At 42.7% G+C, this 72089-nt stretch overlaps 1 long non-coding RNA gene across 1 annotated transcript; it reads left to right on the forward strand.

Moving 5' to 3' along the window:
• The first annotated feature begins 2169 nt into the window (after window positions 1-2169).
• Window positions 2170-59873, forward strand: LOC135316014 (uncharacterized). Its single transcript, XR_010375490.1, has 8 exons — window positions 2170-2342; window positions 54590-54646; window positions 55841-55987; window positions 56766-56885; window positions 57125-57269; window positions 57364-57477; window positions 58626-58968; window positions 59738-59873. It is a non-coding gene; the product is annotated as an uncharacterized LOC135316014 (long non-coding RNA).
• The last annotated feature ends 12216 nt before the right edge of the window (window positions 59874-72089 follow it).

Below are 72089 nucleotides of genomic sequence, written 5' to 3' on the forward strand. Positions count from 1 at the left end.
AGGGGATCTGCCAATCGAGCTGGCCCTGCCCAGTCAGAAATCCTACATACTGTGGAAGGGGATAGAGTCCCTGTAGTGCACGCAAAAAATATGTTGGGCAAAACAGTCTGGGTTCTTCCTGCCTCAGGCAAAGGCAAACCCATCTGTGGGATTGCTTTTGCTCGAGGACCTGGGTGCACTTGGTGGGTGATGCGGGAGGATGGAGAAATCCGATGTGTGCCTCAAGGGGGTTTGATTTTTGGTGAAAACAGCCAGTGAACTGAATGGCACAATGCGAAGTGCTGTGTAATATTGTGTGTCACCTCTGTGTTGTATCAATGATATCAGAGTACGAGCCTCCCAACCCATGGAAGATAGACTGTGAAACAAGCAAAGTGCAGCAGTGACGGAACGATGACTGACTCGGTATGCAGCAACCCAACACCACACACACCATCTCTCCCACCCTGAAAGACTGATACGACAGATGGAGCCCAGAGTCATGGACTGGGTGAACTCAAAGGACATTTTTATGGGCATTTTACAGGGAAGGTCCATAGACTAAGGGAATGATGTCTGTGTATGATGTCAAAGGATGGGAAGGGGAGGGGTGGTGGTTGGTAAGGTTATATTGGATGGTATGGGACCTGGGCATGGTGTAAATGGTATGGAATAAGGGGTGGAGAATGTGTGCTAGTTTTGGCTGAGAAGGGGCTAATTCTCCTCACTGTGGTGCCTGTGGTGGTCGGGGACCTTTCCAGCTTCCCACGCTCTGCCACGCTGGGCAGGAGGCTGGGAGGGGCGGGGCCACGGCCGGGGCAGCTGACCCCAACTGGCCAATGGGACGTTCATTCCATACCATGTGACACCGTGCCCAGTACATTAAGGGGGGCAGTTTGCGGCTCACGGGCGCCACGGCGTCGGGTCGGTGGGCGGTGAGTGGCTGCGTCACGTGCGGTTTGTTTCGGTGGTTCATCCCCCTTCCCCCCTCTGCCCCCCCTCAGGTTTCATGCCTCTCATTGTTTTTCCTTTCCATTGCATGTTGTTTTTTTTTTTAATTATTAAACTGTTCTTATCTCAGCCTGCGAGCGTTACCCTTCTGATTCTCTCCCCATCCCACCGGTGGGGGAGCGAGCGAGCGACTGTGTGGGGCTGAGTTGCCGGCTAAACCACGACATCTGCCGAGCTCCTTCCCCAAACTGCTGGCAGCCTTACATTTTTGCTGAAGACTGTATAAATAATTCAAAATGTACAAGGATAATTTCCACACCAAAGGTGCCACCCCTAAAAGATATTGGTCGTTCTCACCGGGCCCTGGCAGCCCTTTCACAGACACCCCAACGCTGGGGCTCTGCGCCTGCCTAGCCTCCCAAAAATCCAAACGTTCCCATTCTCGGCTGAGTCGCATTTTCGCCGAGACAGCCGCCGAAATCCCAAACGTCGCAGGATGGCTCCCACACCAAAGGGGCCACTGCCAAAGGCTATTGCCGGGCCTCACCGGCCTCCGGCACCGCACGCGCAGGCACACCAACGCTGGGGCTGTAGCGACGTTTTGCCACGCTCGCTTCTGCAGGCCACGTAGCGACGCTCCGCGCTCCGCAGTGATGGCCTCGGGGGCGGGGCAGCGAAGGCACAGCCCTTAGCCTCAGGTCCTGCCCCCTCGCGAGAGCCCGGCGATGGTGGTGCTGATACCCATAGCCGCGCTCTTCCTGCCTGGCCCCGCCCCCTGGCCATGGCCCAGAGGGTGGTACCAGCAGCCCTCCGTAGCAACAGGCCCCACCCCCTGGCAACGGTCTACAGGGGCAGGGCCAGCAGCCCCCTTAGCTACTGGCCCCGCCCCCTGGCCATGGCCCAGAGGGTGGTACCAGCAGCCCTCCGTAGCAACAGGCCCCACCCCCTGGCAACGGTCTATAGGGGCAGGGCCAGCAGCCCCCTTAGCTACTGGCCCCGCCCCCTGGCAACGGCCCGGGGGGCGGTGCCGGCTCCCACCCCGTAGCGACAGGCCCCGCCCCCTGGCAACGGCCCGAGCCTGTGTTTGCTCCGCTCGGGGGGGGGGGCTCGGTTTGGGTGTTTTCTCTCCCCCCCCCTCCCGCGCCGGGAGCTCCAGGCGGCTCCCGTACGGCTCCCGGGGCCTTCCCCCCTCGGGGGGCTCGGCCCGCCCCTTTCGCGGGGCGCTGTGGGAAGGGCGGGGCGGGGCCCGGGGGTCGCAGAGCCCCAGCCGGGGCTCGGGCAGCTCTCGCTGCCCCCGGGCTCCTCTGGCGCCGGGGCTCCCGTGTTCCCTCGGGCGGTCGCAGCTCTGGGGCTGTCTCAGCCCCCCGGGCAGGCGTGCTCTGGCGTTTAGAGAAGCGGAGGCGTTGCCTGAGGTAAGGCTTCCAGAGCTTGGCGCTCTTTGGCAGCAGCTGTACTAGAAAGGTCCCTTGTGGCCTGCTTTGCTTTTTTTCTCCCGGGATGCTGTTTTGGGCGCTGAGGGGGCGGTGAGGCGGTTTAGTGGTATGGTGTTCTGTTTGGGGTTCGGTTTTTGCTTTGCGGGTTGTGCACTTTATTTTGCTGGAATTCCTGTCTTTACTGAAGCTGGAACCTTGTTGTTTTTCACTAGTTGTGCCATCTACTGTTGCAGTCGTTAACTTGGTCTCTCAATAGGCCTGCTGGTGAGATGCTGTCGTCGGGGTTAGGGTGAGTATGTTGCCTGCATCTGGGTATGGAGCCTTATCGTTTCTCAGGAGAGCAGGTGGGATGTCAGGCGCAGGGGTCGCCTTGTCTCTCTGGTTCTCTAGGTGGAATAGGTGGCGGCGGCCACGACATCCAGCCTCATTAGAGCATGGGCGAGCAGAAGTTCACGGTGCTTCCGAGGAGGCTGTCTACAGCCAGTTTCAATCCAAATTGGGATTTTGCTTTTCTAACTGCATCTCTGCACACTCTGGCTATGCCCGTGTAGTTCTTGGCGGATAACCTTCCACTTCTCCATTTCTGGTGTGCTTCCCTTTTGGATTTGAGTAGACCCAGTGTAGCTGTACGCTTCTACGGGAGAACTTATCTTGGGCCGCATACCTCCGGGACACAGGGCTCTACCCACCCTGGGGACAGTGATGCACAGACATCAATATGATGGATGCAAAATGTCCGTCTATTTGGCTGCGTCACACGCTGATATAGCTCTTGCGGTTCCTGTTCCCGCCACTCCTATGGGGAGGAGTCTATCTTTCCGTCACATCCCGTAATCTTCCGGTCGCCGATCCCTGTCTATTCCCCTACAACCCAGGAGATCATGGTTGAGCCATGGGGGCCTCTTGCTCCGCTTACTTCCCTTTCCTTTGTAGGGGATAAATTGGCTTTGTGCTTCCAATGGAGAGTTCTTGAAGAATTCCCAGCTCTCACTAGCTCCTCTGTCTTCCATGGAAGCTTCCCACTGAATCCCTCCCAATTGAGCCCTGAGCGCTCAACTGAGAGCAAACTGAAATTTACTCTTCTAAAATCCAGAACCCTTGTCTTAGAGGTGACCTTCAGCACACTCAGCAGGACCCCGAACTCCACAATATTGTGGTCACTGCAGCCAAGGCTCTCACTAACCAAGACACTACGTGGTTGCTGGCTAAACCACGCAACTTGTCACCAGCCTCATTCCCCTCACATTCTGGATGGGTACCACCAGCTCATATGGATAGGAGTCACTCACACTTGACTGGTGGGCTTTTCACCAGGGCAGAGCATGTTCCTCAAGCTTGGCTGTGGCACCTTTGTGCTTTTCCCCCTGGTGCTCAGCCAGGAGCTCATCACAGCTGCATCTCTCCCAGCACAGCTCACAGTCAGGAATGAAGAGGGAGCTGAGGGGCACCAGCTCCGTGGCACATAACTCTTCTTTTTACCTGCCAGACCTCCAGTGTTGCAGAGAGTTGAAACCACTGCACTGATCCCCTGAGGCCAGACTTTGTGCCTTGAAGGTCAGACCTTCAGGTGGGGGAAATGGTGCAGAGGCCAGGCTTGCTGCCCCTGGTGGATAACAGAAAGGTGGGTATAGGCTTGCCCACTGTGGGGTGGCCAACGATGGCAGGGCCCTGGAAGCCTCTCTCTCTTTCCCCTCCACCTGGTTAATTCCTGTCCTGGACAAAGGGGAGCCATGCACAGCCTTTGGGGCTGGCCCCAGAACCACTTGCACCCTGGTCACTCCAAGTAGTTTCTCCAGCCACAGCCCACCCCATTTGCCTGTAATTGCAGAGACATGTGAACAAGGAGGATGGGCAGATTCAGGATTGCCTCCAGGGCAGGAGCCCACAGCGGAGGGAGGACTGGCCTGGGAAACTCCATGCTCTGCTGAGCTCCTTCCCCAGGCTGCTGGCAGTCCCTGTGTGGACATGAAAAGCTTCTGGGGTTCACTTCCTGCCTTCTTAACAAGTAGCCAGGGCCATCACTGGCTCTCATTAATCCAGGAGTCTCTTGAGCCCCTGCTGTAATCAATGCAGCACAGGGACGTTCAAGAGAAAATGAGAGCTTCCATCATGCTTTGTTTTGTGGCTTTCAAGGTGTGCCAGTGAGTAATGGGGCTCCTTCCACAAGAGCTCTCACCCCAGGCTGGTCTTGTCTCTGCTGCTATGGGATGTCAGGGCTGAACGATGAGGCTTTCTCAAACCCAGGAACTACAGACAAGCTGGTAGTTTTACCAGAGGAGGAACTCTGTTAAGAAGAAAAGGAGGGTAGTTGTTGTAGGCGATTCCCCTCTGAGGGGGACAGTGCCAACCAGACCCATCCCACATGAAAGTCTGCTGCCTCCCTGGAGCTCAGGTCAGAGATGTTACTAGGAAACTCCCTGGTCTGGTACGGCCCTCTCATTACTACCTGCATTTTGTTATGCAGGTGGGCAGTGATGAGGTTGCGGAGAAAAGCCCAAGGGTGATCAAAAGGGGCGTCAGGGCACTGGGGCGACTGGTCGAAGGACTGGGAGAGGAGGCAGTGTTTTCCTCAATCCCATCAGGGGCAGGGAAGAAGAGTACTGAAAGGAAGAGGAAAACTCATGTGATTAACACATGACTCAGAGGCTGGTGCCACTGGTGGAATTTTGGGCGATTTTGATCATGGGGAGGTTTACATGGCACCGGGCCTGCTGGTGGCAGATGGAGTTTGCCTGTCTCAGAGGAGGAAAAGGATTCTTGTACGTGAGTTGGCGCGGTGCATCAAGAGGGCTTTAAACTAGGTTCAAAGGGGGAAGGGGATGTAGCCAGGCCCGCTAGAGAGGAGCCTAGGGGTGGTGGGCCAGGGTTGGGGTGAAACTGATAGCCCAGCTCAAGTGCATCTACACCAGACGCACTAGAAGTGGCCCTGGGCTGCTCCATGGATCAGCAGAGGAGGAAGGAAAGGAAGGAGGCAGATGGAAGGGAATCTAAGCAGGCAGGGTGTCTGAAGGACTCCAAACATCTCTGGCATAAGCCCCAAAAGGTATGGTAATCCCCATTCTGGCCCTGAAACCAGTTACCCTGGAGTCAAAGCAAGTTACTACAAGAGAAAAGAGTGCACTTGTGCTTGCAGCCCAGAAAGCCCACTGTATCCTGGGCTGCTTCAAAAGAAGTGTGGCCAGCACGTTGAGGGTGATTCTTCCCCTCTACTTCGCTCTGGTGAGACCCCACTTGGAGCACTACATCCAGCTCTGGATCCCTCAACACAAGAAGAACATGGAACTGTTGGAGCAGGTCCAGAGGAGGGCAACAAAAATGCTCCCTTCTGCTCTGAAGACTCCCTCTCCATTTCTTCACCACCAACCTCACAGCTCCTGACCACTCCTCAGCTCTGCTCAAGTCCCCACATTTGCAGGGACAGAGGAAGAGAAAACATCCAGATAGCTATGGCTGGTGGAGCAGGTGTGCAGACACATGATGCACACACACACTCTCATACACAATGCATGTGCTCAGGTAGGATGCACACCCATGGTGTGCACACCCACCCAACGTACACCCAATGCACTTCCACCCACACACATACCTGATACACACCTACACACACACCAGCGAAGCGCACTCCCATAGGCGGAGGCAGCCCGCCCCCGGTACTACCTGAGCATCCATGGGGTCGGTGCTGTTGCTGTAGCCCTGCCCGTGATGAGACATCACACCACAAGCCTGCCCCCATAGGCACTGGCGGTGGAGCCAAGGGGTGGGGCCAGTGAGTGGGCCTGACATCATGGGCACAGCGGGGTTACTGTCAATGGCACGCGGAGGGTGAGCCAGGTCCTGCGTACACACAGATTTACAACAATAATGATATATGTGGTCACTGGAATGACATTCCAGTGGTATGAAATGGAATGAAAGTGGTATGAAATGGTATGAAGTGGAATGAAATTCCTGAGGTAAGGATTTCAGAGCTTGGCACTCTTTGGCAGCATCTGTACTAGAAAGGTCCCTTGTAGGACCTTTCTAGTACTAGAAAGGTCCCACGGAGAGGATAAGTTGTGATTTGAGAGGGTTTTGAAGGCGTATGATTCACCTTCAGGTTGGAATCTGTATGGAAATTCTTAGCTTGGGGTCAGTATAACCACCTCTGGCATGCAGTGGGCATATTTCTTTCAGGCACCAAATGTAGGCTGGCCTACCTCTGAACTGTAAACTTCAGTGCTCTGCTAGGCTCTCTGCACTTTTACAAGCAGCAGTCTACCTAAACAAGAAATAAAGGCTTGAGCTTGTCCTTCCAGCCAGGCTAGCAAGCCTGCCGCACTTAGAAAGAGGCTCCGGTACCCGGCTGGGACGCTGGCACGCGCTGGCAGCAGCATGGTCCCAGCACAGGAGCAGGGGCTGGATCAGAGGACTTGAACACTCGCCACAGGGCGGAGAGCAGACCAAATCTAGAAACACCCAAAACATGAGCTGTCACAAGCCCAGGTTATTTTCCTGCGAGGATCCTTCTTCCCCTCCAGCAGAGGATATATTCTGTCAGAGCAGCTGGACAGGCTGGGCAAGGATTTCTCAAGGCAAATCAACGCAAAGCCTAGTACTTGGACCACTGAGTACTGCTCTGAATTCAGCCTCGGTGATTAAACTAGATAAAGGTTGCAATCCAACTTTACTTGTTTCCTGACCCTAGATTGGAATTGAAAGTCGGGGCAGCTTTGCCTTAACTTCTAGCTAAATTCCAATACTTTCAATAAATTCTGTCCACAAACAAATATTTTAAGCATAACATGCCAAATATCTTCTAAATAGATCAAAACAATTTTCCCTGAGAATAGTGGTTCTTCATTCACCCAGGAAAAAAAAAAAGCAAGATTATTGGTTAAAGGATGATGAAAAAGGAACATCATATTAACTGAAATAAATATGAGGTTTCTGTTCAACTCAGAATAGTTATGATTTCTGACAACATCAATAACACTAAAAGTGCAGCTTTAAGCTATTCAATAAAAATTATGCTGTTTTAAAAAAGCAGTATTTGAGACAAAAGCTACATACTAAACAATAAGATTTACACAAATAACTTCTGCGTTTCTATCATCACACAAATAGGGTCATGCATTGATGTGTATAAGCCATAAAAGCATATAAGCATAAAAGTTGATGAAGCAGTCCCAATAACAGAGAGATGGCTAACAAGTTTGTCTTACCATTGGCAATTTTATCTCAAATAGCCCATTTCACATTCTGACTTCTGTCTGTATTAATGAATATAGACAGCATATTCACTACAAGCCAAAACTGCAACTTCTTGCAAGGGCAAGAATTAGCTATAAAAATGTCACTTGTTTACATGAAGCACGTCATCCATTTTCAAATGAAAAATTGCGGAAATGCCAGCAATTTTGTACACTTCCAGGATAAAACTTCACAACTTTTCACTTTCAAATAGCATTTTAAAGTCAAATTTAATTTTATAAAAAATAAAGGGGCAAAAAGAATTCTTTCAGTCAAGTATTCCTAAATTTTTTCCCATGACTGGTATTACTCAAAATGCCCTTAAAAAACAGTTTCAGATTGATTCGTTTTTCTTAATTTCTTCTTACTTTCCTTTTGTTTCAGCAGTCATCCAAAAAAGTCCATTATTTGCCCAGTTCTGTTCTGCTGTACTTAACACTTTTACGGTGCTCTCAGGACCTGGATACAGGACAGCATACCAATCACTACTTGCCACACACTGAATAGTTTGCATGTTTAAGTCAGCGGGACCTCAAATTGCTCCCTGGTTCAGAGGGGTCACTGACCCGCAGCTGAGGCTGTGCTGTATGATAAGCATTCGTAGTAGCAACCTACTCTCAAAGGTAGAAGCTATGTCTAATTGTGAGCGTAGCTATAGTCAGAATGCAGTGTAATATATACCAGATCATAGAGGTTTTTCAATGCAAGTTGTTTGAATTATTCTTGGCATTCAACCTTTTTGGCAAGTTTTGCATTATTCTGTCCATGAACACTGAGGTGCTGCAGATAGCGATAAGTACTTATACCTTATATTCAAAATATTTTAGCTTGCTATTTGATCCACCTGCCACACCCAGATGATTTTACTGATGGGCTCATGTTAAATGATTCCTATAACACTGCTGAGCACTTTTTCCCTGTCTCTGTACTTCACTGAATTTTTACCTTATGTATTACACTAGATTCCTTGGTTTTGCAGAGACCTGACTTAAACTAAAGATCCGTCATGTCATCTTGCATGTTTTCAACAGAAGGATTCCTCCTTGTCATGCTAGGGTAACAGTGGATTAGTTGTACCTCACCTTGGGGAACAAAAAGGACAGGATTTCAGAATATTTGGAATAGATTTGTGGACCACTGCTTCTATGCTTAACATGTATGGAGACTACTTCAAGGTTGGACAATGAATCTTCATGTTGTAATCTACTGCCATTGGTTTATCAAACAGCTCTCCTCATCCCAATTTTTGTAACAATATAAATAAAATCTTTTGTTAAATGTCCATAAAGAACAACATCCTTTAAATCTGACCGTTAATATTCAGAAAAGAGCAACATAGCAAGATGTAATTTAAATCAGCAATATTCCATAAAAAGATATTTCAATTTTAAAAAGTCAGTCTCCATCATGGAGACAGCAAATGCAACACCATGAGTCCCATGAAAATCTTGGAAAGATTTGATCACAGGAATTGTGGTTTTGCCTCCTTCTGCCTTCTCTTTGTTGTCCTTATTTTCTGCCTGACTTTATCTAATTCCTTAATCTCAGCTTTGAGAATGTGTGTTATTTGCATCTTACATATATAATACAATGGCAAACCACTCTTCTTAGTTCTTACTTGAACTCTTCCTTAGCTCATATTATCTATTACAGTTCAATTATGCCTTAAAAAGTTTTAAGCAGAAAACCCACAACTTGCTTAGAACTGAATTCTAGCATTTAATTCAGCTTTTTTCCTCACAAATGTAGTAGCCATTAATCATCACAGAAAGCACGTTTTTGCTCTCTCTAGACTAAACGATTCTGTAGCGCCATCTAGTGAGATGACATCACTAGCTGTGATGGAATTTTCAACTCCCAATCAATATTAATTAGCCACCTCCTGTTTTGGAGAACATAACAAGTTTCAAGATTGTCATTTAAATCCAAACGACCAGTTCATGATATGCAGTGGTGCAAGGTGTCATGGGAACCCTTTTTGGAAGGCCTACGTTCTGCGCTCAGAATGGAACAGATCCATTGCCTGTATGGAGATGGAAGAGTGCCTTGACCATCTCCTTCCTCTCTCCTTGAGAGGAAACTGGAAAACGCAGTGGTACCCGCTAGTTCTTCAGCAGCCCGCTGCAGCAGCAGTGCTGTCATCTCACTGGGTGCAGCAATTACTGGTGTCACGGAGGAAGCAGAGGAGGAGCCTCTTGAACGTCAGGACAAGAGGCACGCGCAATCTTGTCTGGCATGGCTAGTCCAAAAAGGTATGCTTACAAAAGCATCTGGAAGGCTGGTATTGCTTCCTGTGTTGCCACACAATAAGAGCGCTCAGATTAAACTCAGTAAAAATTCAGTTTTAGGTTGTTTGTTGTACATTTTACTCATGCAACTTTGTGCAGGTTTACAATAAAATCTAAAAAGCCACCTACAGGAATCTAAAGTTTGCATACAGAATGAGTATGTACAGTATTCAATTGCTGCTTCTTTCTTGCTGCAGGTTCTCGGCATCACTCATTAAAAGCCATGAATATTGAGCTTCTGTCACTACCAAAAATGGAAAAGTAAATTGAACAAAGGCCTGAAAATTCCATCCTATTACTCCAAACAAGTAACGGACTTGTTCTTTTTCTCATAAAAGACCCTTTTTCTCAGAAAAGGGTCCATGATTTGGTTAATGAGACCCTTCAATTCCAGCAGCTTTCATCTATCGGCAGCCTAACACGCGAGGTCTACCAGGAAACTGAAGAAAAGTTCTTTAGTGCTTAAGTCTGAAGAAAAATTCCTCCTGAACTCTCGTGGTGACCAGCTTATTGCACGAAGTATGAAATATGATTATCCTTCTCTTCGCTTCTATAACTACCAAGTTTTATCAATAGTCCAGAAATCTTATTTTAATGGGGGGTTTGTTTGTTCCAATCACCCTCCAACTAAGCCAGTGAAAAAAGATTTCAGCATAAGCTGATTTTTAGTTGCTTAGGATAGGCACAGTAAGGATACACCTGTTTAGGGAAGACATTTACCCTTTTTACTAAACAAGACAAAGCACTCCAAACATTTAAATGATTCTAACTACCCAGGAGCAAGTTCCTTGAGAGATCCGCACAAGGATAACATATCAAGAGAACCCATAACGATGTGTCTTTCTCAGGCTGCTTACCAACTAAGAAACACATCTGTGATGGACAGTGACATAAGTGTCAGGGGAGGTGGTGGAATAGCTGTCCCTTGGAGATGTTCTAACTCAGCTGTCCCTGAACTACCTGACCCAGCCTCACACTTGGCCATACTTCAAGCAAGGGGCTGGGACCCGATGAGCTCAGCCTAACAAAAATGTACACACTGGTAGAATCATAGAATGTCCTGAGTCAGGAGGGACCCACAGGAATCATCAAGTCCAGCTCCTCTTCCTGCACAGGACAACCCTAAATTCACACCATGTCTCTGAGGGTATTGTCCACATGCTTCTTGAATAGCGTCAGGCTTGGTGCTGTAATGCCTCCCGGGTAATAAGTTCCCTCCTTCTCTTTCCCAATCCCAAAACATCAAAGCAGTAGTCTTTGGGAAAGGTAGAGTAACAGAAACAGGAAGAGGTTATTACAAATGTAGAAATCAAAACTTTACTGGAATTTATACCAATCTTTCAGCTTTTGAAAATCAGAGATGACTTCAGACCAAAGCACCATCATGATTAAACTAAACGCTACTGGTGGCGGAAAGCAGGCCGCATGCTTTGTACGAGCCATTCGGTAGCTCTCAGGGGAAATGAACTACCCAGTATACAAATTTAAAGAATCCAGGCTGCATCTCTCCTTTATATGTTGTAATCACTTCTTTAATCACTTCTTCCACAAGTTCCCACATACACACCTTTAAATTAGTTACTTTTGCTTAGAAGCTGAGCACGTACATGCACCCCCGTCATTAAATGAACAATGTGATCATTTCGTGCTTATATTCGTGTCACGTTTGGATACCTTTCTGTGCTGCTTCGCATTCGAGACCACACATGCCTAGTGTAAACTTCTGCTTTCCTTTTGATGGATTTCTGACATTCTGCTCATTAGTGTACTACCTGGCTGCTTATCAGTCGTGTTCTCAAGCTCCCTGTACTCCCACTGCACAGCTACAAAAACCACCAGATTATTTTCAGGCCTACAGCTACAGAAATCATACAGCACTGTATTGATTCATTACTATTAAGACAACCCAGTCAATAAAAGGCTCCACAGCATGGTACTTCCTAACTGTGTATTAAAGCCTAAAGATGACATGTCAGTAGGAATCTTTTCTAGGAAAATGAATAAAATATTCCTCATTCAAGAGGAAAAGGAGGATGCGAGTTGGTATTTTGGAAGCAGCTAAGTTATTTTTCTCCAATTTTTCCTCCACCTGATTAAGGACGAGCAGCTCCCCGAAGATTTGCCCCATATTTAATACTCCTCTTTTCATTTTCAATATTTTGTGTCATTCTTCCCATTTCTATCTCATTGTATAGCATCATGTTCTGTTATATGTATATCTGTACCCATCGAAACGTATTAAATGTTTCCATCAGGAAGGATTTGGCTACACTTCAATACAATAACAGGCTAACTTTCTTCATGTCTTTGAAACCCCATCCATCCATTTACTTGAAATATTTGAAAAGACTGAGATAACATTTGCATTTCTTTGTTCCTGTTATTATAGAGTTTTTAAGTTAATGTGAAGTCTAATTACTTTGTTAGCGAAGCTAGTCTGTACTAGCACTGTGATGCTGAAAGTGACCTAGTAAAACACACAGACTGATAGTTAACTTGGCATTAGAGAACTCTTAGCCAGTGTAAATAGCCCCAATGCTATTATTTCCTCCCTCCCTGAAAACAGGGAGCATACATACATGACAGTGAAGGACCACGAAAAGTCAAAAAAATTGTCACAGAAAGGGACTGAAAACTATCTGAGAGGTGATCTTTGGTCTTAGAAAACTGAAAAACTTGTTCAGGTTTTCAGTCTCCCTGTTAAAGCAGTTTACTGGATGCGGGGAGAGTGTGAGGAAAATAGCCTGCAGAAGGTGTCCAGAGTAACACACTAGATAACATTGCCTGGTGCCACGCCTGGAGACAGCACAGGAGCTTACTGGTCTGACGCAGGAATAAAACCCCTCTGTTCTTCAAAATCTATGAGTATCATGGTAATTATTTCCTGTGAAACGGATGGATGACCCAAACAACTAGTGTAGCGGCATCCATCTTCTGTACTTTTTGTTAAATACATGGAGTCCATTCAGTTACGGCTCCAGCCCTTACTGAAGCAAAGTACATCTTTGAGTTCATGTATTCAGATTGCAGTTAATTTAACAGAGAATTTTACTGAAATTGTGTGAACACATTAAAAAAAGGAATAAAAGATGTTCCTACATTTAATGCTTTAAAAGTTATTCCAATGTGGAGCACAGAAACAGAATCTACCAGTCCACTCTAAAGAGTGAGAGGGTCACATTTTTGTGTATATTCCTGAAAATAATAGCTAGTAGACTATAAAATGAAGAGAGATTTGCACTAAAAGTTGGCGTTCTGTAGGGCATGAAACTCTCATACGAAACTACTGAGATATTTCCTCTGGGAAAGCCCCCTGCACTCCCTATGTGAACTCATTTTCGACAGAAGTTTGTACATTATGCTTCGTTTTCTAGAACAAACCTGAATTATTTCAAAAAAATTGCATTTGTTCAATTCACACAGTAAGTTGTTTGGAAGTGACCCTGGGTTGCAAGTGGTTTATTATGAGCCCCAACTTATATCAACTACTAAAATGAAATTTATGGTTTCCTAGATGGCTCGTAATTTTTTAAACGGAAGGAGCTGAAGCTTTGAAAGCAAGAGGCTGATAGCTGCTGATATTCTTGAGCCATATGCTATACAATGTAATCTAATCGGGTCAAACTTTCCCTGTCTATCCCATGGTTTTCTTTTAGATGGCTGTTTGCTCTCTCTTTTTCTTTTCGTTTCATGAATGCTACGAAAAGCCTACAATATCTATTGAAAATTCAACGCTGTTATTTTCAGATTTTAGCTAAGGCTGGAGTGACTAAGCACAGAAAATAAATGTGTTTGCCAAGTTCCGTCTTTAGTTTCAGATAGCCAAGGTTTTGCCAGACTGGGGTTTGGGTTATTCTTTTATTCAGAAACATTGTTCAACTCAAGTGTTAAAAATAGAGAGGATGAAAACATAATTTTAAATCAAATTTAGTATATCCAAAAAGATCAAATCCTACCAGTGCATAAACCTTCTGGCAGAAGTTCTCATAATTACAATTACAAGCATTTAATTAGGTTTATAAAGCAGTCTAAAAGAAAATAAACATCCCTCAACAGTGTAGTGAGTATTGGGTAGGCAAAGAATCAGGTAACGGCATATATCAGTAGTTTATATACAGCCAGAGACAAGCACAGGCCATCCCGTTTATGGGTCCTCATAGATATTCATTACTACATGGCTGCCGAGAGAGAGCCCTGAAGGTAAGTCAGTAAGCATCACTTGCAGTTAAAATCTTGAAAAACATTCTCTGATTCTCTTTTATTCCAATATCTTAATTCAAATATGAAATTTAGTGAAACAATCCTAACCAGAACACTTTGGTCAGTTTTTCCAGTTCTGCACTACAATCTGCTTTCATTCCTACGATGGGGTGTCTGTAACCTGACTACAGTAAAAGCAGTATCTGGGTCTAGCAAAGACAAAATGCTCTTTGCAAGTATGAGAGGGCCCCCCACAGGAGGGCATCAGCCTTGTTTCCTCACACAAAATTTCATTTAAAAAAAGACACGGAAAAAATTCATAGCATTTTGCCAAGTAGTTCCATTCCTATATAGGTCTGAGAAAACAAATACATTGTAAATAGAGTTATGCCCTATCTCCCTGAGGAACAAAGTAATAAATCAAATTAGAAAATAAAACTGGAAAGTCTTGTTACTGTCTGGCTTTTTAAAGAACACTACTGTTGGCATCCAGGACTTCCCAGTCACGTGGTACCACGAAATGGCACGCAAACTTCAAGACTCCAGAGGAGCTGAGTAGCCAAAGCCACCTTGCTCTGTTATTTTCTTTAATGAACAACATTATCAAAGCCAGAAAAATATGACAGCGCCTGACAGTGTGGGTGGTGACAGAAAAATATGAAGAAAAGTATTCTAAGGGTTTTTTCTTTTCTTTTTCCCCTAATGTCCCATAAAACACATCCATATACTGCATTTATTTAAAGGCTGGTGATCAAAATTAGTCAACATGGTAGCTCGCAACAACCTAACCAGGATATTTATAGAGAGTGGTTCCCTGAAGAGACCAGAAACGTGTCCTAGTGCCTTTGCTTTATCGTTAGGCTGCAAAAGTTCTGAGCAGCGTTTAATCAAAGCCAATTAGGATAATACAGCTTACTGCCCAGTGCCTCGGTGGCTGCATGACCAACACAGAGTGGGAAAATGAAGAGACAGAACAAGTACAACAGTGAAAGGAGGCGAGTCCTGCAGTTCTGCAGGCTGTCACTGAGGCCCCCTGACCTGCGGCAGCGCGGCAGTGGGCACTGTGAATTCACTGCTTGCTGCAGGGCGCTCCATGACGCTGTAACGGTGCAACAACAGTAATAAAGCACCGTCTAATATAACAGCCGTGCAGGTGCTCACGCTGCCATCCCCACCGAACACTAACCCCGTGCTGCCACTGAACTGGTCCACAGTGCAAGCCCCTTTCCAGGTTCTCTTCTACATGGATTTCAGCTCTTTACCCACCTCTAGAATCTTTGTGCCTCCACCTACTGTAGCCCAGGAGTTCACAACTGATGGTGCAGTGCCCAGAAGCGAGGCCTCTAGTCTTGCCAATAACACAGGGGGAGGTGTTCCTCATAACCAATACCTTAACTGCTTTCTCTGAAAGACGTTTCAGGTACATACAAGAGAACTAGGAAACGCCTGTGCAGCCTCAGTTCTGCCTTCTCATGAGTAGGTACTGTGACACGTAGCTAAAATTTACCCATGAGGCGATCACACGCTCTTGTGCCCTACAAGTCCCCTGCCTCACTCCTTGAGATCCAGCCCCAAAGGACAACGAAGAATAGATGTTACGTTGACAAATGCAGCTACTCCCACAACTGCTCATGTGTGGGCGTGGTAGTGCATAAACATACACACACAACAGCGCTTCTGAACCACAGTCAGAAAAGCTGAGCCTTAGCAAGATTTAGTCCATCTTTAAAGTCAGGGATTCATTATTTTTTAGTATCACTGACTTCTCAATAATTTATGAAATACTTATCAAAATTTGATATGCCCTTCATGAATATTTTCCTTATAAAGGTGGGCAATAAATACATGCTCCTTTGGAAGAATCTGGTGCTGTGTACACCAAACACAAGGATATTACAGCTGTTTCAGGATTAAGGTCTACAAGTGGTAGGAGGTAACACGCAGGCAGAGCAGGCATTCTAAACCGGAAAACTTTGTCCTCATGCATTTGGCTATGTGCAGGCAACACTCAGGTTCAGTTATCATCACCGCTTACAGAGGAAGCTTCCTAGAGTTACGGAAAGTCGTCACTTCCTTACAGAAACATGAAAAGGCAGCAGAGCTGCCAGCAAGGCTCTCGCCTACCAGCTACCACATGTGAGCAACTTCCACTTCTCAGTTTGCTCCTTCGTGTCCACCCACATGTTTGACAAAGGCAGCCTGCATCTGCAGTACTTGTGCTTTGAACCGTCTCTTTCAAACTGTACTGTCTGTGTTGCAACTTGACTCGTGTGAGAACGACCGCTAAAATGTTGTCACATCACTTCCGCTTAAGTTTGATTCCTAGAACTTTTGCACAGTATAAAATGATCTCGGAATGAAAGATTGCATTTGCCATCTTATTTTTGACAACATGAAACATTTCAATTGCATTCACACACACAAAAAATACCTGTGATAACTATAGCAGTTCCTTACTTGGAAAAGTAATATTAGAAAGAAAACACTCAGAACACTTATCCCTTTCAGCTCAGCAGCTACATTTTCACCGTGTAATCTACCCACATCACATGCACCACCATCAAATGGACAGCCGCTGGCCCACAAACCTATAAATAACTCTTTCAGAACGCTTATTTAGAAACTATGAAACAACATGATTATAGGCAACATCGCATTTCTTATGCTAAAGATTGCTTTTTGAAAGCTGCACCAGCTTACATAGCCAAGGACAAAGCCAGAATCTGATAGAACTCTGCAGCTAGATCTAATATCTTTAACACTCCATTCTATTTTGAACTTTGCTTTTCTTCTTCAAATTAAGTCCTCTGTTTATAAACAAGATCTAAATCCCTCCTGGCGTTAATCAATAAGCACAAAATACAAACCCAAAGAAGAGAAAGGACCTCCAAAGCTGATATTCGCTCAAAACCTGGAGCGGTTGTCATGGAAATCATACTCTTTTGATCCATAAATAGCATTGAAGTAACATGAATATTTGAACCAGGTCCAGTCAGTTTGAAATCAGAAAATAAGAGGAAATGAAAATGACAGAAGGAAAAAGGGGTGACAAAAATCTCCCCAAAAGTTACATTTGCCTCTCCTTTTCAAACTTTCTTCCTAAGTCTGTGTTTTACTAAAAACTTCATTTTAATCTTTGTTTAATGAAAATCTGAAGTGCTGAAGAGGCAGAAGATTTAACAAAGAGAGCAGCATTGTTAAATACTGCATAAAATAACTGTACTATCTGTGTGAACGCTGCGTAGTTATTAGTTGTACATAGTCAAGAAAACATCATTGTACCTGAACATGTCTGCATCTAAACTTGTGAATACATAATTTGATTCAGAAGGATTACTCATCCAAGTACTCAAGAATCTTTGCCATAAAGTGATGGTTACATCAAACTGTACCCTTGCAGACCTAGGCATCATGGAAAAAGTCTCACCACACAACTGTATCCACTACGCGCAACACCATTAATATAGATTTTCCTATACAGTGTCTTGAAACACTTTCTCTCATTCCATTTTGCACTTTCACTGACTTAAGACAATGATCCAGTTTAATAATTGGCTCCTTTTTTTTTTTCTTAATAACAAGCGAGAAAAGGCAGTTTAAGTGTATCAGTGCTATATCCTGTGAGGCTACCCTTCCCCTGAGCAGCTGTAGAACATTCCTCTACAGCCCTGAGGCATAGCAATGCTGGTCTATGCCTCAGGGGGGTGGTGGGAAGCGCTGTAGCAGCCCTTGTGCCTTCCTCTGTGCTTTGTCTCATCCTTACCAAGAGGCAGGAACCACTACACTTGCAAACTAGGAGGACTGACTAAAAGTTTAGCTCTGTTCTAGGCTCAGTTCTCCATGGCTTTTACACCTAAAGCAAGACCAGGAGACCTAGACTTCCCCTTCATTATAACTCTCATTACTTACGGTTTTCCTTCAAAACCAGAAATGACTGAGCTTCGATTTCCTGTCTGCAGAGAGTAGTCTATGCTGGAGATGACTCCAAAGAGGCTAATTTATATGGTGTTGGATTATTTGGAAATGCACAAACTTATCTTGTCTTCCTCTTTCACCTCCCTGCACCACAGCTTCTTGCACAGAAAGAGACTGAGGACAGCTTCAGAGCTTCCTGGGCACACTCTTGGAGATCACACTGCAGAATAGCTACAGCAGCTTCTCCACCAAGCAAAGTCTGGAGGCAGGATTTATTTTCTCTACTTCAAAATGGTACTTAGAAAAATCCTGTTCTGCGAGCTGCTTCATCCTGCAATCTCCCAAGCTTTCTCAGACAGCTTCTGCAAAACAACTTAGGGAATGAGAAAGTGATTCTTCCTTCACTGAATCGGCAACAGTATCGGAGACGTCGTTCCTTTTCTGGAGGAAACTGCTGCTTACCAGTCCTTATTTTATCTTGCAAAACAGTGCTTCATTGGGATGAAATAAGATCAGTAATTGCTGCCTTACAGCACAACCTACCAGAGCAGGAAGGGGGTTGTGAAAGCAAGTATTTTTCAGTGCTGTACTGGAAAAGATCTCTAAAAGAGCCCTTACTTCCAGTTTCATTATTTTTTTCCTTAAAGATACTGCTTTCAGTGCCCAATGGCTACGGTGATGAACACGTTCAAAACAAACCAGGAAACTAAAAACTTATATTGAAATATAAGTTCAAACTGCTAAACTGACGAGTCAGAGGGGTAAAACAAGCAAGGAAGCAAACAGAAAACCCACACTAATTGGTCACCTACACAATGACCCCACAAAAATATGATAAAACAGGAATTTATAAATATCAGCATGAATTAAATTGAGGAAAAACCTGAAACAAACCTGAGAGTTCTACTGAAATGTAATGTAACTACTGTATTGATGTTGTTGTAATGCAATGGTCAAGTTGCTTAAAACCTACTGGACTTCATGAAACATTTTAAGTAGCATTTTTCAGGAGGAAAAAGTCAGTTTTCCAAGATAGATTTGTCATAAAATACTGACTGTTTCTATAACAATTGTTTCACAATATCATCTACTGTTCCTCTTATATCTAGGATCAGTACAGCTAGAAAACTTCCTTACTGTTACCCCTAAACAATGACATATGTAGAAGTAAAGACGACATCATACTTACGTTATGGCACATTTGCATTACGGAACAGTTCAGATGCTCCAGTGGAGGCCTGAGTATTTTAGACACTATGAAATATTTATGAAGATGTATTCCTTTGTTGTAAAGTAGTCCTGGGCAAGACCTGAAGAAGGAACAAAAACTAATCATCTATACACTCTGCTTTCCTATTTGTATACCTTTGGAAACTTTCTTTCAGGCAGTCAAAGATTCAACAGCACTTTCTGCTTCTTGAGCCGTCAACAGCTACCCAACAGCCTTTCGAGGCAGCACAGACAGGGCAAGGTTGGACAGGACGGAGATGACAATAGGTACTGGGCTTATGGCTCAGACAGGAGAGCCCCACGTACAGACTGACTCACAGGCTCCCTGCAGAAGAAAGGAAAGGGGAGGCAGGCAGCCACGCTCTACAAGGAACCATCAGTGTGCCACAGACTGAAGAGTTATCTGATAGCAAAGAGCAATACCAGTGATTGATGACTATATTCTCTATATATGGACTTCCTATGTTATAAGGCAATTGAGATACATAGAATTATTTACGTTAGAAAAGAACTTTAGAATCATCAAGTCCAACAGTTAACCCAGCGCTGCCAAGCCCACCACCAAACCATGTCCCCGAGCACCACAGCTACACATCTTTTAAATACCTCCAGGGACTCCACCATTTCCCTGGGCAGCCTGTTCCAGTGCTTGACAACCCTTTCAGTGAAGGAATTTTTCCCAATATCCCAACCCAAACCTCCTCTGATGCAACTAGGTGCCGTGATACATGTACATGATTTGCAGTTCCTGCTTTGGAGCAAAGATCTTCCAAAGAACTTCTTAGAAAATGCAGTTAAGACTTCTGCTTACGTTAAAATTGTATTGGAGATCAGGAAGGAAAAGAAGGAAGAAAAAAAGACAAGGTTCATACAAAATATAGTTCCAGGATTACTCAAAGCAACATCCGAGTACAAATTTAGTGGGCTCAAGGACCAGAATTATTGCTTATGTCCACCAGAGGATGAGACCCAGCAACTCAGAAATAGCTGGACAGTGACTAAAGATACGGTACATTTAAAACAAGCAGATGCTTTTCCCACTAAAGTTGTCAGAACTTTTCTAAAAGTTCTGAAACCCTGTGTCCCCAGATCAATAAAGACATACATACTTGGGTCACAATCCTGCCATCTAGTATATGTAAGCGCATACATAGGGGAACACATTTTGTGTACAACTATTTGCACATCAAGATCCTTATTTCCCATTTTCATGCCTATCCTGCATTACTTTCACTTTCAGAACTTACGTACTAGTATTTCAGGACGTTAATTATGTCCTTTTTGACTGGAAGGCACTATGTGCAAATATGTTGTAAATAAAGCCTGTTTGGTGCCTTAGTGACAGCCCCCTGTTGGCTTTTTGTATTTGGACACTTCTTTTCAAAAAGAAATGCAGAAATAAAATATTTTCAATGGTATAAGCCTCACAGCATTCCTTGAGGCATGGGTTATCTTACTGCTACATAATCCTTGGCATATGCTTTTTTTAAATAAAAAGCTCCTGAACAAACACTGTATCTTTAAATTATTCCCATTCCATTTATGCCATGCAACTATTATGTAGAAAATTAGACTACTGCTTGCTTTCTAAAGAGAGGTAGGCCCAAAAGCAGATCTTTAAGCAAGCTAATTTGTTGTGCTAAGGAACATTAGAGGTGGGTGTAAATTAGTCAGAAAATGATCACAGATGGTAAGGAAGTGCACCTTATAAGAACTCATACACTATAACCAGAAAATTATGCGTAAGAGTATATATGAGGCATAACTAGAGAAAAGAAAGTACAAATTAAAGGTGGCCTTGCTCTTTGTTTGCAGCTTTCTCAACTGCACCCGCAACTTTCCCTGAGCCCATGATCACAACACATGGCTGGAGGAGCCTTGGAGCAAAGCACTTAAGAGACACCGTTCAGCTGCCCTCCACAAACTCTCCCTCCTCCCAAACCTGGTGATCCTGGCACACTGCCACCCTTTGAGCCCTGACCACCTCTTCCTCTAACGGCCACACTAGGGGTGGGAGGCAGAGTTCTCACCGTCTCCAGTATGAGCTGCCACACAAGAAGGTTTTGGCCCGTGAGAAATAATAACCTGAGAAAACCAGCCCATTTCTCATTTCTGGAGGAACTGAGAACTCCATACATTCCCTCTAACAGGCAGCAGCCCGCTGGAACTTCTCCAGGCTAAGAGGGAGTTCCCTGAATTTCTTTTTGAATGCTTCCTTATGGAGTTGTTCACCACCTCCCTCTCTACACCCTTCCGGCATGGGTCACCACTATATCCTTCCTCTGATCTGTTTTACATAAAATCCTGATGCTATTTCTTCCTAGTAGCTATGAAATTCACCCACCCTTTCTACCTCAAATCACTGGCTCACAACTGCACTGTTAATTACTGACACCTCATTCTCTACAGGTTTCTGTGGAATTAGCTGTTATCTCCTGCTAGTCCAAAACATCCTCACAAAAAGCATCCTTTAGGCAACTAAATTTGCGTTATTGTCTTTTCTCTTTTCTGTTCTACAACTGTACTAAGATTTTACTCTTAGCGCCTCCCATACAATAGACCCCAAACATCATTGCTTGCAAGTTGTGTAGGGCAGCTGTTTTTAAAAGATCTTTTGAGACAGATACACATGTGATCTAAGTTGTTCCCAGGATGTTATCTGCAGTCCTGCTTTATTCTCACTTCACTTGGCTCTTACCCACTCAGTATTTTATCACAGATCCTAAACGATAAACTCTCCAGGCAAAGCTGCTGCTCCCCTCTGCTTTACCAGGCGTCAGGCATCCCTTTACACAATATATAGTTAAGACTATGCAAACAGCATATACTTTGAAAGTACACAGGAAAAGGTGTTTGACAGTTGATATTTCACCATGTAAAGTCTGGGGCACAGTTTGTTACTGACAAGGTAAACAGGAATAGAATTGCAGCCCCAACAAGCAGTGCCAGGGGTGACAAACACAGCAGATCCCCTGGCTCGCTCCACAGGATCACAACAGAATAGGCAAGGCCAGCAGGTCCCTCAGGCCAGCCTTCTGCTCAAAGCACAACGCGGCTTGTATGGCCTTCCCAACAACCAAACGCGTGCTTCCATGGCAGGAGAACCCCAACCACGCCGTCTCCTGCAGAAGCAGACACATACAAACCTCTGCACAGTTCTGATGCCTTCTTTTATTCATTAACTTATCAAGACAGGGCCTATCTGAAAACATTCCAGGCCAAATTCTTTAATTTCTGTTCACTGCAAGCCTAATGCTTTCATTGTGAAACTCCTGTAACTGTAATATTGATAATGAAATCACAGACTTTTCCCTTTGGAAAAAATCTGACATTTCCACTAAGATTATGAAAAGAAATTAAACCATCAGAAGTTTCAAACACGGCACCAGCATACCAAAGCAATAAATGCACACTGTGTGAACTGGCATCCCCCCGCCTCTCCAAAACTGTATTTAGATTGTAGCCCTAGAAAAATACAGTGTGAAAACAGCATTTGTCCAGAGAAAAGACTGAAGATACACACCTTTCAGTTATATGAAAGGGGGCATCCTCCTGACTTGCTATTAAGTGCACAATCCTATACAATTTTTTAAAATCTGATACAATATCTTCAGAATTACAAGTTTTGTTCTGTCAGAAATTACTCAACAGGACAACATCAGTTGGAAACAGCAGCATTTCGAAACAGATCTTTCGGTTCTATCATTCGGCTCTTTGGAGTACTGTTTAGCAATATGGAAGAGGAAAATTCTAAGCAATCACAAATTTAAAAATCAGAATTAGCTCTCATAGTGAATGAATCACATTCATAGAAGCATTTGTAGGAAGGGTCCAACCAAGAGGTCAGCTAGTCCAACCTCCCACTTTAAGCTATAGCTTAACCACCACTAAACCAGATCAGTCACAGGTTTACACAGCAAAATCTTGAAAACCTCCAAGTACAGAGACTCCACAATGTCTGGGCAACCCCTTCTGGTGCTGTACTACCCTCATAGTAGATTTTTTTTCCCCCTCCTCTAAAGTTCTGCCCAAATCTCTCAAACTACACTTTATGGGCATCACTCAACTCTGGTGAGATTGCATCTGGAACACAGTTCCTGCTGGGTGGCCTAGTTCAAAAAAGAGGCTCAGAAGCTTGCAAAAGTACATTGCAGGACCACCTCTGTGGTGGCAGCACTTGATCTAAAGGAAAGGGAGAGGGAGCTGAGCTTATTTAGTCTGGTTGAGAAGAGTCTAAGGAACAATCCAAAAGTTCCTCCAAGTTTTGATGGATAACGTCAAAGAGGGGGCCAAACTCTTCCAGGCAATATAACAAGGTCCAGAAATCTCCTGCAACCAGTATTTCTATGCTGCTACAACTCTAAGGAAAAAAAATTGGCCTCAATATTAACTCCTGGGGCACTCTGCTCAGGATCGGCCACCAACCCTTCGAGCCTGGCAGTACAGCCAGTTTTCAGGCGACCATTTAGCCAGCCCATACTTCCCAAGTTTCCACATGAGAACACTGCAAAAAGGTGTCAAAGCCATACCAAGGTCAAACCATATTACAGCTTCACTGATCTCCCTTCATCTACATTACCGGGCCCTTTTCAGTTAAAAAACAGTTAAGGTTAACAAACCAGAGCTTTCTTTTGATAAATCAATGCTGACTACTTCCAACTGCACGCTTGGTCTTTATGTGCTTGTAGCTGGCACTCCAAAGATGTTTAGCACGACCTTCCCAGGGACTAGAGTTAAGTCTGACCAACCTTAGTTCCCCAGGTCCTCCCTCTAATATTAAAGATGGGTGTAATCTTAGCTGTTCTCCAGTTGTCAGGGGCCTCCCTTAATAACTGTGATTTTCCAGCCTTGCAAAATCACATGGGCAATCTCTTTCACCATCATTGAGTGAAGCCCATCTGGCCCGTGGGTTTGAACACAGAAGAGGAGCAGGAGGGCACATGACCTCCAAAGTGGACATGCCTTTTTAGACCCTGCTTTGGAACAGGCGTGGAGAAAGATTCTACTCTCTACAAATACCAGGGACATGAAGCTGACTTAACTCTCCTATTGGTGGTGTTTTCCGCTAATGCATAAACACACACGAGGAGAGTCTTACTGTTTTATTCTGAAATTAGGAAATTCTTCTGATTCCTTCCAAGTCCCAACAGATGAATTAGTACATCATCTCTGCCATCACAAATGTGCCAGTGTGATCACAGCAAACGAATAATGTAATCAGGCATGATTTATTTCAAAGCTGTGAACTTTCACGCACGACATTTTTTTAAAAATTCCTTGTGCTTGATGAACCTTGCTTTATCATGCTTCAATATAGAACAGTTACCTCGCTTTGCATTATGCAAATCCTAGAAAAATCCTAGAAAATCTTAAATAGGTCACTTGCATAATTTCCAAGTACGTCATGGGAAAAAAAATAAATCACACTGTTGCCTTTTTTTTATTTTCAAATGTGCATGGAATGGTGAGAAGATTTGTTTACTACTTCTGAGGGCTGCAGGAGAGCTTTTGTTAAACTAAGATTTAAACTTGTTTAGGAAGTCCATTTTGATTGTCTGAGCATTGTTACACGATTTATCATATTGGCAATAAACATCTGCAGCACACTCTATAACGGTTCCATGGGACTTTATAGTGGGATATGCTGAGAATACATATGAAGAATACCACTAGGAAAAAGTCCCATTAGCTTAACAAGTTGCTAAGCCGAAACAGAAGCACTTTTTCTGTGTTGACATCGTTAATTTAATTTTTCAAAAAGCTAAGCAACTGCATCACGTTTTCTTCAAACAAATGAAAATATCTAACAGCCAGCAAATTCAGATATTTGGATGCAGGTGTCTGCACATCACATATGTTACTCCTAGTACGGATGTTCAGGGGAAATACTTCAAGGCTTCAAAATGAAATTTAATACAAAAGATTGGGTGTGGGGTTTTTTAGTAAAAATAAAAAGTCAATAGCAACATGACAACAGAGCTATCAGCATGTAGGCAATAACTCTGCTGCTGACTAAAATTGAAACAGGTCAAGAAAGTCTAAAGAATAAGTGCAATGAATAAGCCTGACTCATATCTGGATAAGACGAAGTATTACTTAGCACGGCTGGGAATAGACTTTGATGTAAGACTACAAGAAGTGTGAGGAGAGGTTAAAGCTTTCTAAGTCACCCTGCAGTTAGTAGTAAGAGGGTGAAACGAGAGTCATCTACATGGGTTTCTACCCCACTGCAGAACAGGCACTACCAATTCACTATCTCCTTGAAAAGTCATACTTGAACCAATACAAACTCACATTCTTAATGATAAGGGAATCACAGATTTAAATTCTTCATCTTAATTTTTCAGTTAATTATAAAACAACACATCCCTTTGAGGCAAAACAAGAAAATCCACTTTCTCTAGAAGATCAAGCCACGGAAAAGCAATGCTACTGCACAGCAAAACTCAAAGAGGGCATTATGATGCAACATCACCCTGCAACAGATAGGACACCTCCACTATTTTAAACTCCTGTGGCAAAGCAACTGTATCAGGAGCAGATGCCTCTATTTCTCCCAGCCACCACCTAGATGCAGCACAATGCAATTACCATTTCACTACAAGACACCTTCCAGCACAGCATTTGGGAAGCCAACACCTCCCTAGTGTACAAACACCTTCAGAGCCCAGCTCTAGCTTTTCTGCAGGTGTATTAGGTAAGAGCTGTGCACCTCTCCACTGTCTTTCTCTTATCTGTTTCTGGAGCACAGTAACTTAGTGTCACACCTTAAACTTGACTCTTCCAAAAGCACGGTCACATCCCAGCATGAGCTTGGGGCCTACAGCCAATGCACCAGCCTCTTACTTGGAAGGTAAATTGAGGAAGAGCATTACTAACCAGTGAAATACCAAGTTTGATAGAAGTGGCATCTTTCAACTCTTACTATTTCTTAAGATTCACTATGTATCTTTAAATCCTGAAAATAGTAGACGACAAATCAATGATTATGTGTCACAGAGAATATATCAGAAAATGGTAAAAAATTGTGTCTCACCAAGCATGGCGAATACATGAGCCCAGAGCCTTGATCAAGACTAACTTCATGTCTCGCTTTTTGCATAATGTCTTTAACCAGCAGCTTTCCAGAAGTGAAGATACCTTCAGTTTGTAGCACTTGGGAGATTTCAAGGTGTGCACATGCTGAACATAAATGATTTCTGCAACTTGAACTCTTTAATTGGCATAATGACAATAATACAAGTGTGCTTGCATGAGTAAGTCGCAACATTTCAGTCAGTGTTCACATGCGTGCCCAGCCAGCCACAGCAGATGCCTGGTAACTTGTGTTAGGATTAACTGTTTGTGAAAAGTTCACCTCGTCTGTGGGATTGTCAGAGACACGTCACTTAAGTTCCACAACACTGAAACTCATAGCTCTGAATATACTGCTATCATTATAATATGACTTGGAGGAGAGGCACGGCGAGGTGCAGTGTCCTGTAACAGCTGATCCCAGACTCCACCCTGAAAAGAGGGATCTTTTTACTTTCATACCAGCAGAGCAAAATGTTCTAACTCCAAAGCATCACAGTGGCTGCAGATTAGCTACAGATGATCATAGGCATTACTACCAGCCTGATCTCCCAGAACTATCCAGTTAGACTCCCCATGATCCTGGAAATGAAAGTCACTTGCTCTATCAGCTTTATTTCCGGCCCCTTTTAGGCCCTTTTATTAGTAATGGCATGTAGCTGCTCACGACACACTGGCTCCCAGAAAACCCAGTCCTGCTTCCTTTGTCACCATGAGCTAAGAACTGAAATCCCCAGGTCCTACGAACACAGTTGGTTTCCGCTTACAATTCCAAGTTCACAGCTCTGTCACAGTAAAGGCAACATTTTATTCCAAAAGCACTAATAAGACTCTTTTCCAGGGGATTGCCTAGCAGACTTCAGTTTGCCACAGAGGCGCATTTATTCTCTCCTGCATTATTGCTGTTACAGAATAAGCCTCTGTGGAGGATTTAAATTTAAAGATATGTTTTGCTTATTGAAACCTAACTGTACAAACCCTCTTATTGATGTGTGTTTGAAGGAAAAGATATGGAACAGGATCCAGCTGCAGGACAGACACCGAAGCACCTCTGGGGAGCTGAGACATAGTCAACAAGCATTAGTCAGGAACCAGGATTAGCCTTGAACTCAGGTATGAAGAGGCCACGTAGCAACACACTTGTTGGGACTGAAGGGCAAAGATGCCAAGGAAGGAAAAGCCCTGCTTCTGATGGGAAACTAGTAGAACCTACAAAGGAAAACTTATCCAGAGGGTGTACAAGACATTTTAATGGGATCATCATAGCCTGCTAGCATATTACCTACACACAATGGATTCCTGACTGCTTTTTCCTCTTTGCTTCCATGAGTCTACAACATACGCCTTCCACTCTGTCAAACGTCATGCGATACCTTCTAGCTTACACCCACCGTCTGATCTTTCCTACTGCCATCTCCTTTCTGCCAGCAGAACAATATGGTTTCATCATGTCTCTTGGAACCCATTAATGCCACTTTCTCATTTCCCAGAGAGTGTTTCTACAGGACGACAGCAAGGTATTCCTCCCCTTCAAATGCTGTGCGCATTTGCCTATGGTCTGCTCAAAGCCGCCCGCTTTCTGCACTGCAAATCAGACACCAAATTCAAGAACTGCACACAGTATTTTAGCACAGAGCAGAGAAAAAGCCTAGCCTAAGCATTACCTATGTTGATTTGATTCAGACTGAACCTTGACAGATTTTCAGTCTGGATGAAATTTTGATAAGAAAGACTGAAAATAGTTAAGGCAGTTCTCTTAAGTACAGTTACACTGGATGCTACAACCCCTCTATTTAAATTTACCAAGTTAAGAATACTCAGCTAATTAAGCAGTCTGATTAGCCAAGAATTAAGTACTTTATAGCAGCACTGAAGATCAAACTGACAAAGCTGACAGTACCCTGTTGCACCCAGATACAGCAGGATGTAAAAATATACTAAATGAAAAGATAAATATATTACACAGAACTATGCTCGGACAGCAGGAAGATTGCAAACTGACTCAAAACTTGGCAAGTACCAGAATCAGGGCTGCCGGTATACCTAGAAAATAGGAAAAATGTTTGAGGCAACTTCACAAAAAGCTGATCACAAGCTGTTTGACCCGTATCCTGGGTAAGGGCAAGGATGCAAGTCACTCTAACTGCAAAGGCAGGCTTGGAAGTTAAAGGCAGTCTTAATTTACATTCAGGACTGGCCAGCGATCTAAAGGTTAGTGAGTACAGTGCAGATATATGGGACTGACAGGTCTGACAACTGCAGGCTGGTAAGTTGGACGCCAACAGTATTCACGGTTTCTGAAAACATGTTGAAACAATGTGGCAAAAGCAAGTCAGTATTACCTTGAACATGCATATCTGGAACTAGTTTGTGACCCAATGTTATCTGGAAGATTCTCCTACCTATGCTATACCACAGCATATTTAGACAGTCTTTAATCTCCTTTGAGGGGACCAAAGTCCTTTCAAGATTTCTGGATTAGCACTGTTTATGAAGTAGAGTGTCATCACCTTTAGATCAATACAAACATGCCAAGTTACCTCATAGCATCAGTTATTTGAACATTTAATTAGGTCTGTTCTATATTATAGATTGTTATATGGAATTCAGTATCAATGTTATCTTCCACGAAGCATAGCCTGTGAAGTTAAACATTCCGAGGCAAGGAAGCAACAGAATGAGCTAAATGAAGACATGGAAGAAAAAACTCTCACTGAATTTGTGGCATACTTGTAAGTAAAGTTAATTATGTGTAGAAGTGTGGCCGTTCTGGACCTTTACGGTTAAACATACAAGTTTATATTCTACCCCTGAACTTGATTTTCTTTTTAGGCACAATTACCTTCCAGGATGAAGAAATCTGATTTGGAGTACAGAATCCTGTAATAAAATGTTTGTAGTTATGGAGCCACATGGGTATTTTAAAACACTATACCAGTGTTAACTAATAAGGAACAATAGCAGCTATTTAACAGTCTTGAGATTTGGTCCAACTCCCTTTAAAAACAGCAGCAGTACTTCCCCATGTAAGCAGGCCTTTAGCAACAGGCAAGGTTTTTGGTTGAGCAAGAAACATATTATAAAGTTCTATATGAATAGTCACAAGTCTCCTGTGGACATGCTCATGCTCTGCAACTTCATGCCTTTGTGTCACTGACCTTAAAGGCATGAAGAACAGACATATTTATGAAATGGGCACGCTCACAGAAAAAAATCGGTTGCATAGTTGCATTCTCACAGAGGAAAGAGATGACATTTCTTCCAGAAGCAATTACATTAATGCTGACTGTTAGAATTATGCCCCTCCAAAGAGTAGAAATCCTACCTGAAATACACCTGCACACACAAAAAAAGCCATTCTAACAAAGATTTCTCCCACTTCTCGGAGCAACGTGTGCCAGTGGCTCACCACCCTCATTATAAAAAAATTTCTTCCTTATATCTATTCTAAATCTACCCTCTTTTAGTTTAAAACCGTTACCCCTTGTCCTATTACCACAGGCCCTACTAAAAAGTCTGTCCCCGTCTTTCGTATTAGCCCCCTTGAAGTACAGAAAGGCTGCAACAAGGTCTTCCCGCAGCCTTCTCTTCTCCAGGCTGAGCAACCCCAGCTGCCTCGACCTGGCCTCACAGCAGAGGGGCTCCAGCCCTCAGAGCATTTTTGTGCCCTCCTCTGGACCCGCTCCAACAGGTCCACGTCCTTCTTGTGCTGAGGACCCCAGAGCTGGACGCAGCGCTACAGGGGGGGTCTTTTGAGGTCTCTCACTTGAAACAAAGATTTCATCATGCAAACTTTCACCATCTTTCTGAAACCACGGCAAAAAGGAATCAACACATAAAAGGTGTCCATCAGCTGCCATTACAGGATTATTGAGGCTTTTAAACATGACGTTGTGGGAAACGCATCATACGTTCAGAAAGACAGGGGGAAGAGGAGGCAGATAGAGAAGGGCACTGATAACTAAGCCAGCTATTAGCTGCATTATCTGACAGGTGTTTGTTCTCACCCAGCTGGGTGTTATTTAGTCCTGACTCAGTGATCCTGAAATGCTTTAGAGGCACCTCAGGGAGTCAAGCTCCCTGCTGTTAAAGTGACAGTGACTCAGTAAATGGGTTCCTTATGTACATGCCAGCATACTCGGCACCTGCCTGCATGATTACACCACAACTCTGTCAAAAAAATTAGAAGAGCTCCTATTAGAACAGAAAAGAATCATCTGCAATTCTTACCCGAGTTCCTTTATAACTATGGAGGCCCCATCTTAAAAATATTACTTAAATCAAGATCCTTTTATTACAGAGGTGTTAGGCTTAAAAGCTTTTATGTTTATATCTGTACAATAAGTGAAAGATATAAATAATGCAAGTAACCAAAACCACTCATCGCTAATTAGCTTAACCAGTTTCACCAGTGGCTAAAAAGCATGCTGGAATCTTTCAGGGTACTAAAAAAAACACAACCCACAGCAACACAATGAAGAACAATGACTGAATGTAATGCAGAAGTCTCTGTGAAAGGTAACAAAGCACTTAACTCTGATCTATAATGTGATTTTCCAGGTAGATTCAGGGTCTTCACATACTGCATCCATAGTGGGAAGGAGACCAAATCATAGCTACAGAAATAATATCTGCTTATAATTCAAATTAAAGAACATTACGTAGTTTCAAGGCAATATGACATTACCCTCCCCAATAATAGACGAGTTCACATTTATCACTCCACCTCCAGCCCATATTGAAGGAAACAAACAAAAAAAACACTGAGTTCCTCAAAATTATGGCAGACTTAAATCTAAAATTGATGTTGGCTTCACGAGTAATTGTTCCCGTTTAATTTCTTATACAATTTAAAGCGATATTTTACGATATATGCCTCCCACATGAAACTCATGCCAGCAAACATTCCCCATCACTTCCACAAAAAGTAGGTGGGGTGGGGAAGAGTGGGATTAAGAGACCTCTGATTCCTCTGATGGATGCTGGAACCCAGGCCCACAGCATGCAATGAACAGGCTACCTGGCAGCTTGGCCATTTGGTGTATCACCTCCCTTTGCACACTTCAAACACCTCAGCTAACCCACAGACCAAAGCTGGCATCAGTTTTAATTGTCACAGATTTAATCTCTCAGAGGAAAGAAAAGTATAATATAAATAAAGCCTCACATATAGGCAAGACACTACAGACATAAGCAAGGCTGTACACTATAGGTTTCATTTACAGAACAAACTGGGAGAAAACACTTGACAAAGCAACACAGTTAAGTGGGTCCCTGAGTAACAGCAAACTGGGCAAGAGATTGGAGCAAGTATCATTGTTTAAGGTATGAATATCAACTATTTTAACAACATGAAAAAATTTTAAATCAGGTTGTGGTTATAATTAATTTTTTGAAATTTACCCACTCAGTGAAGTGATGTTTACTTAAGTTATTCTGTTTACCTGAAGATTCATGTGCAGGCTGGTCTGTAAAGCCAGGCCAGACTCTGGAGCTATTTAATTTCTAAACAGGGCATCTATTTTTACTGCTTTGCAAATGACTATTAAGCAGGATACCTGGAAAATAATTTGTTTTTCATTTTGAGAGCGAGCTTCAGCAAACACATACGTAAAACTGACAGTCAGCTGATGACTTCCTTGACTCTTGTAATTTCTAGGTTTGAGTCCAAGTCAGACTTCGCAGTGAACATAACAAGCTGTAAGAAAATACTAGTAGGGAAAAGTTTAAGTAATCTACATCTGTCTGCAGCAAGCTACCTATCAGAGCCAGCTTTAAGAGATAAACAGCGATGCATAGACAGTATTAAAACTAGTGAAACACAGGATCCTGAAGAAAGTCACTGGTAAAAAAAGGGAAACCCCTCTATTTTTGTATGCTTTAAATGAATCTTCTACACAAAAGTCAGGTAATGTAAAGTGCTACAAAGCTCCACGTAAGGAGATTAGAAAGTTTAGAGAGGTCTTTGAAACATGTGGTTCTTAAAGAACAGAACAGTTGAAACAATGTTCTGACAATGTTTCAAGGAATATTGCATGCAAGTTTCCCCGTGGATGGCTTACTTTCTCCCCAAGACACAGTACTGCAGCATCATTTCTGACTGTACAAATAGAACACAAATACAACAATTAGCCAAATCCTCAGCTGAAGTAAATTGCTGTACTTCCACGGAAATTAAAAGTTTTAAATATATTTAAAAGAAGTGACTGCTCTTTCATAACCATCAGAATTGCTTTTGCAAGCAATATTTTCACCTTGGCAGCTGTGAAGTTAACTGAGGCCCACCGTAGATTAACACCCAAGAGCAGTAACAAGCAAGTAGTCATTAAAGACTGCGGGAACAAAATATAACAGCAGTTCTTACTGTTGTGCAGCAGCAACGAATTCAACAGGGCAGGCGACAGCCTTTAAGTAGCAGACTAGTTAACTAACCAAGAAATGTGGGTCAAATTCCCCTTTACTCGTGCCGGTGCAAATTAGTAGGAATTTCACTGCAGCCGGTGGCGACACACTGACATACCGGCAGGGCTGTCAGTCTTTGGCCAATGCCTGTGTGCAATTACAGTCTACAGCAGGATGCAGTGGCAGTCTACTTGCACTTTCTTCACACCCCTGAATAAAACACAGAATTATCTATCCCATCACAGTTATGTAGCTTAATTCCCAAATTCCACTTTGTTTACATCTTAAACATGATTGAGTATTATTACAACCTTGAATTGTCTAGTATAGTTCAATTGATTAGGACAGGGCAATGTGAGCTACACTACTTCTGTAGTATTGACCTTCAGTCTAGGTAATCATTTTTGCTGTCAAAAATTGACTAGCTAACCATTGACCAAGTCAGAGTAACACGGTCTTTGACCTAAAATTAAGAATCCTCAACAATGAAAAAATACTGATAACACAGCACAAGGGGGCTTAAAAATCTCACCGTATAATTGTACCTGTCCAGCTTAAGATGCAGCACGAAACAAGGAAGGCACAATTAATAAGACGACTGAGGGTAGTCACAAAGCTAGACACAGAGAGGTCTCTAAGTTACTCCTGCCAGAGGGTAGCAAACTAACACAGTGTCACATACATGACTGCAACAAATGATGCAGAATTCCCTGACAGTGATTTCCACATTATTTATTACCATCTCAACTGTTAAGTCACCCACCAGCGATGTGTTTATGTCACTTATTCACAGCTTACAAAAGCATTCTTTGTAAAAACACTTCTACAGGCAAAACTTGTCTCTAATGACACACTCCATGAGGATTATCTCTGCAGAGTGACATTAGGTTAGTAATGTCACTGTGTTCACTGACCGCTGGTTGTCACCAAACCAGAAATTATATCAATGTCATCTCTCTTAACAGGAGTCTTTGAAGATATACCATGGAATTTTCCAGTATGAGGAATAACAAAGTATAAGAGAAAATTCCATGGATATTGCAAGGTAAATTTAACATTATACTTTTATAAATGTAGTATGCTTTCGCAGTATGCAATATGGTACTTTTGTGGCCACCGATTTGAAAAGCTACAGTAGTTACTCCTGGGGGTGGGGGTTGCACAGGGAAAGGGGGAAGCAGGAAAAAGAGATCTATCCCTTAAAATTTTCCTGCAATAGCATTGGACAGACCCTCTAAACGGCACAGGTTTTCTCTGCAGGAAAGGCAAGAAGAGTTAAACTCGCAGAGCAGAAGGCAGCTTAAGATATATATGCACACGCACTTTTGGCTTGGTGTCACACAAACATTTTTACCTTGTGTTACTTGCCACTGCTTCTCACTCAATATCCATCGAGAGAAGAATAACCACCCCTAGTCTGTTTAAAAACCAATAGAAATTGACAGTGAAAACCACTCTTCCATTCCCAAACTAGTCCTCAGCTTAAAAAGGACATTTTGCAAGAAATCTGTATTTTGCCAGTTACATTTTTTTGCAAATAATGCTGAAAGCGCCAGGCATGTTTCAGCCAGTAGACAAATGGGGATCTTGTCCATTGGTTTGTACCTGTGAAAAGCCTCACATGTTCAAGGTGTGCTGATTTTGGCTGGGATAGAGAGAATTTCCTCCACACCAGCTAGGATGGGGCTGTGGTTTGGATTTGTGCTGGGAACAGCACTGATAACCCAGGGGTGGTTTCACTCCTGCTGAGCAGGGCTTGCACAGAGCCAAGGCCTTTCCTGCTCCTCACCCCACCCACCAGCGAGGGGCTGGGGGGCACAAGGGGTTGGGGGGACACAGGCAGGACAGTGACCCCCACTGCCCTCAGGGCTCTCCCACACCACACGGCGTCATGCTCAGCACACGGAGCTGGGGGAGAAGGAGGAAGCGGGGGACGTTGGCAGGGATGGCGTTTGCCTTCCCCAGTCACCTTTAGGCGTGATGGAGCCCTGCTGCCCTGGGGGTGGCTGAGCCACGCCTGCCCGTCAGGGGGAGGGGATGGATTCCTTGGTTTGCTCTGCTTGTGTGCACGCCTTTTGCGTTCCCTGTTACCCTGTCTTTGCCTCAACCCATGAGGTTTCTCACTTGTCCTCTTCTGATTCTCTTCCCCATCCCACCAGGGGGAAGCGAGCGAGTGGCTAGGTGGAGCTTAGCTGCCAGCTGGGGTTAAGCCACAGAGGTGTTAGAAGAATTGAATCATAAAAGAAAATGTGAATATTCTTAGAAAACTCACTCTCTTGGCAGCAATAACACTTCTAAATTGAAATGCTGAGTAAATAAGCAACTTTTGACCATGAGCTGACCCCCCTTTCTCTTACAGACAGCAATCTGAGCTGTTCATTTTCCACTGTAGCACAAATTATGAAGAGCTGACCAAAATAATAATAAAAAACCCGTGCAATATGTGGGATGTGGGGGGCACTAGAAGGGAGTTTTTGAGGAAAGAGCACCACTGTTTCCAACATGAAAAGGTTTTCTGTGCTGTTGATGACTTCATCTAATCCAAAGACAAAGTAATCTACACACCCCTGCTGCAGGATGCCTGGCAATGCTGCTCAGTGACCAAAGAGTAATTACTCGAGAAGCAGCACTGCTTCCCCTGGCTGTTAGAATTCTCACATTCTGGAATAATTCTGTCTGACCTACCTTTCTGTCCTTGAATAGTTCTGTCTCCTGTCCCTAGCCAACCATTTTAGCTGTACTTCCATCCCAGAGAGTACAAAACTGCCATCCAGACCTGTGCTGTCCTCGTAAATCTCTCTCCAAGCTTCCCGCATCTCTCAACTCTGCTCCTGCCTTTTAGGTGTTCTTGCTTGTTAGTTAGGAGCTTTAATTCCTTACTTGGTCTAATTCTTTGTAACTATGACAAGTGCTGAAAATACCAGAGTTATTGTATTAGGATATTTTTCTATCTCAATTATTTTCAACCTTCACATCTTAAGACCAACAATGACAAAGTTATTTCATTCTCATGTTTAAGAAATGCCTAACAAGACAGCTAAGACTCCCCGTTTCCAATAAATGCTATTTGCATTCACTGTGATTTTTTTTCCATTTTAAACATGAGCACCCTTTCTAGTGCTGTTGTCTTCCCAGCAGTGATGTTTCTATTATTCATCACATTGAACGATACTTCTGTTAAAAACCTCCACTGTGACATTTTACTATGAACTTTTTCAGCAGCAGAAAACAGAGTGTGGTCCCACACAGTTCACCCCTTATGAGAGGAAGTCTCAGAGTCAGTGGTGAAGTCAGATAAAACTAGAAAGCCAAAGCTCAAGTGTCAGAGTGGTAGAACCAAAGATTTATTTCAGCATAAAAGACTACTGACAGTAGCAATGCTGGCATTTTTGCTTCCATGGGCAAAGGCTATGCATCCATGGCCTTCCACATATCCAGTGTGGAATATAGACAGCCCTAGCACAGCAATAACTGCTCCATTATTTGCAGAGCCCAAAGGAAGAAGCTGAGAGTCAAAGCAACTTCTGAAGCCCAGGCGCTGAAGATGGATCATAAGCAGCTTCTGCTTGCCTTTCATCAGCAAGCACTAACCTTCTATGAAGAGTATCTTGCCAAAGGAGAAGCTGATGGTGGGTGGGTGCGTGTTTTTTTTGTTTGGTTGGTTTTTTGTGGGGAGGTGGTTTTGCATGGTTTGTTGCTTTTTTGTTGCCGGTGGGGGCTGTGGTTTGTTGGTTGTGGTGGGTGCTCGGGGTTTGTTTTGGTGTTGTTTGTTTTTTTTTTTTAAGAGACAAAATGAGTCTGCAAGTATGTTGAAGAGGAGGTAGATTTCACAGGGAAAGCCACTTCCCCAATATGGGGGGAGAAGAATCATTTTAAGACCATCAGTGTGCAACCGTTCTGGAGACCTAGAATAGGAATTTGGTTGGAAGGAAGATTAAAATTATCCTCTCAAAGGGCAAGTTCCCCATTATGAGACATTCCTATAACCACAGAGAATTCACATTACAGGTTATACCTATGTACCATGTATCAGAATCTGTGGTTTACACTGAAGTAATGCATAACTGTTCCTGAAACCAAAAGAACTGGCATCAACTGTAAAAAAAAAAAACACAAACAACCACAAATCAATCACTATTGGAGAAAACAGGCCATGAACATTGACTGTCTGAATGCATAGGCTTCTACCAAATTTTTTAAGTGTTTGCTGAAAAGAATGGTAAAGCCTTTTGTAAAAAGTTAAATGGTTACACCAGTAAAAAGGCTCCTTCACTTAATTTTCATACTGAGTTCATTGTAATCCATAAGGAACAAAGTTCACCATCATACCAAAGAAATATCCATGTATTTAGAGCAATGACACAGACCAAGAGAGCTGAAATTCTTTAAGCACTAGATGAATACTTTAAACCACACTCTTCATGAAAAAAGGCATCAGTTCTCAAACCAAAAGAATAGATTTTTTGCTAAATTCCACACTAGCACTAAGGCTTTTCTTTAAACTATTGTTTTCATAGATTATGATCAAATCATGCTTTGTGCCAGGTAAATAAGAGACTAGTCCCTATGAGGTTCTCACCATGAAACATCCTAGATGTGCTCCATTTGCATATATTCTTAACAGAAGCAGAAGCAGGCAAAGAAGGATTTGGGGAGAAGTAAACTGATGAACTTAAGTAATACATATTACTTATGAACTTAAGTAATGCAAAAGCAAAACTAAGTAACTGAAGCGACTTCAGTTAAGTAAATAAGTGAAACAACTTCTTGAGATCCTGCTGCTCAGGTATTTTAAATAAATATATTTTGCAGAGTGGTTTTTATCTCAAGAGAAGTGTTGGGGAACTAAACCAGCCTCCAATGCTAAGCTAAAGGAACTTCAGTGAGTAAACAATGCTTTATGAACGTGTCAGGCAAACTGTCTGAGAAGAAGTATTTCACCTCCAGGAATTTTAGTTTTGCTCTTCTGGAACATCTTTGTAGAAAACTTATTCTTCTGCAGCTCCACATCTGCAGTTGTTATTATCTATCCTCAGGAAGCCCTTGCATTCTGCTAAGAACACACATATTTTAGAGTCCCAATTCCAATCTCTCACAATTGCTTGCTCAGCCTGAAATGGCTGATTGCTGCCTCTTATTATTGCCTTTATGTCTGTAGAACCAATATTGCTCAGAGCTAGCTTCTTGGGTGTGTGTGTGTGTATCTGCACATGTGAGCTGTAGAATTATTTTTCCTAAATCCCTGTTAATTACATCAATGCTTTTTCATTAAAGAGAACAGACTGATAAGAAGGGACTGAGACCAGAAGACAATGTAGCTCCACAGTTAACCAGGGACATGATGATTATCGGTAATCATTAATAAAAACAAAATAAGACGGATGGACTTTTTTGTGCTGAAGCGACTGTAAAGGACCTGGAAGCTACAAACTAAAAATATGCCTTAATTTTAAACTGAGTACATTGTGTGTGGAAGTTACTGGCTGAGAATTGGGCAGAGTCAATTTCCAAAGTTCAAGAGCACTTTAAAAAAAATGTGTATTCAGTCTTAATGAGATTCAAACAAATTTAAGGTTAATCTATACTACCTTTCAGGTTCCACTTTGCGTGCTAGTCTTGTCTTAGGCTAAAATACAGCTCCCAAATTATTATTTTTTGAATATAAATAGCTATAGATATATACACACTCACACACGCATTACCCAGATTTAAATTTACTTATCTTAAATTACTGGAAAACAAAATTAAATAAAACCTACCAAACCCCAACCATCCATAGTGCTGAAGGGGAGGCTGAGAAGATTAGCCTCTGAAATATTCGGTCTGGAGCCCAGTTCACCACCAGGGGAATACTAAAGCAAACAGAAAACAGACCAAAGGTCCTCAGAGCTGCATCCTCTGCTGTAGTAAACAGGCTGTGCTAAATTACCCCATTCATGGAGCTGGTCTGTATTGTGGCACGTTGCTATCTGTTACCAAACCACTGCACCGAACTTCAGTAGGGTGTAACGGACAATAGGCAACAAACAAGAAAAGAATTTAAGAGCTCTTATGAAGAATCTTATATGAGCTAGTTCTTCTCTCACTTTTAAAACCAGTTCACCCACCCTTAGCAAGAGATCTCTCAAATGACAAGAGTCATAGCCAAAACCTTGCCAGGCACTAACTAGCTATGTCTTTGATTGCACTGTTTACAAATCCGTAAGAGCATTTCTTCCATCTGTTCTGCAGTTTCCATCTATACACTGAATTTACCAAATCAAATAAACTGCCTAAAAATTTTTCTTCCAGCATGTTGGCTATTGTGGACAACAGTCCAAACTTTGGACAAAAATATTAAAGTGAGGTGGAGAGTTTGTGAGGGGAAAAAGAAAAGGCTCTTGAGAAAAACTGATAGGGTTCTCGGGGGAAAATTTTAAAGAAATACGTATCAATTACAACTCAGGCATTGACTGTCTCTCCAACATAACATACAAGTCGTTAGCAGAGCCATTTTGTTTCAAACATCAATGTCAAAAACTAGCCAGTTTGCAAAAGCAAAGTGGAAATTCCGCACATTATCTCCAACAATTCTGTGGTAAAATGATACGCAGTTTCTGAAACTAGAGCAAAGAAGTTCCCTGTTATGCTAGGCAGGACACTGCAAAATTGATCTGAGGAGGCCCAGATCCTCCTTTGGAGGAGCTCCGAATTCTCTCTGCTCCACATGGGTGACGCTTCTTGCCATGCTCAACACCCCCCAGGTGTGAGCAGATGTTGCAGTGACAGCCACCAGGAAAAACTTTCATAGCTAAAGCCTGAGTTACATGTGAAGAGGTTAGATTTCGTCTCAACAAATGTCTATCACAGAACTACAACTCTCTTTTTCTGATGTAAAAAGGTGATATCAATCAAGTTGCTTTAGAAAAAAGCTAACATTGGTACCGAAACAAATGGCATTCCTCACAACGAATAACTATTAATGTTTGCTCACTGGGTGGCTAGTTACATGTTGCCCTGTTCATTTAGCCAAGCACTCACAATGGCACCAGATTGAAGTTATTTTCATGGCAAGCCTTCTACTAAAACTCTTTTTTGTGTTGTGTATGTGCTTCTCTAGTTGTTTGAAAGCTATGTAAAGGAGCCGTAGATTTCATTTCTTTTCTGTTATAATAAACTACTACTTTTGCTGTTATTGTTATCATTGCTCAAGCGTGCCACTTGTTCCCACAGTTATACCTAAAACACCAGCAACTTTGTCATGCGTTACTACTATTACACCTAAGCAAGGGTCTAACACTTCGAAGGGCTCAGTCGCTGAGCAAATACTCCAGACATTGCTGGAATTAAATAACATGGCACTTATGAATATAGCGCATGTTTCCTTCTTCATTTACAGGGCACAGTGAGCCAGAAAAGTAGCACCCGAATATGATTCGAAAGAAATGCTTTCTGACAGCCTGCTCTGCAGTGAGTAGTGAACATTGAGTCACCACCACCATTTTTTTTTTTTTTTCATTTTTAATTTCAGCTTGTTTTGCTTGCAATTTTTATAAGAACTGCTTTTGTAGAAGCGTAAAAGGTCTCTGTGGTACCTCGGGTCATGAATCCATTTGCTAAAATAATGTTTTTGAAATCCTTTTTGTTCATCATCCAAATCCATTTTTGAATTTTTGTCTTTTAAAGAGCCAGTTCTTGTAAGCAGGTCAGCTAGTGAGCTGTGATTTCAATAGCCATACTGAAAATTGACAGCTATATAGGTTCATTAACCATATGGTACTGACAGGGAATCTCTGCATCACAATGATTTAGGCCCAATTTTTTTTTTTTTTTTTTAAAAAAAAGCTCAGTTTAACTTGCACTTCACCATCTGTATGTCTAGCTAAATGCAAACACGCTCACGGTGTGAGCAAAAAAATCCCAAAAGGTGTTAAATAAATACACGAGTCATCCCGTGGAATAAGACCAAAAAAGCAATGGCCAAGGCTCACAACACCGAGATGTGCATACCCGGAGGAGAAAATATTACTTAAAACAGCATCAGTAGGAATTCGGCAGTTCAGTTAATTGGCATCAGAATTAACAGCATAAACAAGGTGCAAAAAATATCTAAACTGGTGGGAATTCAGGAATGGTTGGTGGGACTTCTTACTTTACATGTACTACTTTCTGTCTCCAGCAAATACCAGGCAAATTAGCTTCTCTTGATTCTGGTGAACAACCAGCAGCAGCAAGGGCACGAATACTAACATTTTAGAAGCTCAGTTCCTTGACCACTTTTAGAGAGAACCTCTTTTTTAGGTATCTTACTGACCACTTTTTTCATGTCTAATATTGAAAGCTTTTGAAAAACAGGAACGGGTTTGGTTCTATACAGGACAGAGTTGCTCAGAAATTGACCCTGGTCACTGCTGGCCTCAGCGACCCAGTGGCACACACTCCTGTTACTGGCTGATCTGGCAGCTGGCTGTAAAGAAATAGAATCTTTTTTGTCGTGGCTGGGGGGTGGTGATGGTGGTGTTGCTGGTGTTCTGCCTCAGCTCTATAATCCGTAAAGGAACAGAGACTTTAAGGTGTATCTTATTACTGGTTTGGTAGGACTTGCATGCTAGAGAAGAGTTGCTCAAGTAACTTGCTCCTTTTATAACCTCTTGCTAGAAGGAGCAAGAGGGAACAGGGAAGGGTGTAGAGGAGAACTGGAGCATCCCAGTAGCTGGTGTGTGCCGCCAGCATCGCCCTCGTACAGCCGTCTCGCCAGCAAAACGCAGGAGGAACAGAGCAGCTTATGGCCACCGCGCGAAGCAGCTGCAGCGCAGGAAGGGGAATTTAACTGCGAGGCTGTGAGGCACAGCACGCGTGGCAGCCGAAGCCTCGCGGGAATCACGCGGAGATGTCAAGCTCTCTGAAAGACCCTGAGATAGAAACAGGAAGAGCTTAGCAATTGTTGACTTGGTATTTCTTAAAAACAGAAGCAGCTGAAGGCTTCCTCTGTATTTGCTTCTAGCCCAGTCGCTGGGCAGAGAGGCCAGACCTTGCCGCAGGGCATACCTGCTGGAGAGAAACTGCTAAAACCGCCTCGTGGTTGCTGCTCCCACCAGTCTGTCACGATCCACTGTCGGGCTGAACAATTTGGCAGAGGTTAAACCCCCTTGCTTTCCAACCGACCTCAGGTAGTTCTGGGAGGTTGGGGGCGGCTGGGCTTAACTTCTGACTGACTCCAATGTGTTATCGTGACCAGTCTCCTTTTACATTCTCGGGAACAGAATTAAGACTCAAAACGGAATCAAAGTGCCAAGTCACTTCATTTGGCCAACGAGAAATACACGAGAGAAAAGCAGAGAAAGAGAGGAAAAAAAAGAGAGAAAAAGCTAACAAGCGAGCACGAGAGCGCTGCAATAGCTACCACCACGGACCTGGGGCGGTCCGTCCCTCCTGGCGGTCGGTCCCTCCTACGTATCTCCAAATCCAGCAGCAGAGGGACATCCCAGAACACTCCAAATGGCCGCCGCCGGTTTCCCCTTTTTATAGCGTTGCCCTCTTGCACAGGCAGTGACCGGTTTCCCTCCCCCGCCCCCCGCCCGGCGGCGCCGCGCATGCCCAGTACCGCCACCAGAGGGCGCGGGAAAGTTCTAGAGGGTCCGGGCCGCGGTCAGGCGGCGCTGGGCCCGGCGCATGCGCGGAGGGCGCGCACTCCAGAGGCCGCGGGACATGCGCGCCGCCGCCGGGCAGGGCTCGCCGGGCGGCCCCGGGGACCGGCCCGGCCCGCTCGGTTGCCGCGGTGACTGAGCTGCGGTGGTGAAACCTGTCCTGCCGGCCCTCTCGGGACAGGTGTCTGGTCCCTTACACGCTCTTTCGCAAACACGTGTGAAAGTCCCGCATCGGGCACAGACCGCGCCTGTCCCGTCCCTGCGGGGGCCGCCTCAGTGCGTCCGGAGGGTCAGCGCTGCCCAGCTGGAACCCACCGATAAGCCCCACCAGAGAGATCAACCCACCACGCCGTCCTTTGATACAAAAATCGAAGTGGGATCGTACATTTACGTCCCACCGTGGTAAATCGTGTTGCTAATTGGTACGTTATTTCATGCGGATTATGGGTCCGGGTTTGATGTCCCTCCATGGATTATGTAAATCAGCATATACACACACAAATGGCAACATTAGCCGTAGCGGCATTAAAACATTTGCCTTTGAAGTAATAAAAGAATTGCTGTTCCACAAGATACTAAAAATCAAAAGTATTCCATACTACAGAAGTAAAGTGTCCTTTTAGTCATCACCTATTGACAAGTAGTTTTTTACTGTTCAGAAACATTCCATCTTTACAAGGTTTTGATTCCAATTATGGAAAAATATTTTCAGATTCTAGAAATTCCTGATTTAGAATTGTTCAGGGCCAGAATTTTATTTTGTCACGTCCTGCAAAATACACTACAGATTCTCTTTACTCTTGAAATCCTTTGTGCATTAGTGCTGCTCAGCTAGTTTTAGTTAGATGAGAAAGAAGTGTTTTACTCTGGCAGCACAGAATGGAAAAATGGCAAGAATCAAAATGGTTATTTCCCTAACTATTAGAATAACTGCATTTGTTCTCTCCACTTTACCTTTTAATATGTAATAGACCTCCTTGAGCTAAATGATAGATGCTATTCCCCCTATACAGGATTATCCAAGGGCACATTAGTAATATTACTTAACAAACGGGGACAAATGTTAGTGGTTAACTCATATAAGCAGACCCAGTAAGGAAAATTAGTTTATTCAATGTTTCACTGAAGCTTATAAGGAATCAATAGCAAATACTTTACTTATTTAGGAACTCAGTGTTCTAGTCATCTTTAGGGATTGCTTGGGCTATAAATAAAATGAAGACTGCAATATCTTTGGGGCAGTAATTTCATTACATATTTATATAGCAGCCTCCAGTATAACAAAGACTCCACCTAGATAAGATCTGTGGGTACTACAAAATAGATGAATACATGAAAATGAAAACATTAGAAACAAGCTACTACTATCTAAGTAGTTAATTGAAAATAATTTGTTTGCTTATTATAAAATGTGAGCTTCAGGTTTTTTTTCTCATGGCATATCTGTAACGTCTATTAATGTAAGTCTTAACTATAATTAAGGAACTTACTTCCTTTCAAGTTTTTCCCCTACAGACTGTGGTCCTGTCTTCTTTTCATCAAACACATGTAAGTTCTATTAATTCTAATGGGAGTTTAGCCTGTACATCAAGGCAAGACAAAACCCTTTTATGTTGAATGTTTAATTAAAGTTCTTTAAAGATTTTCACGTGTACTGTAATGTGCTAATTATTTTCATACCTAACAACTTCAAAACTTGGAGGGGACTAATAGAAGTTGTCGTTCCGACTAGAAAGGAAAAACCCTTAGGCTGTGCACGGAAGTTTACAAAAAGCCCGGATTCATCTAGCTTCAAAATCAGGACACAGGGGGCAATATAATCATAATTAATTTCTAGAGAGATTTTTGCATTTCATCAGTGCAACACTCATTATAGGTTCTCGAAACCATCAGTTATGTCTTATTTCCATCTAATAAACAAGCTGTGTTCACGGCTTTATTGTTTCAGCCTATGTCAATGACTTGCAAACACTATATTTTGTGGTGGGCACCTTTAATTTTTTTATTTTTTCTTGCAGAATGTGGTATCCTAGGAAGTGTCACACACCAGAGTTCTTAGCAGCAGGGTGTGCATGCTCACTGGCTGTTCCAGCAACCAGTGATAAAAATAAAATGACAGTGAAAGTAAGTATGTAGGACTGAATGACATCTGGAGGATATTTGAAGAGGGACAGCTCAGTGGTTCAGTAGAGGCTGAGCTGAGCGTCCTGTGTTGTTTCTGTGAAGCTGGAATGGCTGCCACTAAGCATGCGGAAATCATTCGGAGAAACAATTCATCTGACTTACAGGCTACCTTCTGCTATTGCCTCATTTTTGGGCTGCAAGAAGGGTACAAGGTGTTTGAGGCTTTCTGGGGTCCACGATCCTCTCCTTGCTGCTTTCATCAAAAGGGCATTAAAGGGTCTCCAAGCATCTACTCAGATGTACATCTGCTACATGATCTGTGTCCAGATGTCCCCAAACCATGTTAGAAGAGGTGTTGTAGAGTATGTGCTGGTAGACTGGCTCTACATAGTCCTCTATGTAGAAGAGAGACCTGGATGGTCATTAGCAGTACATTACAAATTACGATGCACTTCGTGTAATTCGTGGGAGGCACTGCTATTTGGATAGCATTGTAGGCCAAAACACTCCGGCCAAACAGTTGCTAGGCTCGGAATTGAGACAAAGGTGACCTGCTAACAAAAGATCTGATACCTGCGCCCACTCAGTGATAACATGAACTAGACCGGGGCATTTGGAAAACTGCCATGTGCGGGAGGAAATGCAAAGTGAGGATTAACTCACTTGCAGATATGCAACTTCATCACGCAGGCTTGATAAAGCCTCTTACTGGATGAAACTAATTCCTTCTGCATAAATCCTAGAAGCCTTTCGGCAGTGGCTGATGGAGGTAGGAGAGCAGAGCAGAAAAGATGTCTGTGTCCTAACAGCATGGAAGGCTGCAGGAAACAACCCAAGAATTAGGACTGCCCTATGGCTACACATCAGATCTGATCAAATCTCATCCAACTGTAGCTTTGCTCAGTGTTGTAGGTGGTAATGTACCATGTTCTGAAGCTACAGATTATAAAATCACACAGTAGATGACTGTGTCCCTCTATTTCCACTTGCAAGGGCCATGATAAAACAGAATAACCATTTACTCTCACTGTGTGGGTTCCCTTGACTACCTCCCTCACAAAGGAAGGGGTGAGCACTCAAAAAGACCTCCTCCTCGGTCAGCAGGCTCAGCCAACGAGCAGCCCCAGCACTACCTAATCTCAGTCTCAGAATCCATACAGACTGTGAAGGGCATTTGCTATGTTTGTGAAATTGTTTGTATCTACAGCTGGCAATTTTTAGCTGTGGATTTGCTCTAGAGAACTTGTCCCTCAGAGTGAAGTCACAGGAAATTTGCACGTTGACATCGGCAGGAACAGCACTGGTTCTAAAGCAGGAATAATGAGGATTATATATATTATTGTTATTTGACCAAGTGTCGTTAGACTGAATTCCCATGTGTCTGTTCCAATGGGAAGCCTTTTCCCTCACCTGTAGTACCTCATCTGTTCTCCAGTTGAGGCTCCAATTATTTATTTTTAGCCCTTTTGGAATCTGTAGCTCATCTAAAAGCAAATATATCCTTTAATTTTGTTCCTGTGTGAGAGCAAATCTGGGAAGCTAGATGTTGACCAAATTTCTAACTGCCAAAACTCATAACATTTTAAAATATCGACATAAGGGAAAGGAATAGGAAACCATCAGGACATACCCCTTAACCACGCTGGAAAGCATTTGGGTTGCAGAAAACAGATCCAAACTCATCTCCTCACAGTGAATGGGCCTTATCTCTTCACGCAGGAAGGCTAGATAGAAGGGATATCTGAAGACTGCAGGATCTGTGATAGCATGGAAGAAATTGCTAAAGGGATGCTCGAGCTGAGTAGAATTACTAAAATATCTTTTCATATCTAGACAGTAGTTACTCTGTAACTATGGCATCCACAAAACCATTTGCAAAACAAGGCCTTGTAGTCCACAAATTAAATGAGGCCCTGTGCTATGTTTGATAAAATCTCCAGGCAGTCTGAACTCTGCTACACAGACAGTCTGCCCAGCCTTCACCATCTGACGCCATCTCACAGTCCCTAGGCCTCCACCTCTATATGGGACCACTGCCATCTCATCCTCTGGAAGACAAGTAGAAAGCAAAACACTCTTCTCTCACCACCATGCATGCCATTTCCACTAACAAGGACCGTCCCTTCTTTTGAAGTTTGATTTACAGGTGCTATAGAGCCATTGTGCTGACTGCATGTCAGTCTCCAAGGAAACTAGTAGCATATATATTCCAGAAGCATCCCTAGATGAAAAGGGGTGTTATTAAAAGTGTTCTCAGCATAACCCCTGCTATGAGAAGGAGCAGAGTTCAAGGTCTTCCGTTGAATGGTTGAAGGATGCTGTGTTCAAATAGAATGCTCTTAAGGAAATAATAGCAGGTCAAGCTGGGGATTTGGCTGTTGTACAGGTCTGAAAGAGTCAGAAATTGAAAAATAATCTATGTAAAGCTTTAGAAAGGCTTGATATTCTTTTATAAATCAGCCTAATTTTAGGTTGGCATCTCCTCTGTATACTTAAGTATTAGCACTTTCTGTAATACGTTGCCTTTTTGCGGCTATTACGCTTCTCAGCCCAACCTGTATCAGCGTGCACAGCTCTATTTTGAAGTTGATGCTCAACTAGGTTTTTATATCGCTCTTTTAAAAGACTGAACAGAAGCACAAGGCAGCCAGGCTGCAGTCCTCCCTGCTCCCCGGTGCCAAGCAGCTGGGTGCCCCACGGCTGGGATGGGTGCTCTGCGCAGTAGAAAGGCCCTGTTGTTGGAAAAGGCATCCCATGAAAACGTGCGCTTCCATGATTGTTAAAAACCGTCTGTGGCATTTTCAGAGCGTGTGCGCTGAGAGCAACATCTTACTTGAATTTTAAATAAGGAAATAAATTCCCTTTCTTCTCTAAATTCCCTGGTAAGTTCCCATCTGAATAAGATATGCTTTCCTTTTTTGTCTTAAACCTGTAAGGATATTATTTATTCAATCCTAGTGGAAGCTTTATCCGGGAGGAACCGAACTAACCCTATTCTAAAGTTTAAGTTACTAAAGCACTGGGGGAACGTGTGAAATCAAAGGTATTACATAATATATGAGCTTCTCATTACTGTTGCTGTAGTACTGACTGCTAGAAACATAGCTGCTCAATATTGAAACTCATTTTCTCTTTTATGGCACAGTTCAGTATAACCAAACACAAATAAATGGAACAAAAGACTAAATCAAACAAAGCAAATAAAAAGAGCAAGAGAGCACTGCCAATAATGTGGAGTTTCATTCCCAGCTTGGATCCAAGTGGACCATGATAATTCCAAGCATTTTCACAAAACAGTTTAATTTCACTTTATGGAGGAGTTTCAGTTTCATAACACTCTCTGCCTGAGTGTGTATCTGAACAGACACTTACAGCTACAAGAAAACATTTGAAGACTCAAGAAGGAAGATTTAGGCATTCGCAAAGCTCAAATCTGATCCTCAGTAAAGAAAAGGAACTGGCTGGGAGAAGAAAAGGGATAAAGATGTTTTACAGGGGAAGAACAACTGAAGTAATTAAAACTATATTGCTTGCAATTCTTGTTTTATTTTTCTGTTTAAATCAGAAAAACAGCATATGATGGAGTTAAGTTCTCATTTGTCCCTGTTGTACTGCTTATCTTCACCTTTTGTACCTATGCATCCTTAGGATGCCCATAAACAACAACTGCAGTCATTGTAATGGACAGAGAAAACAAAGCGTAAAATTGGAATATAACATCATAGCCGATCTGTTATTTCCTACAGCAGTTCTATCAAATCCAGAAATGAAAGGACTGTAAGCTTGGCAGCAAGTAACAGAAGAAGAGTTTTACCTGTGTCGTGGTTCAGCCCCAGTCGGCAACTAAACACCACCTAGCCACTCGCTCACTCCCCCCACCGCTGTGGGACGGGGGAGAGAATCAGAAGAGCAAAAGGAAAAGGAAAAAAACTTGTGGGTTGTGATAAGAACAGATTAATAATTAAAATAAGATAATGATTATAATAATAAGGGGAAAAAAAACCAGAAACACAAATGACACAACCACTCGCCACCCGCCGACCAACGCTGCTGGTCCCCGAGCCGCGGTTTTCCCTTCCCTCCCCCCGGCCAGCCCCTCCCAGTTAACGTACTGGGCATGACGTTACATGATATGGAATATCCCTTTGGCCAGTTTGAATCTGCTCTCTTAGCTGTGCCCCCTCCCCTCCTGGCTGCTTGTGCCCCCAGCAGAGCATGGGAAGCTGGAAAAGCCCTTGACTAGTACAAGCACTGCCCAGCAACAACCAAAACATTGGTCTGTTATCAGCATTGTTTTAATACTAAGTCCAAAGCCCAGCACTGCACCAGCTACAGGGAAAATAATTAACTCTCTCCCAGCTAAAACCAGAAAAATATTCTTTTGCCAAATAACAATCATACATACACCCTGACCTGGCTTATATTTTCTCCTCAGAACTGGCAGTAGGACAAAATAGTATTGACAAGACAGCCTTGCTAGTACTTGCTCCTAAATCGCCTACCTTGTGGGACATCAACTGCAGCTATCATTGCATTACTCTCTCATTATGAAATAGGATTTAACACGGCATTGTGCAACATGAGAATGTTTTCAAATCCTTATGCTACCCTTCTGCATTTCTTATTGAATTTGCCCTGCATTTCCCCTATCAGTAGACCTTTGTTATTTGATGCTAAAACATTTTAGGTAAACACAGATATATTTCCCTATTAATTTCCACATCCCTTGCGAAGACCAGATTAAATTTACGAGACTTTACCAAATGTTAACGCTTCATGTGACAGGACATGCCCAAAAGCATGTATCCAAAGCGGACAGCAGAAACACTCTGCCAGAGACATAATAGCAGAAAGAAAATGGAAACTCTTTTTAGCATGATTTGCAGTATCTTTTCTCCTTTCCTTGAAAAACATTTTGCAACAGAAGAGACAGCTGATGAGAGTTTGATGTTCAGATACATAAGAGCACCAATGTATAGTATTTTCCTTGATAGAAACCACAAGTCTATTTTAGCACAGAAAACACAGACAGAGTACCCCACGTGCTTGCTTAGAATCACGGCCTGGTAGGGAAAGCACAGGAGATTGGGTGTTTGTAAGGGCCTACCTAGTAGAATAGCAAATACTTTCATAGAATTTGCATATTCCTCCTCTATCCAAAAGGTGATCAAGCCATCACATATCAAAGGAATAAAAGAGCAATGTGCAAATTTACCAAACTCAAAATCTCAGGTCTGTAGTGAGGGAGACAAACAGGGAGCAGAAGGCAATTTTCACCACCTGGCAAGGATGCAGATTTAGGTCAATATCAGAAAAACTCCTTGTAATAGGATGAAGAAATAAAGTGGTATTATTAGCTGTATGCTCGGTATAAGGCCTTGCCAAAGTAAATGATACAAGCGATCTACAGAACCCAACAACAGCTAATTTTCAAAGAAACCACAAAAAGCCTATATCAAATTATCCCTTTTAAGATTAACATTTTAAAATGCTTGATGGTTTTATGTGGAGAAGAGCATGAGATGAGTGCTTTAAATTGTAGTGACAAAAATATAATACGAACAGATTTTGTTTTCTCCTATCGTGTTAGAAAACAGCCTGTGCAATACAATACTAGGGGGATAATTCCTGTTTCTCCAGGCAATGGACCATGCCATATCTACCCACCAGCCTGCCTTTCAAGTGCAAGAGAAAATCCTGTTTGCATTCAAATCTGAAAGACCTGAGAAGAACCCAAACCACTTTGTAGGTGAGTTAACTTCTACTTAAGCCATTTAGTTAATAAGTTCAGCCCTTCTCCATGCACTTGGCAGTTAAAGGAAAATAAACATCTGTTGCAGTTCTGTTGTTAGTTCAAACACCGAAGCATTAATGCTTGACCAGGTATTGGCACAGCACTGATGCTGAAAACCTAACAAGAGATGCTTTGATCGGATAACTTAATCAAATGCTTAACAACACTCGTTAAGCTGCCAGTAAAGCAGGATATAACAACAAAATAGATTGGCTAATGTATCTTGATTAATCATACAATTTAAATTTTTTCATTGTTGAATTGAAATGAAGGAAGAAAACAGACTTCACAGCTACACCAGTAATTGTGCACAGCAGTCATAAAGCAGGGATTATAAGGTTACGGGTAATTTAGGAATAATGTGAAATTACTTCAGGAGGTAGGCTAGGCTGGTTTCTTCTGGTTTGGGTCAGGCTACTTAGAGAAGCGTCATACCGGATCCTGAGAATGGAGACATGCATATTACTAATATAAAATTCATTCTCTACTCACTAGAATAAAGGACAACGTTCATATGTTACCTGAATATTGAATATTTGTCTTCCTTTTTATCTTAATTGTACAACATATCAAACAATAGGTCTAATAGTTAAATAAAAGGGAAATAAAACAATTAATCCTAGGAAAAGTCATGTGTTTGGTATAAATATCTGCTGGGCTCTACAGAGATGCTTGATTTTACTGACACTTCCCACCGCAGTTACTCAAAACTGACACATTAATTATTTAGGTTAAGAGTATTACCAGTTCAAATATATTTATTTTCCTTATTTTGTGTCTGTTTACATAAGTTACACAGCCTGACCAAACCAATTTGCTCAGTAAGTGATAATACTGGCTTCCAGAATACAGATGTTAACATGCGGACTATCTTTCATTTAGTCCCAAGATTTTCAAAGGTTGGAAGAATGATCATAGGATCTTATTAATTTTTTGAAATTAGCTGTTTATTCTCAAAGAAATCAGAATTAAAATTATACCTTTGCCTGCAGCAAGTATTACTAAATGGAGCTCCTTCTCTCCAACTTGGTGAAAGGCAGACTAGGTGCACTGGGCAGCCCGTACAACTCGAGAACATGATTCCTGCCACACCAAGTCAGGTCTCATGCATTTAAGCAGGACCAGAAGCACTCTCCCACTGTGAAATACACTCTCAGAAAACATTACTCCTTTCTCCTCCTTCTGGACCCGTCAAGCCCATGTATGAAATAGCCTTTCTGTTTCAGCACAAAATCATTCAATCTGAACAGAACAACTTCTGAGGACCAAATAAACATGTAACACAAGTGAAGATCAAACCAAATCCACTGCTGCATTTCCCTTTGTTCCCAACCATTAACCTTCGCTCTTTCCAATTCAGCCTAAAGCATCTTCCTTGATAAGGCAAAAATGTCTGATCCTGCCAACTTCACTATGCCAAGGCAGTTGAAGATGACCGGCTTTTCATTTTTTTCTCCTATGAACAAATATTTCCCCTGTGATCAGCAAAGTTAGGAAACACTAGACTGTAAGTAGTGGCACAATGTCCCCTACAGCTCAGAAAATACACCACATCCCACACTTGTGCTGTAATCGCTTGTCCATACCAGCAGGTATGACAGATCTGATTTCCATGGCTGAGCAAAGGAAAGAAAGGCTGATATCATCAGCATATCATTTCCATTTGTCAACAGAAACAGGATTGTGATTCACATCTTTGCAATGGGAAACCAATGTATTAACCATTTCAGAAGCTGAGATACTATTCATGAACACCTGAAAAGTAGATTTCCCATAGGATTTTTTCCCTCCTGTCTGCATTTCAGTAACTTGAAATGGGCTCCTTACATGTATATTTTTATACCTCTGTTGGGATTTCTTTTAAGCAAACATTTTAAAACATTTTGTTCATCTGTTGAAACCTACTATTTCCTGACACAAAACATCATATGACAAAATACAGCTCCTATTTGAGAAGGCACATTAGTGAAATGTACAGTGTTACTATATCTTTGATGTAACATTAAAGCACAATATTAAGATCTTTCAGATTAACACAAGCTTTAATTGAAATTAAAAGAGGAGAAACCTAAGCATGTATAATGCATTAGGATTCAAAAAGGTTGCTTCTTCTAGATCACCACTTATAAGTCATCTAAGGTAGACACGTCCCAGCTTCTAATCATATTTCTATTTCAGTACTTTTTACAAAATTATTTCCACTTCATGTTTACTATTTATCTTCACTCTTATTGCTTAAACATATTTTGCTGCTCCTTTGTCACCTACAAGAGAAGGACAGGAGAATAAGAGCTGTCACTACAAAAACTTCCATGACCTCTCAATTTACAAACATCCACATCCTCAATTTTATACTTCATTGATGTTCCAGGTGGTGTTAACAGGCGCTTCTGATGGGTGCACAGCTATTGCATGGTTAGCTTTATTCCCTGACCTACACGTTTACAACTGTGGCCCAACAAACTTCTAACACAGCCTAAGTACAAAAGAGCTTTTGTTCCCAGATCACAAGCACCAGTCATGACAAAAGGAGTCAGCTCTAATCCTGTCCAAGGAATCGGAGCGTTACAACAAATTTTCTGAACGGACCTGCAGCACCTTCCCCACTTGTGCAGAGAGTAGAGGTTTTTTTTTCTCTCCTTAAAACGAAATAAAATGGAGTGGTCGTTGAGACATCCATGTGCCACCTGGGAGAGTGGGGTTAACCTGGGACGTAGGAGAGCTCCAAGGGTATCAGTGGGTCGTGGGCAGGGTGCTCGTTGGGGACTCGGGGGAATGGCAAAAGTCACAGCTCACGGGTCTCCCACGCACCGGGTGGGCACCTCAGCTCCTCCCTACGGGCTGGCTACGCTTCTTTCCCCTCTGTGGACTTTACTACGCTGCCAGACATGTAAGAGTTAAGCGATGCAATAAATCTTCATGCCAGTGGTGCGCTTCCCTAGTTACAAGATGCTCCAAAAATCTATCCAGAAATTAAATAAATTCAGCTAGAAATATACTAAACTTTGGATGACGTGATTTATCCATTTTATTGGTATCAAAACCCCATATGCTGCATTTTGTTTAATTGCAAGGTATTTAACGTTGGTTTGCATTTGCAGTATGTTATTGAGTCTAACTGAATAATTAGATATATTTTTTTCAAATAAAGAAACTGAGGCAAAGGGTTTACCCATCCAAGATACACATAAGGACTGTGAAAGGGTTATTAACACAACTCTTACATACCAAGGTGTTGTCATTCCTGCAGATTTTCACCTCACAAAGCATACTCCTGTATAAGAATTGTATTTGAGATACCATCCATGTGATTGTTTCCTCTCTAGCAACAAATATAACATACCCTTTCAGCATCATGCATGAAGTACACCTGTCATTTTATTCAAATTAGCACATGATCATAATCCAAATTGGATCAATCTGAGCCATCCGTCACTAAAATTTAGGGGTATATTATCAACATCATGTGTAAGGAGTTATGCATGCAAATTCCTGCACATCAAAATGATTCAATACCCAGAATATTATGATATTAAGAATTATGGCCAGCGTGGCACTCTTGTGTACGTAATGTTCCACGCTTCCCAGGCATTTTGCTCGACACCTGAGAAGTAGGAAAGAAGACACTTCACAGAGAAGCCAAACAGATGAAAAAAATCACAAACAGGGTTTTTTTTTTCAGAGTGGAACTGTAACTGCCATTCCCACACCCAAAACTTGCTAAATCAGGTAATTAATACGAAGGGTAATAATATTTGTAATAGCAGGTACAAAAGATCTGTTCTAGGAGATCAAGTTCTTGCTGTAGGCTGGTCTCTTAAAACACACAAAAATTATATCTGGCAACTGCCAAGCACACACAAGAACTCCTTTAATAATTAATAATGATCTAATGAACACCTTTCATCTGACTCAGAAATTTCTTTCTACTTCAGCTACTTCAACTCATGATCATGCCTTTGTATGTTTGTTACTTTCTTGGACTCGTGAGCACTTTGTTTTGTTTTGTTTTGGCTGGAGAAAATCTGTGACACTGAGAGGCTGGAATTAGTGTTTTCCTCTGTCCAAATCCTTGCTACGTTTTGTTCCAGAGGCAAATGGGATTCTGACTGCCTGATGGTCGATGGGATGGTTTCCCAGTAGGAGACCAAGTTGAGGAGATGTGGCGGGGAGAGGAAGGTGGAACAGGGAAATATCCACCTCCTAGTTTATGTGCGTGTGTTGTGTTCACTGAAGATAACAACAACAACCACAACAAACCCGAGCCCCAGCCCAGCCCTTCCCCAAAGCCAATGATTTCTCCAAGAGAGGAGTTTTTAAAAAACTTTTACCTTTCCATTTCAGGCACTGCTGGAGCTCTATTTGCTAGAAGGCATTGAAGAAAGCCACAAACATGCAATTGTATCCCTTGGAGTTATTTCTATTACACCTTCAGTATACGCGCATCAGGGGTCTGAAATGTTTGTCACCTACGTGTTCGATGCATTTTCTAATTTATGCTTCAAACACACTGCAGGTGAACACGTTTAGTTAAGAATTAAGTCACAGACAGAAGCATTGTTTTATTTCTTTGTACTGTAGATTTTTTAGGAATTTTAAAAATGTTTTGTTGCAAAGTCTTTTCTGATATGAGAAAACAGGTTTACTAAGCAATGTTAAAGGTAGAAAGCTCCCCTAGGTTTTCTCAAAATGTAAACTGTTTTTCATCTTTGAAGCACCCATACCTGTAGCAAACAGCTGCTTCCTAGAGCGATGCACTAAAATGTGCTGCTTCAGAGCAAGAGGAATTCTAACAGTGGTTTACCAGTACTCAACTCTGCTGAAATCATCCATTTTCCAGCACAGCTAAGAGGGCTTGCTTTTGTTCTCTTAAAAGTGCAGGCACACAGAATAATAAACAGAGAGAAGAGAAAAGTCATTGGGCAGAAATTTAATTTTTAAGCTGCCGAAATAACCTGTGTTGCTTTGGTTGTTTGTTGCCTGACCCGAGAGGGGAGCCTAGAGAGCAGGGGGTTTAAAAGCTGTTGCACCCCGGAGCTCTCTGATCAGAATACATCCCCAAAACCGGCTGTCAGAAAGAGAAGGTGACACTGCCAATGAGTGATCCACATACTGGTTTAAATCCAGTTTTAATCATTCAGAGCTAAGCTGTGCTGTAAGGACACCCTAATTTCAGTTGTTTCATATATGCTGCTGTAGAATTTGTTTGCTTTAATAATCAAGCATTGGCCGTTCACATGTTTTGAATGTCCAGCTGGTGGCTCCAGTGACTAAAGAGGGAGCCTGAGTTTCCAACGGAACTGTTTAAATATTGAAAGGTAACTTTTCTGAATGCCGTAGAGAAATCAAAAAGTCTGTCTTTCTGGTTATTTATTCAGAATGCAATTTTGTTGTTAGGGCCTGACTATCTTCAGGTTGCAACAGCATAAAATGGCAAGACTAATACATGAGTATTTTCTGTGCACTACGACTATTATATTCTTATTTCACTTTATTATTTATTAATATTATATTATTAAGAGTAATAATATTATTTCATGTGATAAATTGTTCACCTTGAAAATTTATTAACCTTAATTAGATGCTTAATATCAGACAATTTACTTGCTGCTAGACATCATACATTCCTTTCCAAATAAAACAGAAACTTCAGTCGACTCCTTCACAGCTGCCTTTGCTATCCCTTGGGGTCTTGTTAAGCTTATTCAAGGTTTTTGGCTTCTAGACCACAAGGACTATGAAGTAAGTATGTTCCAGTTTAGTTAGGCATACATTGCAGTACAATGCTTTGATCTATAAAATGACTTCAAAAAATTGGTGCTTAGCTAATAACAGGTGATAAAACATGGGAAGCTTTTTTTGTAAAACTGCTTCAGCAGCACCTTCAGCGATACGTGATGATTTGCAATTCTGATTTAATTACGTTGACAGGAAATGGATTAAGACAATCAAGAAGTCAACATTAATAATGCTTGACATGTGAATTGCCAAAGCCGTCTGTTCAGGTTGTTTTCAGCAGAGCAGTCGAGCACTTTCTCAAAAGCAATGGTTTGGGTACTTTAAATATTAAACTACCATCCTGGCAGCAAGATTTGAGACAGAAGACCGCAAAAGTGACTTTTCAATCTAATTCATGTTCCTTCTGATGCTAAAGGTTGTTCGTTGCCTGTCACAATGTCAATATAACCTGTTTGCCTGGGAGAATTTATAAAAGGTGTATTATAAAAGGTGATGTGATTGTATTTATAAAAGGTGATGTTTGCATACGGAGATTTGGTTATCCTGGCCATGTGTGAATCACTCCTTTCAGACGACTCCCTTTGTTCTGTATGGCTCACTGATTTTTTTTTCTGCAGATACTTCAGAATTTATATTTACCTGTCCTGTATCAAATCCTTCATTAGTCATCATCTAAGTTTATTCAACAGACATTCACCCTTACTGAAGACACTTTTGAATAGTTTTGTTGTGTGCATGTGTGTCTATATATCTTAGTAAACCTGATCTCTAACTTCTGCAGAATTCCCTGGCCCTGCTCGTTGAACCAGCTGCAATCAAACCTGTGTCGTGGCAAGACGTGAGAATTCTTCAGTCCCTCGTGTGCCAAGGAGAGCATAGGCGAGCCCTCAGATATATACAGGTTGTGAAGCTATTGTTCTCAAGCTGTAGTGAAGTGCAGCTTTTCCTCACTGTGCTGTTGTCCAATAGGTAAAGAAATATATGCCACCATTTTGGCATTGAAATACTGTGAAAGGTGGAGAACAAACACTAGAAATCACAATCCCCTAAATTTCCTTTAAACTTTGAATACAATATTTGTGGGGCGTCTTTTTGGTGATACTATTAATATGCCTTTATGTCTCAAAAAATTAATTACAGGTGCATGGCAGAGGCTTAAATTCTGCTGCAGGAACACACCACTAAGATAAACGTGGAAGAGCTATTAAAAGATATGTATGACATCTGTCGGGAGATGGGACTAGTGGAAGACTTCCTGAAGCTGCCTTTCACAGACTCTGAACAAGTAAGTGTGGGCAAGAAAAAAATCTGAATCTCTTCTTTGCCAAGAGAAGGAGCAGTATCATCATATATGTTTTAAAATGTGTTATTTCTCCTAGAAGTGTTCGGAGAAATTTTTACAGAATCATGAAATTCTTTTAGTCCAGCACCTGCAGCGTGCCAACTGTACGGCAGCAGCACGGCTGAACCAGGCGATGAACATTCATCTCACGGTAAGCGTAAAAGTTCTGCCAAGTGTGCCAGTTTCTCTCAGGTGTTACTAATTGGTTTTAACAGCGCTCAGTAAGAATCCTGCTTTCTTTATCACACCATTCTTTGAAATACTTGGAATAAGCCTCTATACCTTACGTTACAGCTGAACCTAAAAGTTGAACAAAAGATGTCACTACTCCAAAGCTACCCCGTGCAGTTGGAAATTCAATGTTACAGGTTGTTGTTGACTCCGCTTCAAATAGTTTGTTTGTGTCTGAGGATTAAATAAGTATCTTTCTGGTCAGCCACTCTTAACATTCAGTTATTCAGAGACGTATGTTACGTAGGGTTCGGATTATTGGAGGTTGTTTGGGTCACTGTGGAATGAAGAGTGTGTTGTATGTCATCGCTGGTATCTCACACGCAGCTCTGGGTGCCAACCCACAGGCAAAATTTGCATCATGGGTTGTTCTTTTTATTATTTCCTCAAGTTATAGCGTGAGGTCTGCAATTCCACAACTTTCATTTTACCCCTTTTAGGACAGAAATTCTTACCTAACTTCTTATCTCAAAATAGCCATATCAAATTTTGTGTCATGGGAACTTCTGTTGTGGTTTTGTGATACATTTGCTGTTTCCTGGAACTATAGTTTTCCAGGGAAGCAAAGTTATGGGGTGGTTATGGAAGGTTAGGGCCTGCGTTTGAAAGCTTTAGTCCAGGGGGAAGGGGTGTGTAGGTAGCTTTCTCTTTCTCATTTTAATACTCACTTCCTTTTGTCCAATGTAACCCGCCGTTGCCCTGGAGATTCAGTCACCTCAGGCAGTGGCATTTCAGGAAAAACAAGGGAAAGGCTGCTATTTTGTCAGCCATTTGAAACTTGTGGGTGCTGACAAGCGTGTCAGAATCAGGTTCTGCAGAGTGCCAGAATGGTTTTAACTTAAAGTTGTAGGTTCTGTTATTATTCTAGTCTTCAATCCACTTGGCTAAAAATTCCGGTGAAGCTGGTGTGCGCTGATGGGCAGAACTTGCTGCTGTTCTGTGCCGTGGGTGTATTTTACTGCACCTGTAGAGGAAACGTATTCACTAACTTGAAATAGCACCGAGAGTTCCGTGCAACGAACTTCTTGTAATTAATTAACTTCTTGCTTTACGCTTTTCGTTCATCAGAATGATTGTGCTCCTCGCTGGAGACAGAGAGCAGTTGCCAGAAATTCTCTATCAGGCCAACACGGCAAGACCCTTCCTAGAGGTCAGAGGCAGCTGGCTGTAGAGAGAGCCAAGCCTTACCATCTGCCTTCATCTGGACCAAGAGCAGGTAATTTTTAGGAGGGGAATATAAGGCACAACTAACCATCGCTTTGATTGCACAAGGCTGATCGTTTTTCCCTCTTACTTTACAGCCGCAAGAGCAAAGCCATTCTCAACGGTAACAAAACCAGCTAATGCAGGAAATGTGGATCCAAGAGCACCTTTCAGCAGTCGTGTATTGGCCAAAGTTAGAGAGTTATGGGTAGGAAATGAGCAGAAACCCAGTTGAGAGAGAGTTTTTCTGTTATGATAATGTTTGTTATGCAAAATACATATATTTATATTATGGTAAATGTGTTTAGAGAATTTAAGATAGCTGAAACTAAAACAATTATTACCATCAAGTTATTGGTGTATGGATCTTGATAGACTTGATTGTGTGATCAAATAGTGATCTCTTCCCACTTGCTGACGTGTTTCTGCCTCTTTTACTTAAAAACAGGCAGAATGATAGAGAGCAGAAAAGAGGCCAGTAGTTGTCAGACGATTTTCCTACAGGTGGTGTGGCCAAATCAACCTCAATTCTGGTATATTTGGACTTGAGGGCAATGAATGTCAATTACTGCCCTTCTCTACTGTCCTTTTGTCATGACAGAAGACCAAGACCTTGGACAGATCATATTACAAGAACATGCCCAGCGTGCAAATAAGGCCACAGATAACTAAGCAGTTTAATCCCCCATCAGAACTTCTTCTCATGGAAGATGACTCTCAGGGTTGTCAGCGCACTCCGTTTATTTGCTGCAATTTCATCCCTTCCCATGTAAACAACCATAACTACCTTCCGGTGGGGAAGAAACAAGCTCCAGGCAGAAGCCAATGCATAGTTTCTTGTGAGTTGTTAGGCAATGCTTGTAACCTCTCAGTCTAGGCCAATTGGAAAATACTATGAAATACTAGAATGTCACATAGTAAGACTGCATTTGTTTCTTATGTTGTTGGTACTTTTGTCTTCTGTGCAAAACTTCCAGGTTTCCATCGCAGGAATGCTGTTTTCACCAAAGCAGTCAAAATGATGAGTGCCTTTGAGATGCTCGGAGAGAAATGTTCTGTGATTCCTTTTGAATTACATCTGTTCCTCAAATAAAAAGCGTTTTCCAGTGCACTGTGCTGTGTGGGTGACCAATACGTGATGTAGAGGGAAAAATACAGGTGACGGTTCCTGATGTTGGTTCAGGTCACTTACTCCTGGGCTGTGCATCACCCGGCGTGGTTCAAGAGCAGGCTTATTCCACAGCAGCCATCGGTGTGGTGTGCCTTGCTCTTGAACTGGGTTTAAACCCAGACTAAACCATGACTTATTAGTGAAAGCCTGATTGCTGGTAGTTTGACACTACAATTGTAATGTTAATAGACAGTGAGAGAAGGATGCAGGAAGGAGGTGTGTGACTTCTGTGAACACCGACAGCACAAGCGTGTGTGACCCTAGGAATCCAGGGCACAGGAAAGCCTTTGCTTCTGATCTAGCCTATTGGTCTCAGAGGAGCTTCCTAAGGACGAGAACAGCATGCTCATCTCCGCAGGATCCAGCAGTTACATGGGCCAGGTAAGCTTTGAGTCAAAGAACCAACTGGAAGCAGTTGTCACTAATACGCAGCTGGAGGCCGGTCAGTTCCTTTATCTCCCGTTACTAACACTCATGTCAGCGTAACGCAAAAGACCGGCATTTATCACTTTCCTGGTGTGAAGCATTGGCTAGATTTTATCTGCATTTCTGTCCTCCTGGAACTCAGTGTTACTTGCAAGTGTACTTGAAAGTTTTGATTGCTAATTTAAACTGTTAGTGAGGGCTCTCCTGCCAGACAGCAGTGCTTGTGTGTGCATTTGCTTGCTCGGTTATGAAGAGGAGGCTCTTGATGGGTTGTTAGAGAGAGGTCTTTGGTGATCATGGTCAGGGAGTGCTGGAGAGCGCCTGGCAAGGTTATAACGCCACTCTGCCGGCGTACGGTCAGATGGGCTCAGGGAAGAGCCAATGAGCGACGTGTGGATACAGTGCGAACAGAGGCTGGGTGCCTGTTGTGTGCCAAGAGCTCTTCAAAGCCCCCCGCACTTGGGAGAACCACAAGCAGTGCCAGTTGGGATTAACACAAAGTGATGCTACATGGAGTAAATGGGTCGCACTGATCACCCAGCGGGCTTGAATAGGAAACCCGAGTGGCCCAGGAGTCTTGGAAGTGACCATGGGCTGGCCAGAAGGCAAAGACTTTGGAATATCACCAGAGGAGGAGGTGACACGTGCTGAAGAAGCCCTACTCCATAACAAACTGCCAGAAGATGAAAAGCAGCATGCCCTGCTAAACTGATGGGTCCTGTTGCCTTGTGGGGAAGCACCGGAGGTGGAAGGCTGCTGTATGGAGTCCTACACGACAAGTAGCAGAAACTGCTGAAGGAGAAGGTGAACCGAGCCAGTTTGCAGAGGTAAAGGCCATCCAGCTGGCCTTAGACATCGCTGAACGGGAAAAGTGGCCAGTGCTCTATCTCTATACTGATTCCTGGATGGTGGCAAATGCCCTGTGGGGGTGGCTGCAGCAGTGGAAGCAAAGCAACTGGCAGCACAGAGGCAAACCCATCTGGCCTGCTGCATTGCGGCAAGATATTGCTGCCCGGGTAGAGAAACTGATTGTAAAGGTACTGTCATGGTTTTAGCTGGGAGAGAGTTAATTTTCTTCAGTGTAGCTGGTGCAGTGCTGTACTTTGAAGTTAGTATGAAAATAATGTTGATAACACACCGATGTTTTGGTTGTTGCTGGGTAGTGCTTGTACTAGTCAATGACTTTTCGGTGGTTTTGGTTAGACAGTGGAAAACACGTTTTGTAACTCCTCTGCCACTATGCACTGTGCTGCTTTTGGCTGAGTAGGGGTTAATTCTCTTCACTGTAGTGCCTGTGGTGGTCGGGGACCTTTCCGGCTTCCCGCGCTCTGCTGCGTGGCGGGGGGCTGGGAGGGGTGGGGCCACGGCCGGGGCAGCTGACCCCAACTGGCCAATGGGATGTTCATTCCATACCATGTGACCCATGAACAGTATATGAAGGGGGCAGTTGCGGCTTCGAAGGGTTGTCGGCGGGTGGTGAGCGGCTACTCTCGCGCGTGGTTTGTTTTGGTGGTTCATTCCCTAGACCCCGTCCCGTGTTTCATGCCTCTTCTTGTTTTCCTTTCCATTGCATTTTTGTTTACTTCTGTAGTATGGAATATATTTGATTTTTACTATCTATCTATATATATAGTATATATATAGCATATATAAAATATAATAATATATATATTATATATATATAATGAGTGTTGCACTGATGAAATGCAAAAATCTCTCTAGAAATTAATTATGATTATATTGCCCCCTGTGTCCTGATTTTGAAGCTAGATGAATCCGGGCTTTTTGTAAACTTCCGTGCACAGCCTAAGGGTTTTTCCTTTCTAGTCGGAACGACAACTTCTATTAGTCCCCTCCAAGTTTTGAAGTTGTTAGGTATGAAAATAATTAGCACATTACAGTACACGTGAAAATCTTTAAAGAACTTTAATTAAACATTCAACATAAAAGGGTTTTGTCTTGCCTTGATGTACAGGCTAAACTCCCATTAGAATTAATAGAACTTACATGTGTTTGATGAAAAGAAGACAGGACCACAGTCTGTAGGGGAAAAACTTGAAAGGAAGTAAGTTCCTTAATTATAGTTAAGACTTACATTAATAGACGTTACAGATATGCCATGAGAAAAAAAACCTGAAGCTCACATTTTATAATAAGCAAACAAATTATTTTCAATTAACTACTTAGATAGTAGTAGCTTGTTTCTAATGTTTTCATTTTCATGTATTCATCTATTTTGTAGTACCCACAGATCTTATCTAGGTGGAGTCTTTGTTATACTGGAGGCTGCTATATAAATATGTAATGAAATTACTGCCCCAAAGATATTGCAGTCTTCATTTTATTTATAGCCCAAGCAATCCCTAAAGATGACTAGAACACTGAGTTCCTAAATAAGTAAAGTATTTGCTATTGATTCCTTATAAGCTTCAGTGAAACATTGAATAAACTAATTTTCCTTACTGGGTCTGCTTATATGAGTTAACCACTAACATTTGTCCCCGTTTGTTAAGTAATATTACTAATGTGCCCTTGGATAATCCTGTATAGGGGGAATAGCATCTATCATTTAGCTCAAGGAGGTCTATTACATATTAAAAGGTAAAGCGGAGAGAACAAATGCAGTTATTCTAATAGTTAGGGAAATAACCATTTTGATTCTTGCCATTTTTCCATTCTGTGCTGCCAGAGTAAAACACTTCTTTCTCATCTAACTAAAACTAGCTGAGCAGCACTAATGCACAAAGGATTTCAAGAGTAAAGAGAATCTGTAGTGTATTTTGCAGGACGTGACAAAATAAAATTCTGGCCCTGAACAATTCTAAATCAGGAATTTCTAGAATCTGAAAATATTTTTCCATAATTGGAATCAAAACCTTGTAAAGATGGAATGTTTCTGAACAGTAAAAAACTACTTGTCAATAGGTGATGACTAAAAGGACACTTTACTTCTGTAGTATGGAATACTTTTGATTTTTAGTATCTTGTGGAACAGCAATTCTTTTATTACTTCAAAGGCAAATGTTTTAATGCCGCTACGGCTAATGTTGCCATTTGTGTGTGTATATGCTGATTTACATAATCCATGGAGGGACATCAAACCCGGACCCATAATCCGCATGAAATAACGTACCAATTAGCAACACGATTTACCACGGTGGGACGTAAATGTACGATCCCACTTCGATTTTTGTATCAAAGGACGGCGTGGTGGGTTGATCTCTCTGGTGGGGCTTATCGGTGGGTTCCAGCTGGGCAGCGCTGACCCTCCGGACGCACTGAGGCGGCCCCCGCAGGGACGGGACAGGCGCGGTCTGTGCCCGATGCGGGACTTTCACACGTGTTTGCGAAAGAGCGTGTGAGGGACCAGACACCTGTCCCGAGCGGGCCGGCAGGACAGGTTTCACCACCGCAGCTCAGTCACCGCGGCAACCGAGCGGGCCGGGCCGGTCCCCGGGGCCGCCCGGCGAGCCCTGCCCGGCGGCGGCGCGCATGTCCCGCGGCCTCTGGAGTGCGCGCCCTCCGCGCATGCGCCGGGCCCAGCGCCGCCTGACCGCGGCCCGGACCCTCTAGAACTTTCCCGCGCCCTCTGGTGGCGGTACTGGGCATGCGCGGCGCCGCCGGGCGGGGGGCGGGGGAGGGAAACCGGTCACTGCCTGTGCAAGAGGGCAACGCTATAAAAAGGGGAAACCGGCGGCGGCCATTTGGAGTGTTCTGGGATGTCCCTCTGCTGCTGGATTTGGAGATACATAGGAGGGACCGACCGCCAGGAGGGATGGGCCGCCCCAGGTCCGTGGTGGTAGCTATTGCAGCGCTCTCGTGCTCGCTTGTTCGCTTTTTCTCTCTTTTTTTTCTCTCTTTCTCTGCTTTTCTCTCGTGTATTTCTCGTTGGCCAAATGAAGTGACTTGGCACTTTGATTCCGTTTTGAGTCTTAATTCTGTTCCCGAGAATGTAAAAGGAGACTGGTCACGATAACACATTGGAGTCAGTCAGAAGTTAAGCCCAGCCGCCCCCAACCTCCCAGAACTACCTGAGGTCGGTTGGAAAGCAAGGGGGTTTAACCTCTGCCAAATTGTTCAGCCCGACAGTGGATCGTGACAGACTGGTGGGAGCAGCAACCACGAGGCGGTTTTAGCAGTTTTTCTCCAGCAGGTATGCCCTGCGGCAAGGTCTGGCCTCTCTGCCCAGCGACTGGGCTAGAAGCAAATACAGAGGAAGCCTTCAGCTGCTTCTGTTTTTAAGAAATACCAAGTCAACAATTGCTAAGCTCTTCCTGTTTCTATCTCAGGGTCTTTCAGAGAGCTTGACATCTCCGCGTGATTCCCGCGAGGCTTCGGCTGCCACACGTGCTGTGCCTCACAGCCTCGCAGTTAAATTCCCCTTCCTGCGCTGCAGCTGCTTCGTGCAGTGGCCATAAGCTGCTCTGTTCCTCCTGCGTTTTGCTGGCGAGACGGCTGTACGAGGGCGATGCTGGCGGCACACACCAGCTACTGGGATGCTCCAGTTCTCCTCTACACCCTTCCCTGTTCCCTCTTGCTCCTTCTAGCAAGAGGTTATAAAAGGAGCAAGTTACTTGAGCAACTCTTCTCTAGCATGCAAGTCCTACCAAACCAGTAATAAGATACACCTTAAAGTCTCTGTTCCTTTACGGATTATAGAGCTGAGGCAGAACACCAGCAACACCACCATCACCACCCCCCAGCCACGACAAAAAAGATTCTATTTCTTTACAGCCAGCTGCCAGATCAGCCAGTAACAGGAGTGTGTGCCACTGGGTCGCTGAGGCCAGCAGTGACCAGGGTCAATTTCTGAGCAACTCTGTCCTGTATAGAACCAAACCCGTTCCTGTTTTTCAAAAGCTTTCAATATTAGACATGAAAAAAGTGGTCAGTAAGATACCTAAAAAAGAGGTTCTCTCTAAAAGTGGTCAAGGAACTGAGCTTCTAAAATGTTAGTATTCGTGCCCTTGCTGCTGCTGGTTGTTCACCAGAATCAAGAGAAGCTAATTTGCCTGGTATTTGCTGGAGACAGAAAGTAGTACATGTAAAGTAAGAAGTCCCACCAACCATTCCTGAATTCCCACCAGTTTAGATATTTTTTGCACCTTGTTTATGCTGTTAATTCTGATGCCAATTAACTGAACTGCCGAATTCCTACTGATGCTGTTTTAAGTAATATTTTCTCCTCCGGGTATGCACATCTCGGTGTTGTGAGCCTTGGCCATTGCTTTTTTGGTCTTATTCCACGGGATGACTCGTGTATTTATTTAACACCTTTTGGGATTTTTTTGCTCACACCGTGAGCGTGTTTGCATTTAGCTAGACATACAGATGGTGAAGTGCAAGTTAAACTGAGCTTTTTTTTTAAAAAAAGATAAAATTGGGCCTAAATCATTGTGATGCAGAGATTCCCTGTCAGTACCATATGGTTAATGAACCTATATAGCTGTCAATTTTCAGTATGGCTATTGAAATCACAGCTCACTAGCTGACCTGCTTACAAGAACTGGCTCTTTAAAAGACAAAAATTCAAAAATGGATTTGGATGATGAACAAAAAGGATTTCAAAAACATTATTTTAGCAAATGGATTCATGACCCGAGGTACCACAGAGACCTTTTACGCTTCTACAAAAGCAGTTCTTATAAAAATTGCAAGCAAAACAAGCTGAAATTAAAAATGAAAAAAAAAAAAAATGGTGGTGGTGACTCAATGTTCACTACTCACTGCAGAGCAGGCTGTCAGAAAGCATTTCTTTCGAATCATATTCGGGTGCTACTTTTCTGGCTCACTGTGCCCTGTAAATGAAGAAGGAAACATGCGCTATATTCATAAGTGCCATGTTATTTAATTCCAGCAATGTCTGGAGTATTTGCTCAGCGACTGAGCCCTTCGAAGTGTTAGACCCTTGCTTAGGTGTAATAGTAGTAACGCATGACAAAGTTGCTGGTGTTTTAGATATAACTGTGGGAACAAGTGGCACGCTTGAGCAATGATAACAATAACAGCAAAAGTAGTAGTTTATTATAACAGAAAAGAAATGAAATCTACGGCTCCTTTACATAGCTTTCAAACAACTAGAGAAGCACATACACAACACAAAAAAGAGTTTTAGTAGAAGGCTTGCCATGAAAATAACTTCAATCTGGTGCCATTGTGAGTGCTTGGCTAAATGAACAGGGCAACATGTAACTAGCCACCCAGTGAGCAAACATTAATAGTTATTCGTTGTGAGGAATGCCATTTGTTTCGGTACCAATGTTAGCTTTTTTCTAAAGCAACTTGATTGATATCACCTTTTTACATCAGAAAAAGAGAGTTGTAGTTCTGTGATAGACATTTGTTGAGACGAAATCTAACCTCTTCACATGTAACTCAGGCTTTAGCTATGAAAGTTTTTCCTGGTGGCTGTCACTGCAACATCTGCTCACACCTGGGGGGTGTTGAGCATGGCAAGAAGCGTCACCCATGTGGAGCAGAGAGAATTCAGAGCTCCTCCAAAGGAGGATCTGGGCCTCCTCAGATCAATTTTGCAGTGTCCTGCCTAGCATAACAGGGAACTTCTTTGCTCTAGTTTCAGAAACTGCGTATCATTTTACCACAGAATTGTTGGAGATAATGTGCGGAATTTCCACTTTGCTTTTGCAAACTGGCTAGTTTTTGACATTGGTGTTTGAAACAAAATGGCTCTGCTAACGACTTGTATGTTATGTTGGAGAGACAGTCAATGCCTGAGTTGTAATTGATATGTATTTCTTTAAAATTTTCCCCCGAGAACCCTATCAGTTTTTCTCAAGAGCCTTTTCTTTTTCCCCTCACAAACTCTCCACCTCACTTTAATATTTTTGTCCAAAGTTTGGACTGTTGTCCACAATAGCCAACATGCTGGAAGACAAATTTTTAGGCAGTTTATTTGATTTTGTAAATTCAGTGTATAGATGGAAACTGCAGAACAGATGGAAGAAATGCTCTTACGGATTTGTAAACAGTGCAATCAAAGACATAGCTAGTTAGTGCCTGGCAAGGTTTTGGCTATGACTCTTGTCATTTGAGAGATCTCTTGCTAAGGGTGGGTGAACTGGTTTTAAAAGTGAGAGAAGAACTAGCTCATATAAGATTCTTCATAAGAGCTCTTAAATTCTTTTCTTGTTTGTTGCCTATTGTCCGTTACACCCTACTGAAGTTTGGTGCAGTGGTTTGGTAACAGATAGCAACGTGCCACAATACAGACCAGCTCCATGAATGGGGTAATTTAGCACAGCCTGTTTACTACAGCGGAGGATGCAGCTCTGAGGACCTTTGGTCTGTTTTCTGTTTGCTTTAGTATTCCCCTGGTGGTGAACTGGGCTCCAGACCGAATATTTCAGAGGCTAATCTTCTCAGCCTCCCCTTCAGCACTATGGATGGTTGGGGTTTGGTAGGTTTTATTTAATTTTGTTTTCCAGTAATTTAAGATAAGTAAATTTAAATCTGGGTAATGCGTGTGTGAGTGTGTATATATCTATAGCTATTTATATTCAAAAAATAATAATTTGGGAGCTGTATTTTAGCCTAAGACAAGACTAGCACGCAAAGTGGAACCTGAAAGGTAGTATAGATTAACCTTAAATTTGTTTGAATCTCATTAAGACTGAATACACATTTTTTAAAGTGCTCTTGAACTTTGGAAATTGACTCTGCCCAATTCTCAGCCAGTAACTTCCACACACAATGTACTCAGTTTAAAATTAAGGCATATTTTTAGTTTGTAGCTTCCAGGTCCTTTACAGTCGCTTCAGCACAAAAAAGTCCATCTGTCTTATTTTGTTTTTATTAATGATTACCGATAATCATCATGTCCCTGGTTAACTGTGGAGCTACATTGTCTTCTGGTCTCAGTCCCTTCTTATCAGTCTGTTCTCTTTAATGAAAAAGCATTGATGTAATTAACAGGGATTTAGGAAAAATAATTCTACAGCTCACATGTGCAGATACACACACACACACCCAAGAAGCTAGCTCTGAGCAATATTGGTTCTACAGACATAAAGGCAATAATAAGAGGCAGCAATCAGCCATTTCAGGCTGAGCAAGCAATTGTGAGAGATTGGAATTGGGACTCTAAAATATGTGTGTTCTTAGCAGAATGCAAGGGCTTCCTGAGGATAGATAATAACAACTGCAGATGTGGAGCTGCAGAAGAATAAGTTTTCTACAAAGATGTTCCAGAAGAGCAAAACTAAAATTCCTGGAGGTGAAATACTTCTTCTCAGACAGTTTGCCTGACACGTTCATAAAGCATTGTTTACTCACTGAAGTTCCTTTAGCTTAGCATTGGAGGCTGGTTTAGTTCCCCAACACTTCTCTTGAGATAAAAACCACTCTGCAAAATATATTTATTTAAAATACCTGAGCAGCAGGATCTCAAGAAGTTGTTTCACTTATTTACTTAACTGAAGTCGCTTCAGTTACTTAGTTTTGCTTTTGCATTACTTAAGTTCATAAGTAATATGTATTACTTAAGTTCATCAGTTTACTTCTCCCCAAATCCTTCTTTGCCTGCTTCTGCTTCTGTTAAGAATATATGCAAATGGAGCACATCTAGGATGTTTCATGGTGAGAACCTCATAGGGACTAGTCTCTTATTTACCTGGCACAAAGCATGATTTGATCATAATCTATGAAAACAATAGTTTAAAGAAAAGCCTTAGTGCTAGTGTGGAATTTAGCAAAAAATCTATTCTTTTGGTTTGAGAACTGATGCCTTTTTTCATGAAGAGTGTGGTTTAAAGTATTCATCTAGTGCTTAAAGAATTTCAGCTCTCTTGGTCTGTGTCATTGCTCTAAATACATGGATATTTCTTTGGTATGATGGTGAACTTTGTTCCTTATGGATTACAATGAACTCAGTATGAAAATTAAGTGAAGGAGCCTTTTTACTGGTGTAACCATTTAACTTTTTACAAAAGGCTTTACCATTCTTTTCAGCAAACACTTAAAAAATTTGGTAGAAGCCTATGCATTCAGACAGTCAATGTTCATGGCCTGTTTTCTCCAATAGTGATTGATTTGTGGTTGTTTGTGTTTTTTTTTTTTACAGTTGATGCCAGTTCTTTTGGTTTCAGGAACAGTTATGCATTACTTCAGTGTAAACCACAGATTCTGATACATGGTACATAGGTATAACCTGTAATGTGAATTCTCTGTGGTTATAGGAATGTCTCATAATGGGGAACTTGCCCTTTGAGAGGATAATTTTAATCTTCCTTCCAACCAAATTCCTATTCTAGGTCTCCAGAACGGTTGCACACTGATGGTCTTAAAATGATTCTTCTCCCCCCATATTGGGGAAGTGGCTTTCCCTGTGAAATCTACCTCCTCTTCAACATACTTGCAGACTCATTTTGTCTCTTAAAAAAAAAAAACAAACAACACCAAAACAAACCCCGAGCACCCACCACAACCAACAAACCACAGCCCCCACCGGCAACAAAAAAGCAACAAACCATGCAAAACCACCTCCCCACAAAAAACCAACCAAACAAAAAAAACACGCACCCACCCACCATCAGCTTCTCCTTTGGCAAGATACTCTTCATAGAAGGTTAGTGCTTGCTGATGAAAGGCAAGCAGAAGCTGCTTATGATCCATCTTCAGCGCCTGGGCTTCAGAAGTTGCTTTGACTCTCAGCTTCTTCCTTTGGGCTCTGCAAATAATGGAGCAGTTATTGCTGTGCTAGGGCTGTCTATATTCCACACTGGATATGTGGAAGGCCATGGATGCATAGCCTTTGCCCATGGAAGCAAAAATGCCAGCATTGCTACTGTCAGTAGTCTTTTATGCTGAAATAAATCTTTGGTTCTACCACTCTGACACTTGAGCTTTGGCTTTCTAGTTTTATCTGACTTCACCACTGACTCTGAGACTTCCTCTCATAAGGGGTGAACTGTGTGGGACCACACTCTGTTTTCTGCTGCTGAAAAAGTTCATAGTAAAATGTCACAGTGGAGGTTTTTAACAGAAGTATCGTTCAATGTGATGAATAATAGAAACATCACTGCTGGGAAGACAACAGCACTAGAAAGGGTGCTCATGTTTAAAATGGAAAAAAAATCACAGTGAATGCAAATAGCATTTATTGGAAACGGGGAGTCTTAGCTGTCTTGTTAGGCATTTCTTAAACATGAGAATGAAATAACTTTGTCATTGTTGGTCTTAAGATGTGAAGGTTGAAAATAATTGAGATAGAAAAATATCCTAATACAATAACTCTGGTATTTTCAGCACTTGTCATAGTTACAAAGAATTAGACCAAGTAAGGAATTAAAGCTCCTAACTAACAAGCAAGAACACCTAAAAGGCAGGAGCAGAGTTGAGAGATGCGGGAAGCTTGGAGAGAGATTTACGAGGACAGCACAGGTCTGGATGGCAGTTTTGTACTCTCTGGGATGGAAGTACAGCTAAAATGGTTGGCTAGGGACAGGAGACAGAACTATTCAAGGACAGAAAGGTAGGTCAGACAGAATTATTCCAGAATGTGAGAATTCTAACAGCCAGGGGAAGCAGTGCTGCTTCTCGAGTAATTACTCTTTGGTCACTGAGCAGCATTGCCAGGCATCCTGCAGCAGGGGTGTGTAGATTACTTTGTCTTTGGATTAGATGAAGTCATCAACAGCACAGAAAACCTTTTCATGTTGGAAACAGTGGTGCTCTTTCCTCAAAAACTCCCTTCTAGTGCCCCCCACATCCCACATATTGCACGGGTTTTTTATTATTATTTTGGTCAGCTCTTCATAATTTGTGCTACAGTGGAAAATGAACAGCTCAGATTGCTGTCTGTAAGAGAAAGGGGGGTCAGCTCATGGTCAAAAGTTGCTTATTTACTCAGCATTTCAATTTAGAAGTGTTATTGCTGCCAAGAGAGTGAGTTTTCTAAGAATATTCACATTTTCTTTTATGATTCAATTCTTCTAACACCTCTGTGGCTTAACCCCAGCTGGCAGCTAAGCTCCACCTAGCCACTCGCTCGCTTCCCCCTGGTGGGATGGGGAAGAGAATCAGAAGAGGACAAGTGAGAAACCTCATGGGTTGAGGCAAAGACAGGGTAACAGGGAACGCAAAAGGCGTGCACACAAGCAGAGCAAACCAAGGAATCCATCCCCTCCCCCTGACGGGCAGGCGTGGCTCAGCCACCCCCAGGGCAGCAGGGCTCCATCACGCCTAAAGGTGACTGGGGAAGGCAAACGCCATCCCTGCCAACGTCCCCCGCTTCCTCCTTCTCCCCCAGCTCCGTGTGCTGAGCATGACGCCGTGTGGTGTGGGAGAGCCCTGAGGGCAGTGGGGGTCACTGTCCTGCCTGTGTCCCCCCAACCCCTTGTGCCCCCCAGCCCCTCGCTGGTGGGTGGGGTGAGGAGCAGGAAAGGCCTTGGCTCTGTGCAAGCCCTGCTCAGCAGGAGTGAAACCACCCCTGGGTTATCAGTGCTGTTCCCAGCACAAATCCAAACCACAGCCCCATCCTAGCTGGTGTGGAGGAAATTCTCTCTATCCCAGCCAAAATCAGCACACCTTGAACATGTGAGGCTTTTCACAGGTACAAACCAATGGACAAGATCCCCATTTGTCTACTGGCTGAAACATGCCTGGCGCTTTCAGCATTATTTGCAAAAAAATGTAACTGGCAAAATACAGATTTCTTGCAAAATGTCCTTTTTAAGCTGAGGACTAGTTTGGGAATGGAAGAGTGGTTTTCACTG

The sequence above is a fragment of the Phalacrocorax carbo genome, chromosome 16 (assembly GCF_963921805.1).
Source record: "Phalacrocorax carbo chromosome 16, bPhaCar2.1, whole genome shotgun sequence".
NCBI classification, from domain to species: Eukaryota; Metazoa; Chordata; class Aves; order Suliformes; family Phalacrocoracidae; genus Phalacrocorax; species Phalacrocorax carbo.